Source organism: Apaloderma vittatum, unplaced genomic scaffold, assembly GCF_000703405.1.
Source record: "Apaloderma vittatum isolate BGI_N311 unplaced genomic scaffold, ASM70340v1 scaffold5816, whole genome shotgun sequence".
In the NCBI taxonomy this organism is placed as follows: domain Eukaryota; kingdom Metazoa; phylum Chordata; class Aves; order Trogoniformes; family Trogonidae; genus Apaloderma; species Apaloderma vittatum.
The window spans coordinates 1-53,107 of record NW_009719885.1 but is presented as its reverse complement, the minus strand read 5'-3'; the positions used below and the strand labels follow the sequence as shown (position 1 = coordinate 53,107).

Below are 53,107 nucleotides of genomic sequence, written 5' to 3'. Positions count from 1 at the left end.
TTCGCTGCACCTGATGCAGCTTCTGTAGCCGTGGGGGCAGGATTCGTCCTCTTTCCCGAGAGGAATGCTACTGTGGCCATTAAGAGAAGGTACGTGGTTTTTCTCCTCCTGGCTTCAGACCGAAATACACCTATCGTGAGGTGCTTCGGAAAATTATTTATGAAGAGTGGGAGAGGTGAAGATGGGACTTGCCCTCACAGAGATGAGAATATATATTTTTTAAAAAATATTAATAGCATGGCTGAAGAGCATGAGTGGAACTGAATGTCTCCTTCAGAAAATGTACCTTTAACGTGCTTATTTTTCCAAGAGTATTTGAAATTCTCTCATGGGTGCATTTTTTTTTTGCATGTTTTTGTTTTCTAGTAGTCAAAACAAGTAGGTGTGCTAAATGGTGTTCTGTCTGCAGTGAGCTGCCAGCAGTCTATGGGATAAGTTTTCACGTTGGATAGTCTGGAGCTTGCACCTCAGTTACTGTGTCTCTATTGAGGGCCAAGCTCTGGGCTTTGAAACTTGTCTTAGTGCTTGAGGTTTTAGGGGAGGTGTTTTCTCTGTTTTCAGCCTAGTGCTCTTGAGCCGAGGGAACATTTGAGCATGCTGCTTAGGGAGAAACACAGGCATATAAATTTATTGTATTTGGAGTCTTCCTGTTAACATACTTATTTTCTGATATGTGGCTGTTCTTTTGAAGTTAATTTAATCTGAAATATATTTTTCCCTTTTTCTCTTGTGCTCTTTTACAAATAAGATTTATGGCAGTGAGTCTGAGCAGGTGAAGTTGAATAGGTAATGGCTTTGTTTCCTATTAGCATTGTTTACATAATATTGTGTTTCAGAAAATGCCCATTGTTTTTATTTAAAGCCCTTTCTCAATAATTAGAAAGCTGTCTACATAAGCTACTTGCATGTGATGAGGTACATAGAACAGGAGGAAGGCTGTCAAAGGGACTGCTAGTGACTTGAGTTTCATCTTCAAGTGGAGTTGCGAAGATGCTGTTCAGTCTGCCACAGCTTAGTTGAAATGACAGGACCAGTATTATAGATGTGAAAACTATGCTTGGCTCTAGCCTGCTTCAGTTTATAGATATGCATCTTATTCCTGCCTGCTATAGGCTGCCAAATGCCAGAACACTTAACCAGAAATTACTGACTCCTTTCCATTATTACTGACAGGTTTTTTCCACTTGCAACAAATTTCTGTTTGGAGACTCGGTGGTGCATATCTCTTCCTGTGCAGTATAGACTTTCCAGGAACTTTACCTTGTATTTTAGCCTTGATGGAATAAATTTGTAAAAATACTTATATCGTATGTATTGCTTGCTCCTCTGGATATCATGTGGTATTTTTCGTAGTTTCCAAACATGTATTTGTCCTGAAGGACTGAATCACTATGTGTTTCCAGATTTTAAGTGGTATGCTGGGGCTTGGTCTTAAGGGCCAGATCTGTGTTTCAGACTGAGCAGGTGACTTTAATTTGTGTTTGGAGCTCAGTAAGTGAAGCCTACTGACTATATAAAATAGTTTTTCAGCTGGCTTTCAATTGTATCTTCAACTGTTTAACTTTTCATTTTGCTTCCAAAAAGCTTCTAATTCCAAAAAAACCTGTAACAGTTACCCCACCTCACTAATGAAACTTAACATAGAACAATATTCTGAAGAAATATGACAAGATGGTTAAACTATGACTTTTCTTCCCAACATTTAAAAAGTAAGCACTTGTGTTCTGACACTCACCTGTCTGGCTGGTGAACCAGATTGGTTCACTGATACAGCAGAATTCTAGCGTAGATGGAAAAGAAGACAAATGTGGAACATTCTGGTTATCCTCAGTACTGGTTCTCAGTGGGGGAATGGAAGCAGAAAGCTGGAGGATGGACACTAATGTTGTCACCGTCACACCTGCTGGTAGTACAGTTGAAATTCTCAGCCTTTTTGCATGTGGGACCACTGAGCAGTGGCAATGCTGCTGTCACTGGAGCAGGCTGCACTAATCCTTTTTTATGGATCTGTTGGGTCTCATTTCTTTCTCCTCTTACAAAAAGGACTGTGAGTTCCTGCACAACAGATGAAGAAATAGATTTCCACAGCTGATTAGGCTGTAGTACTTTAAGAGCAGAGGACGGAGGTCAAAAGAATCTGTCTGAAGGCAAAACTCTGCCAGATAGCATGCACAGCAGTAAAAGAGGCAGATTGAACCTAGACAGCTACAACATTTCAGTGCGGAAAAGCTCATCTAAATGATGCATGTAAGCTACAGATGAGTACATGACTGGAGATCAGTCTGCAGACGTTTAAGCTAACATGTAGGTATCTAGGACTACAGATTATTAAAACCTTTTTTTTCCCCTTCTTCTTTTCAGTGTTTTCTCGCATTTCTTTCCAACTGGTCCCGGGTTTTATCCTCTTGGTATGTCTTCTCTCTCTCAGAAAAGTCCCCCTTGACCTTGATGTGAGTATCTGTCCCTGTGTAGTATAGACTTTCTAGGAAGTTTACCTTATTTTAGTCTTGCTGGAATAAATCTTTACAAAGAAATCTTGGTTTATCAGCATTTCTCTTTCTCTTCCTCTCAACGAATCTTGCTTTCTAATCAGTGTTTCAATTCCTCCTCCCTCCAGCAGAATAGAATAATAATCCTGTGTGAGGCTCTCAAGTGCTACCTTAGCATAGATTAAACCTTCACATAAAGATATGGAAGCTTTCTAGTAGTAGAGGAATGATATGACCAGGAAAAAAATTCAGTCTAAATTCTGCATTAAATATTGAACCCACTGCGCTAAACTTCTGACTTTATTTAGACTGAGGGACACTTATGTGTAATTGCAGCTATGTTTATTGCTTTGCCTGCAAGGTCACAGCTTTTGTTTCGAACTCTACAAGTGTTGCTTTGAGGTTGACTTGTCTCTGTTTCCAGAAATAGATTCTTCTCCCAAGTGGTAATTTTGCCTGAAGAATGCAAAATCCTGGAAAAGTGGATGCAGGTTGAACACAGCTTGTGTAATATACCTATTCATGTAGCTTAAACTCTGAAACAGGGAGAGTCCTGGCAGCAGTTCAGGCTCTTTTATTTTAGGGGTTGCTGTTCCTGATACATGCAGCACACAAAAATGTGGTTTCAGCTCTTCCTCTGAAAGCTGTTTCACTGCTGCTTACAGTACTACAAGAACCAAAAAAGGAAAGCACTGCTGAACTCCTGTCTTGTGAAAAAGCTAATTAAAATATCTGGGTATTGAGGGAGTGCTTTAGTTAGCCTCCCAAAAAGAAGTTGCAGGTAATGGACAACATTTTGCTTGCAGGAACCTCAGCTTCTTTGATTATACTTTGCATTCAACGTGCTCTTTTTCTCAACCAGATGAAACGTGTTTAGAAACTGTGGTTTTCAAAGTACTTACTGCCTCTGCTCCCATAGAAATAGGACAATGAAACTAGGTGTTTCTGTAGCATTTAAACCTTTGAGAGCCGTGAGTATGTGATACCCAATGGCTATGCCACAATATTCAAAATAACCTTTGAGGTTGTGATTTTTCTATTATCACGTACCTCAGGACACTTAGGTGATTGTTGAAATTGGTGCCTACTGTCCTGGCTACTTTCATGAGTGAAATAATTTAACTCCTTTTTTTTCCCGTCAAGTCAATCAACTTTTTAAAGGCATCTGGAGTACTGGAGGAAGGTGACAATAATAAGAATGTTCTTTTATTTAGGGAAGTTAATATGACATGACTAAGCAAGCCAGTGTAGCTGAAATTGATTAATAACAAAACCTGATGTGCTCTGCAAAGTCAGTGGTTAGACTACCTGGGGTACTAAAATGACAGTGTAGATAGTATATTAAGAGTGATGCCACAGTGTTTCCACAAGAGTGGAATGAGTGAATGAAGGTAACTTGTTTGTTTGTTTGTTTCTTCTAGGTATCTTTTTCATGAACTATTTTTTTTTCATCTTGCTCCTTTACTATGGAACCAAAGACAACTGAAAATGATTGCCAGACTTCAACATAGCTCAGAACACTAGGCTATTGTTAGCCTTGTTCTCTGTTAAACTGCAGGAAAATGTGTACAAGAATTAATTGTTACTAGATTTTGGCATATATTGCTTCTGTGCTAGTCTTCTCAGTGGGAGAGAGGTTTACAATCATTGTGCAGAAGCATAATGAGTAAAGCATCAAAGCCTTAATGATTTCAATAGTTTTAATCTAAACAGAAAAGCAATTTAGTGAATTTGTCACTTCCACTGCGTGTGTGATACTTCATGTATAAGTATCCCGAAGCTTGTTAGGTGCTGATGTTAGAATTAATGTAAGCTGTTGATTGTTCATAAATGAGTGTTTCTCAGTTCTGTATTAAGATGCATGCAACTGTGAGAATACTTTGCCTTAAGCACTCTAGACCCGGTGGTGGTCAGGTTTCTGAGGCTTAGAGCTGGTCAGAGGAGTCTAGTGTTGGTGAATCTGGAGTTAGATAAATAGAGCTTATCCCATACTTACTGCAGGTAATCTTGTTATAAGCCTTTTATTTTTATTAATACATTAGTCAATGTCAAGAAAATGGCTTAAAAAGGGAAATATGAAGATTGAGTATCTGGCACTTTGTTCTGGAAGGTAACTTAGTATTATCAGATCTAAAGAGTGGTGCTATACAATAAGATTTGTGTAGTTTGGACAGTGTGCAGCTCTGATGCTTGCCCATGGCAATAATCGTAGGATCATAGAATGGCCTAGGCTGGAAGGGACCTTAGAGATCACCTAGTCCAACCTCCCTGGCAGGGACACCACTTCTCGACTAGACCAGGCAACACATGGGGACCGAGTGGGAATAATAATATAACATAGTTCTTAATCTGGGCAAAATGGATAACTTCAGGAATAATACTGTTAAATATTTTACCCCTTACAAAACTTTGCTTCCAAAGACCAGGTTTAAAGAATTTAACTTGCCAGAGGTCAATGGGGTATTAACTCTGAAGACTTGACTCAAAGATTCAGTCATTGAAACATGTAAATACTGCTTTTTGTCTTTTTCCAGAGGCAATACCACAAGTTCTCTTTAGTAGGTAGTGATGATTGTGTTGGCTCTTCACCTGAGGGAAGGAATTCTCAAGTTCATTTCAGTCAGGCTATCCATTCTTCATGTTCATGACTACATTAACTGTTACATCCTTTGCTCAGAAAGAAAATAGCCTGAAGTTGTAGAGGGTATAAATAGCGGTGAGCTAATGGTACAGGTGATCCATCTCAGAATGAGAAATCTTCCTTTGCCAAATCAAGCAGAGTTAGCTGAATATAAAAAGGTAACTGAGGTTGTAGTCTAACTTTCAGTCAGATGCTGCCTGGGATTGGATTACTTTAGGCAAGCTATGAATATGAATTCTTGCAGCCTAGCATCTTAAATTTTGGGGATGCCACCACGTGAATGACGTGAACCCAAGAGTAGTACCAGTCTATAATCAAGAGCAGAGAATCCTGTTTTGACACATTGGAAAATAAAACTAGTGCTGTAGAACTAAACTGAGAGTGACAACTTCACTCTTGGAACTTACTCTGGGTATGTCTGCTTAAGTGCCTTGTACATGTAATAACAGCAGAGTGAAGTAAAAGGGAGGTTAATTTCCAATGTACCTAATATGCATCGATTTCAATCATGGAAGGTAGTATTTCATGTTCAGAAGTGTTCCTTGGAACTTAGCAGCTCCTAAACAATGATCCACTCAAGCACTTGTGGGCAAGTTTCGCTAAGTGCCTGCACGTGTTCAAGGAGTAAGGTATTCATGTGTGAAATAAGCACGAGGGGATGTTAGCAGTGAGATTGCTTAAACTTTTACAGCAGAGAAAGGGTACTTAGCTCTTGAATCACAGTGCTTGGCTAATAAGTAAGTTTCTCAGCTTCAGATTCCATTTCAGACTGAAAAATATGTTGTCTATTCACATTTCTCCTTGCTGTGTGTTTTGTGTTTGGTTTTTGTGGAGAGTTTTTTAGTGGTTTCTTTTTTTTAGTGGCAATAGGAATCTTAGTTGGACTTAGAGATGCAGGGTACTTGAATAATTTTGACATTATAAAATGTTCAGGAGTTAAGCGTTCTGGCAATGATGTAAAATACACTTGAATCTGAATGTGCAAAGATGCAGCAAAAGTAGTGTGATTTGCAGTAATATGACAAATAATAGGGCATAAATTACTGTACCTTGGTACTGTTAAAGAGTAACTAGTGGAAGAAAATCAGTGCGAAAAATATTAATTCCTGTTCACCTTCATGTGCAACTTTGACTATATGTTGTATGATAAACATAAATATTCCTTTTTTGTGTGTGTGGAGCTGACAAAGCAATGGTTTAAGTGTTTTCAAACAAAGTCTTTTTGTCTTGCAGCATATTGATGATTAGTGAACTTTGGTTTTAAATTAAAATAATGAGTACTAACAGGATGTCTCTTTTGTTTTCAGGTCTTGGCACAGAATGAATGTAATTAGGGAAAACAGAGATCTTGCTTGTTTCTACACAACAAAACATTCATGGAGGGGAAAGTAAGTGATTTAAAGTTTGTTTGGGGTTATTTTATGTTTTCTGTCACTTTTCTCCTCTCTGTTATTTGATTTAACTACATAGTTCCTGCAGTGATAGATGAAAATGAATTTGAATCTCCTGCTGCACAGTCTCTGAACTGAACATATCTTCTCTAGAGGCATTTTGGATTTCAAATGTTGTGTCTTAGCCTTCCTCTGCACATGTTCCCATACTTCAGTGTAGCTCTGAAACAGGCCACCTATCTTACTCAGCTTTTGAGTCTCTTGAACTTATTATATAAAGCACTAATTCTGAAGGGGAAATATTTTTCTTAAAACATGTTCTTGAAGGACTGGTATCTTACATACTTAAGATAAGGCTCACCATTCCATACATACACTTATCAAGTTGTGTATTAGATTATCTGTTAAACTACTGAGATTATTTGAAAACTTCTGTGGCTAAAAATACTTTTCATTCCTAATAGAAGACTTGTATCTAAAAATGAATCTTCAATGATGCTTCTGTCTGCAAAAGCTAGGGAACTTCTAATAAAGCTATCCATTACTATCATAACTGGTATCCTATTATATTGGGTTTGAAGTCAGCTGTTGTGCATACTTTTTGAAGCTTCGTAGGATTTCTGTTGGTATTCCTTAACTGCTGTTCCTTCTCACAAGCTGCGGAACTGGGATTTTTCCTTCCTACCTAAACACCAACAAAAAAAAAGAGGGTATGTTGTCTGCACCTCAGGAGCATGAGCACTGCTTTATTCTCATGGTTATACTGAGAAGTGGTGTCAGAATCTATTGTTTGACCAATGAGTCAAAACTGGCTTTTTCTTTTTTTTGCTGTCTGCTGATAGATACTTCATTAATTCTTTCTGTCAAAAATGGGGAATCCTGAAAAAGAAAGGAGGATGGGATTGCAAGGAATGGCAGCCACAATCTTTCTCACTTGTGCTGTGAAGAATCCAGACGTTGCTTCAGCGTCTGATCAGAGAACTCACTTCTCTTTTGTCAGCAAAAATTAAAGCCTTGGGTAGTTCAGAGTCCAGAGTGGACTGAGCAGCTAACCAAGGGCAAAATCCTTCCTCTACCAAGGCAGATTCTTGATTGACTTGATATAAACAGTTTAGTGTTTAGTTTTACCTTGTTAGAGTTCTGACTGGTGTAAATGGAGTCTTACTTAAGATCCAGGCGTTGAGTTTTGTGCAGACATGGGTGAACAAACTGTTTCCTTTTTAGTAATAATAAGGTATTGTGTTGGGGTAGAACATTGGAACAGTATTTTCCTCTTAATCTTTCTCTCCGTCAACAGAAAATAGCTACTCTTTTTCCTCTGAAGTTCCTGTGGTGTATCTGCAAATTTGGTGTGCTTACAATTTGAACCGCATGGTGAAAATTAAATACACAGAGCTCAGATTGCTTCTCTTGCCCAATGCCTTCCACTAAAGAGTCTATTCCTGCATAATGCAACCTGCTGAAGTTAGAGTAGTGTGATCTTGGAACTTTGACAGTAGCGTTCTGATAAAACTATGAAGTCTTTTACAAGTTCAAACTAAGTCTAAAGTCTGAAACAGAGGTTTAGTTTAAAAACTAGCACGTCTCACATGATGAGGAAAGGAGTATTTAGTGAGTTGTTGCCCCTTATGTCGCAGCAGAAGCTTATGTGGCTTTTAGTAAGCTTATGTTTCAGTACTTAAGTCCATTCAATTCAGAGTTACACATTCTCAGCATAATCTATGGATAACATTAGAAAAAGTGACTTAATGTGCTATATGAGCCTGAATCACTTTATTTGTACGATTTTTCACTTTGCTGAATATGGGTTGTATGTGTGGCAGTTAAGTATTTTCTGATAGTACAAATGATGTTCCACTCTCGATCTATAGTTCTGTCAAATTAATGAATGCTGTCTTTCTCTTGAGTGTGGTGGTATAGAATTTGTCTACCAGGCTTGTCCTGATAAAAAATATAAGTATATAACTTCTTGCTTCTACAGTGATTCTAAGAAACTCGTGAATAGGCAACAGCCTTTTTAGTGGGAAGAGGCTCAAAACAGTCTGACATTAGACTGTACTGCAGAGTAGTTGGAGAGAGAATTAATGGTAAAGTCTTAAAGGCCTGGAGCTATAAATACCTTTACATATATTTAAAGGTGAGGTTTTGGGCAAGAGTATGTTTGGACCACATGTAAGACTTCTGAGTCACCTCTGTGCAACAAGACTTGGGTCTTCTGAATTGGCCTAGGGAGAGGCAATGGAGAGAATGGTAGCTCAGCAAATCTGCTGTCCTGTCTCGTGTTCCTGCTTCTTGATGCAGCATCTAGTATGGCAGAGATCCAGATCAGTTAGTCAGCCATCTGGCTGATCCTATGCTGCTCTTTTCTCAGCAAATGCACAGTTTACCCAGAATCGAAACTTCAGTTCCTGCACTAAAACAGGTTTTTTGTTTATTTGTTTTGGGTTTTGTTTCATTTTGTTTTTTAATACTAGCCAAAGTAGTTTTATTTGGTTCAAGTTCAAAAAAGGCATCCCTGTTCAAATCCTGTTCCTTTGGTCAGAGAACACTTAGTGGAACTGGCTCTGGGTTAAATTTATCTTGACTTTCTGGGCTGGGCTACTTCCAGATAAAAATACTTTAGAACAAGAAGTTTGTATGACTAGTAAGGAATTAGCAATAATCTCCTGTTTCAAACTCTAGTTAGTTATATTGCAAAACTTTCTGATTCAGTAACATGTAAATAGTCTCTATAGGAGGAGTTGGTTCAGAGTACGCGGTGGAGATGGTCTAGGAAATGAAACCATGGTGAGGCTTCCATTTTGCACTTGATGCTTCTAAATTTCTTAGCTTTAGCTGACTTCTGCTTGTTTCTGATATGCCTGAAATGCAAGCAGCTGCCTTGCTACAGCTGTTCTTTAAGCACTGTGGCAGTTAACATACCTGTGATATCGATGTGCAATGACTAGCTGCGTATTGAACTCAAGGACTTGGTGACCTGAGTCCTTCTGAATTTAGTAGCCTTAGTTTTTGTCAACGTGAAGAAAATTAGGCTTGACCATAGTAACACCTTGACTTTTTACACTATTGTGACCGAGTGCGTAAACTGGATTATTTCACGTTATAACTTGTCTGAGACAGCTTCAGACAGATGCTTTAGAGTATTGCAAGAATATATTTTTTTCCTATCTGTGTAGTCTTTTTAGAATATATTCTGGTCTGGTAGTACCTTCCAGTGCAAGTTCCAAGAGTCTTTGGTCCTTACTTAGCCAATAACTTAAGAAAAAATATGCATAAGAAAATATATTTAGTAGTATTTAACTTGTCTGTCCTCTTTATGGATATATAGAACACAGAACCGTAGCAAATTGTAAATATAAACTTCAAAATAAAACTAAAGAACATTCCATACCCATTTCCTAACAATGACTTGTCTGTTTAGCTTCTCAGCATAATTTTTGCAGTTCTGCAGGGGTTTTCTGTGATTTCTGGAAAGTCTACCACTCCTTTCTATTCTAGGTATAAGCGAGTTTTTTCAGTTGGAACCCATGCCATCACCACATACAATCCCAACACTCTAGAAGTTACAAATCAGGTAACTATAATTTATTGAAGTTGATTTCTGACTTATGTTCACCATCCAGAGTGAATAGCGGCATTCAGTCTTCGGAAGCTATCTAGTCTGAGATCTTGGCAAAATGAGCAAGTATGGTAGCTGCTGCAAAAGCACATGTAACAGGAAAGCAGTGTTGCCTTTGCTAACTCTATAGATAACCAGTGGTTTTTGTACTTTCAAGCAATTTGTCTTTTACTGGCCAGTAAGTAGTGGTTTGCTTTTGGGTGTGCTGTTCTGAATTAACTCACCTGAGTTTGATCACTGTAAGGCTGGCTCCCTAAAGGGAGTCGGGAGGCTTATTTATTTTGCAGGGTTTCAAATAGGAAGCTCAAGCTGAAGCTGTCATGTAGCGTGCTAGCTATGGTCTTATTAGAGCAACTCAGTTGTTGCAGGTACTAAGGGTCGTTGAGTGGAGAAGGTGTGGCTTTAAAATTACTAACAGTATAACCTAATTACTTTCAATTGTCTAGTGGCCTTATGGAGATATCTGTAGTATTTCTCCTGTTGGAAAAGGGCAAGGAACAGAATTTAGCCTCACTTTTCGCAAAGGGAGTGGAAAAAAGTCTGAAACCCTTAAGTTTTCCACAGAGCACAGAACGGAACTCCTTACAGAGGCACTGGTAAGATTTTTATTTTTATTCAAGCAAGCTGTAAGTACTTGGTTATCATGGCCATATGTGGTAGCTTACTGATGCTCTTTCCTTTCCTACTTTTTATGCAAGCAAGGTGTCTTTTGAGCAGTTACGTTAATGTGCTTGATCTAGTGTCAGCTGCAGCAACTAGTGCCTGATTCTTAAATAGTGAGTAAAGCTACAAATACTGAATCTGTTTTGAACTGCAGCGGCATGGGAAGCCTTCAAGGAGGCTTAGCTCTCAAGTCCCTTAAAACTGAGTCAACTTAAATGTAGACTTTCTGGATAGATTGGCTGTAATATTTGCATTCATTCATGGTTAACTTTTTTAAAACAGAGATTCAGAACAGACTTCTCGGAAGGAAAAATCACAGGACGGGTAAGTGTTTGGCTGGTCTGGATCGTGTGCAATTTAATGGAATAATCCAAAGACTTAAACTTCTACTTTGTTCGTGTATGTTATTCTTGTGCTATATGCACTACCTAGAATAGCTTTTGTAAATTTGGATCTGAGGCCTTCCTTTGGGAAGGGGAAATTAAGAGTTTGTTGAAAAGCAATGGGAACCTTTGCAGTAGTGGAATGTTTGAGTTCTCTGCTTGGCCTGAGCCTTCTGGTGCTACACGTCAAGACTCTGAATGTTACTGTTAAAATAAAGGACTTTGCTATGTAGAGCTCTTTGTTTGGATTGAAGGAAGAAGAAAAACATAAGCTTTGATTCATTGTTCAGTGTTTCCAGCACTTTCTAACTCTACATAGTTTTCCACATAACATCCTGAACACTTGATGTGGGAATATTGTTTCCTAGGAGGATTTCTGCAGGTCATATTAAAGACAAGATTTCCATTTAATTAATCCTGGTAATACAGTAATAAACAAGGCAGTATAGAGAGCTGGACTTAACATTTGGATTTATGTCATGTGGTCACAGCAGGTAGACCTTAAAGTAACTTAAAGTATGCCATAGAATAAATCTGAAGTGATGAACACAGTAACACTGTTGTGTCCCTGTTGTCTTACTGTAGTTTAGAACAGACCTCTGACTTTGCTGGTTTCAGTAAGTCTATATTTGTAAGGGAATGTGACTGCAGGAGATGAAAAACTTTCACTATAGTGATAAGTTAACCTTAGTTTAATCAGCTGCATAACAGCTTCTGGTCAAATAGCCTTTTCGTTGTGGAAGCACAGTGCACATGGTCTGTGAGTAGACCACCTTCTGCAGCAAAAGAAACTTCCTTCCTTTTGGAGTGGCTGTGTTGAGATTGCTGTTCTCTGTTCGAAATGCGTTGTTCAAGCTGCGACTTCCTTGTCAGTTGACAACTACTTGCCTTTGATTCACAGTGTTCCTAACATAGATAAGAGCATTAAGAGAAGTTGTATACTTTTGAACTTTGCACCCATGCTGCTTACTAGATTGAAAGAGAACTGTTGGTGTGTAGTAAAGAAGTGTGTGTGTAGATGTCTAAAAGTAGCACTCTCTGCAGAGGTATAACTGCTATAAACATCACTGGAGTGATACAAGGAAACCTGTGATTCTGGAAGTGACTCCTGGAGGTATTGACCAAATTGATCCTGCAACCAATAAAGTCCTGTGCTCCTATGACTACAGAAACGTTGAAGGCTTTGTTGATATTACTGGCTATCAGGGAGGCTTCTGCATCCTCTATGGAGGATTTAGTAGATTGGTGAGTACTATAAACATCTTGGTATGGTATAAACATCTTAGGATATTTATAGCTGCGTATTTAATAATGAAGCTTCAACGCAATTTGAGTGTACAAGTATGTGCATGTTTGGGACCCAGCTGTGGAGCCTCAAGGCTTGTGAACAGGTTTTAACTAATTTCCTGTGGAAAAGAGGTTTTAAAACATTTGAGAGCGATATGGGTTGTTTTTTGTTTTGTTGATGGTTTGTTTGGGTGGTTTTGGTTTGTTTTGTTTTTTGTTTATTGCATGTTTAAAAACTACAAGGCATAAAATATCTAGTAATGTATATTTGGATAGTGAATGTGAATGCAGTATGGATGTAGAGTTTCCTGACATTTCTCAGAGTTACAGAAGTGACAGACAATGTGACTAATCTGCATAAATGACAGAGGCATTCTTTTCAGAAATACATCGATCAGTGGTGATGCTTCCTTTTTAGGCCTGTGAACTGATACTCAGCAGCTTTGGGAAACACTGCACTGCAGTGTTGATTTCAAAAATCTTAAAAGGGTTTCTGTGTACTACACTGAAAGCAGCTGAAATGGACCTTTAATGGTGTGCTAATGTGTAGCAGGGTATCCTTTAGGAATAGCTGCTATAGATTTATGGTTTTTTTGAAAGGCAAATATGAACTTAATAGTGGACCTCTTATGTAGTAAATACCTCTTCTCTTTATACCACGCTCTTGGCAAAGGCAAGCCCAGCTGCTGGGGAGATTTGCAACTGTTAGGTATGTAGTGGAAGATTATTTCTGGAACTGATTTCTTGAGCCATGCCATATTTTTAACTCTCTTTTTTTTCTTGTCAAAATTTGCAGCACCTGTTTGCATCTGAGCAGAGGGAGGAAATTATCAAAAGTGCCATAGAGCATGCTGGAAACTTCATAGGTATCTCTCTGCGCATAAGGAAAGAATCCCTAGAATTTGAGCAATACTTGAATCTTCGCTTTGGAAAATATAGCAATGATGAATCTGTAACATCTTTAGCAGAGTTTGTTGTTCAAAAAATAACACCTAGACACTTGGTAAGGGTATCAAACTGAACTTACTTGGCTCCTCTTAAATGCTAAGAGTGTTCGGTCCTAACATGCCTGCTTTTTCTTTTTTTTTTTTCTTTTTTTTTTTTTTTTTTTTTTAAGGAACCCGTGAAAAGAGTATTAGCTCTTACAGAAGCTTGCTTAGTTGAGCGGGATCCAGCTACTTATAACATAGCAACTTTGAAACCTTTAGGCGAGGTAAGCAGCAACCTTTATCAGTACTACTTCAAATAGACACTAAAAGATTGTTATAATAGGAGTTTGGTAGTATAGATAAGATATCTTTAATTTGTAAAGTAGATAATACTGCTTCATGAATGTGATCCTTATCTCTTATTTATAGGTATTTGCAATAGTGTGTGACTGTGAAAACCCCCAGCTTTTTACCATTGAATTTATCAAAGGACAAATTCGGAAATATTCTTCAACAGAAAGGTAACTGGAGCTCCTGTGGTTTATAAATTCAGATGGAAGTTGCCATTGTAGTGCTTCCAGTTTTTCAGCTTCCATAAAATCTGACCCCTGGAAGTGTTAACTCAAAGCCTTGCTATTCTAGTGGTCTGCCACTTACAAATCAAGATCTGTTACATGATCTAAATCTCTCCCTTAAATCTCATCCCAACTTTAAGCAAATCCTTCCAGAATTTTTCTGATGAGTGTGTAAGGGTGCTGGACGGTTAGATACAGCCAGTTTCTCCCAAGCAGTGTTACTCTGTGTGTGTTGCGCTTGGTTGAGCAGTACAAGATAAAAAAAGCACAATTGGAGTGATATGGAAATGTGAAGGTTGTAAACTCCTCAAGATATCTGCTTGAGATGGTCTTAGTTGGTTCTATTTAAACCAACCAACAGAATGGCCCGAGTGCACCTGCGGTTGTAACGCAGTCTAATCCCTCTAAGTGCGGCTTTGCTGAAAGCACGGGGATGAATTGGCTCGCAGCATGTGTAGCTCATTAACAGATAATCTAGAGTTGATCCCTTTAGCAAAAGGCTGCAGCTGCCTTTACTGGGGACAAGACAGAATAAAGGAACCCTTGAAACGTGGTGACCTCTTCTAGAGGTGTAGCTGTAGCACCAGAGTAGTAAGAGATTCCAAATATTGCTGCCTTTCATTCTGTACTTAATTTTTTTGATTATTTTCTTGCCTATTTGTAATCTAACTTCGTTCTTTGGCATTGCTTCTCTGATACCTTCTCTGGGTTTGTATGTTTTTCTTCCAACCCAGAGATTCTCTCCTGGCTAGCTTGCTGGATGGAGTGAGAGCTTCTGGTAACAGAGATGTCTGTGTGAAAATGACCTCCACCCACAAAGGCCAGCGTTGGGGATTACTCAGTATGCCTGTAGATGAAGAAGTAGAGAGCCTTCATCTGAGGTTTTTGGCTGCTCCTCCAAGTAAGCTAATGGTTATTACATGTTTTGATAGTGCTTTTTAAAGCTCCTGGGTATTTAGTGAGGACTGTGCACTTTTGTTATGTCTTCTTCCAGATGGTAACTTCGCAGATGCTGTGTTCAGGTTCAATGCTAACATTTCCTACAGTGGGGTACTTCACGCTGTTACACAAGATGTAAGAATAAATCCTCTGCCCATCTTCTTAAGATGTTGTTAATGCATAAAGATTTTAACAGCTGTTACTTCTTAACCAGGGGCTGTTCTCAGAAAACAAGGAGAAACTTATTAATAATGCCATAACAGCGTTGCTCTCACAAGAGGGAGATATTGCAGCATCTAATGCAGAGCTTGAAAGCCAATTCCAAGCAGTTAGACGACTAGTGGCTTCGAAAGCAGGCTTCCTTGCCTTTACTCAGCTTCCAAAGTAAGTGAAAAGTCTCTTCAGGCTTGCAATTAGTAGGTGAAAGCAGCTCTTGAACTGCTGAGAACTGGAGTTAAGCCTCATGTCTGTACTCAATTGCTTCCAGTAGTGTGAGGCTGTCACCAGGCTTTAACGTATATTGAGCATCCCAAATGATCATTAGTATGTGAAGCTGATTCTTCTTTTAATGAATACTCTCTGCCTTGAGTCAAACTTGCGAAGTTTTTCCACTAGGAAAAACATCAAATAAACTACACCTTTATCTGTCCTTGAAGTAGGCGGTTCCTTATTCTTAAAGTATGTTGATGCCATTGCTATCTTCAACTCAACACAAGATAAAATTTGTTTTTATGAAGTTGAGTTTTACTCCTACAGTAGGTGCAGGCTGCATGGAGTTTGTCTTAATTGGATAACATAAGGAAGCAGAAAAAATGCCTTTTTTTTAATTGTTTTGAGTTTTTCTGACTCTGGACTATGGGACAATTGAATGATGTGAAGAGTAATATATACACTCAGGCTATAAAGTTTGCACTATTTCTCTGTGAGTAGTCTCCTCTACTATCACTCTTCTGTCCCTACAGAAATGTGTCTTTGCTTTGGTGAATGTGCTGTTGGCATGTTGTTAACGGTGAAGTCAGTGTTTTCCTGTTAAGGAATCTCAAATCGATGTAAGCGTCAAGATACTGGCTTGCCAAATGCAGTAGGAGCAGGCCACTTTTGGTCCCTGATTGGGCTTTTATCTTAAAACTAAGACTTCTGCTTCCTCTCTTATCTTGGTGCTTTTGCTTTCATTTCAAAAGATTTCGAGAACGATTAGGAGTGAAGGTTGTGAAAGCCCTCAAAAGGAACAATGATGGAGTAACCCATGCCTCTATTGACATGCTTTGTGCTCTTATGTGTGTAAGTACTAAATTACAGATTCTTCCACTTCCCAACGTGTGAACTTCAGTCTACTGAATGATGTAGAAGTAGAGACTGCCCTTCAACTTGCAGGGTGCTCAAACATGCAATAACTTCTTGTGGGTTACTGCTGAACTTGGAAGTGGGATGTGATTTTTTATGGGTTCAGAGTGTGGCTTTTAGACCATAGCTGTTAAGAACTGAGGGATGAAATGTGACTGCTTAACGAATACTTTTTTTTTCTTTTCATGTAGCCCATGCATGATGACTATGACTTGAGGCAGGAGCAGCTGAACAAAGCTTCCCTTCTTTCTTCAAAGAAGTTTCTAGAAAATCTACTAGAGAGATTCAATTCCCATGTGGTAAGTTACATTCTGAAAATAGAGAGCTTCTTTAAGTGCTTTTCCTAATTGCTATGAGAGCACTTTTTTGTACTTGAGTATGGCTTTGAATGTATTTGTACCTGCAGTTGAAGTGCAGAAAATACAGCAGTTGTGTCCGACACCGTTTAGTTTGGAGTATGACAGGTTAGAATGTAGCTGTACTGCAGAACAGGAGTGTCATGCAGCAAACTTCTGCATTGCAGTGTAGTGTAAACTGCTACTGAAGGGATTAAAACTAGGAAGCCATCTGGAGCATGCAGGTATGTGAGGTCATGAGTCTCCGATATGCTCTAGGAGCCAATACTTTGTACCAAAGTATTGCTGTACTTGGAGCGATGTCAAATTTTAAACTTGTGATTTTTGTTTGCAGCTTGTTTCATAGTATGACAGGGAAGAGCACCTTCAGCATCATGAGTACTGAATAAAACTTCGATGAATACTCTTGGACAGGAGAGAAACACTGTGTCTGTATTATATCTCTGTCTTTCTGATTTCAGGATCATGGGACAGGTGCCCTTGTAATTAGTTCGCTTCTGGACTTCCTGACGTTTGCCCTGTGTGCTCCGTATAGTGAGACTACTGAGGGGCAGCAGTTTGACATGTTGTTGGAAATGGTGGCATCTAATGGAAGAACGCTTTTTAAACTCTTTCAGGTAAGATTTCCTAACTTTTTACTGTTACTAGAGGACTTAGGTAGTCAGTCAACATGAACTTTTTTGTGTTTGCCTAAAAAAAAAATCTTCTCTACTGTTCAGCTGTTTAATGTGCCTAAACCTTTTCTATTTCAGTGAGGTCTTAGTGACCTATTGCTTTACCTTCAGATATCAGTGGTGCTTATTCTGTAGTGAATGGTATGCCACATCATTGTAGAATGGACTGCCTAAAACTTGTTTCTAGAAGCACTTTAAAATGTTAAATATTAAGCTAGTTTCAGCAGATGCCCAGATCTTTCTCTCTTTAGAGAATCTGCCACCTTTTTGTTTCTCAGTAGGTGAGAGTAGTAAAGCTGTAAAAATTCTAGGATTGTTAGCTAAAATGTTAGTGCTTTCTTTCTGTAAAAATCAGTATGCTGCTCTACTTCTTTGTTAGTGTCAACTTGTGTCAGAAAGTTTCCCCAGCGTTTTTGTGGTTTCTTTTGTATGTACTGTTGTTGAGTGCCACGAAGGCCATCTGATCATTGCATGAGATTCCTGTTTAAAGGTATAGGGATGGAAATTTTTTTTTTCTGGCACTAGGTTTCACAAAACTGAAATACTAACTTTTGCCCTGAGGTAGAGCAGACATGTAGATGAGTTAAGGAAACTCAATCACAGATGATCTCATCTTCAGATTTTGCACTCAGATAATTATTTTATCAATGTTCTCTTTTAGCACCCTTCCATGGCAATTGTGAAAGGAGCAGGTTTGGTAATGAAGGCAATAATAGAGGTGAGATTTTATCCATGTTACCTGGGATAGCATACTAGATGTGTATTGTTTATTTTGGAAGTGTGGTTTCTTACCAGCAGAAGCTTGTTAAATAGCTTATTTTGGGTAGGGGGTGGGGCGAGGAAGGTGAGGAACAGGAGACCTACATAATTGTGAATGGTTTAATACAGCAACTTGCTTTATCTTAGACGGGAGTTTGGAAGGCATATGAGATGGGACATTAGGTAGCACCTTGCATGTTTCCATGCTGCAGTTGAGATCTGGCTGTTCATGTTGTGTGTAGCTCAGTCATGTACCTCGGAGCCACCAGACTTCTGCATGTTAGAGAGGGTCTACCAAAGAGGAAAGGCCATATTTCCTGAGGTGCATTGCCAGATGGAATGGGACTGACATTAGCAAGCAGTAATGTCCCAGAGCAGACTAGTGATGTCAGCCTCTACCCTTGCTCTTTCTGCTTCAACAAAGGATGGTTTGGCTTTGTTAGTTTCCCTACATGATGCATGGGCTAAGCCCGTACTTCTCCAGGGCTGCTCGTGATTGTTGCAGGGTGACCTTGCTAACTGACTCTTGACACTTCCTGTGTTGAAACTCAGGCCTTAAGTTAGTGCCTCACTGTGTCACAATGGCTTATGTGTCTGAACTGCATCTGGTACATTCTTGGAATGGAAGTGAATGAACGCTTGAAATAGAGATGCTATAAATCTGCAAGTTTCCATTGATACATCTGATGACGTTAGTTATAACAGTTGCTATGCTGTTTATTACAGCTCCTGTCATTTGAACTACAGTGAGACATGGGGAAGTGAAAATGCAGTGGAAGCTTTTTCATAATTATCCATTGCAACTAATGTATGTCACTGAATGACAGTCTTATCCACATGACTGTCTAAATCAAACAGCACCAGTTACTCTTAAATGACTACTGTTGACCAAAGTCAAGCAACAGTCAATTATTTGTGGCTGTCGTTCTTTGTTTAACTATAATTTGCAATTGCAGTGTTGAAATGGTACTTGTACATGTACTACCAAACTCCTGGTCTATGCTGGGAGGCATATATCTTACCTGTTCCAGATAACTGTCCCCATAGATATAACTACCATCTGGTCCATGTCTTTACCACAACTTTGGTCAGTTGCTGTTGAGAACTTGGATTTAAAGCCCTTCATACTCTAGCTTCTGGCTTTTGGACTTTAGTTGTCATAGTTGATGGTCAAGAAGGCGTTGGAACTGTAGACTAAGGTAAAAGCAGCTTAACCAAGATTCTTTCTTTAGTAATCATCTTGCCCTGTTTCCAAAGGAAGGAGACAAAGAGATTGCTACCAAAATGCAAGATCTTGCCCTCAGTGAAGGTGCCTTACCTCGTCACTTGCACACTGCTATGTTTACAATAAGCACAGATCAGAGGATGCTTACAAATAGGTATGTCAGTCTCACTTGATATATTATGTTTAAAAAGTCTAAGTGATGGCCTAGCTACTGATAGAAATATTGGGATGTCAGGAGAGAAAACTTGCAGTTCTTTAGAAGAATATTTTCTTCAGCAGCTGGTAGGTTTAAGTAGAGCAAGCTTCAGCTGAGACTGTAGCCACTTAATAAACCTTCAGTTATTATTTTTTTCTTTTGCCAAAATGGGACTTGAGTTGATTACTCATTAAAGGCTCAAGTTTGGGGTTTTTGTTGGTTTTTTTTGTTTGTTTTTTTTCTGAAATGATTCAGGGAAAGAAAAGGCACGTAGAATGTCTGGAACTTGTAAAAAGGTTCAGCTTCTGTTATACAGATCTATAATTCCTAGTGTGCACACCTCAGACAACTTGTGTGCAGTCAGGGTCACCCCTCTTGCCTAGAGAAGTCTCATTATAAAGAAATCATTCCCTGAATTCAGCAGCCAGTAGAACTTTTGAACTCTGAGACTGGACCTGAGGATATGCTGGGGAGAATGAGTGATAATTCAATTATTTCTGCCCAAATACAAGATTATAGAAATTTTAGCTGCAGGTTTCTGAAGTGCTTGGAAGATTTGCTAAGCAATGAAGTAACAAAAGTGGAGCTTGTTGCCACTGTATGTCATCCAGGAGAGAGCTAGAATGGAACCTTCTGTCCACATTAGTTCTGTTTAGAGCTCCTGCTCATGACTGGCTTTGTAAGAAATAGCTCAGGTCAGTGCAGTAGAATCCTAGTGACAAATATTGGCAGAAAGTGTCAGTTGGCATAGAAGGCAGGCACACAAAAATGCTTTCCTTATCTGGTATTAAGAGCTTCAAGTAGAGCAGTTAACAGTTCTTGATGGCTTCTAGAGTCTTAACTTACAGTGAAAGTTAAGTTTGACTGGATAAACTTACACTTGGTTATTAGATGATGAGTTTCTGCTCTATTGCTCAAGTGTTCTTTTGAGGTCTAGATCAAAAAGCATGTGCTGCTGCTGTTCTACTAACTTCACTGGAACTTCTTAAAGGCAACACTTGAAAGCATGCTAAGCGTGTACTTGAACTGGAACAACATAATGCTTTATGCTCTTACTCACTCAAGAGCATGAAACTTTTGCACCTGTTCATTTCACCAGCATGGTGAGGGTGTTTGGAGTGGTTTGAAAAATCTGTTTAAGATACTAACTTTCAGTCTGTTAATGTCAATGGCTTTTTCAGGCAGTTAAGCAGACATTTGGTTGGCCTCTGGACAGCTGAGAACAGAACTGCGATCAACTTGTTGAAACGTATTTTGGTGAGTAGAAGTGGAATGTGGAGTAAGGAAAGAATAAAATCTGAGAGCCCGCTGTATTAGAAAATTTGGGATAGTCTACACAGTAAATGTGCCCCTTTCTTCTCCAAGAGGAAGGCTGTCTGGGACATCCGCGATCTCTTGCTGTTTAAAGGATATTGATGGCTGGTACAAAACACTTTGGATTCAAGTATTCTGTTACTTTCCTGCCACACACTTTTTAAAACAGTGTATGACACAGCACTTAGAAATAAGATGTCTGACTTTTTTTCCTTTATTAAGAGGACAAAAATCTGAGAGAGATAATAAGCATAGTCTCTAATGCTTAGTGCAGTAAGAAATTAAGGCAGCAGTTCTGTCTGTGCTTTCATGCTTGCCCAACTTTGTTTGCTTATAACCTATTTAAATTTATATGTTGGCTGCTAGTTCCCGTGTTCTTTCACTCTTACTGCCTCCCGAAATATTCTTGCTTAAGTTACTTCAGTGAAACTAGTTCAAAGAATAGTTTCGTAAGGAATTACTAAATTTGGAAAAATACTGATATTTTTCAAATTTAAACTAGCAGTTCATTCCTTTTTGGCAGAGCAAACTGTCCTAATCTTGGTCACTATCTTCCAGAAGGCTTAGTCAAATGAGACTACCTCATCTCTAACGTCACGTGCAATGTTCAGTCTGTGTCAGAGGCTGTGGATGGATTCTAGTGTTACAGTATTCATGTCCTTCAGTATTGCTGCAGCCCTTAGCTTCTTGAAGGGCTCCTTTAAGCAGCAGGATCTAAGTGAGAGTTCTGCTCTGCTGAAGCTAATTATGTGCCTCTTGAATAGTTCTGTTGCATGATGGCATTTCACTAATGAAAAAGCTGCTGTAACTTCATGTATTTGCTTTAGAGTATAAATTCTGGTTTGAAAGCTCTTACTTAATTATTTTGTTGCCTGACATGATGGCTTCTGTTGCCTTAGCCACGTGTGTGTTTATGCTGGTTTTAACTGTTTTCAGCCACCAGGTTTGCTGGCATACCTTGACAGTGCTGATCCTGTTCCTGAAAAAGATGCTGATAGGATGCATGTTAGAGATAACTTAAAAATTGCAACTGTAAGTAACTGTGGCTGTCTTGCCTCTTCCATTATTTAGACATGCAGTCTTAGTGACATATCTAATACAGACACTTGCTGTTGCATTGTCCTGTATCAAATATGTTGATAGACCTGTGACTGCAAGTAACTAAAAGGATTTATTCTGCAGGATCAGTATGGCAAGTTTAATAAAGTGCCGGAGTGGCAGAGACTGGCTGGAAAAGCTGCGAAGGAAGTTGAAAAATTTGCCAAAGAGAAAGTGGATCTAGTCTTGATGCACTGGAGAGATAGAATGGGCATAGCTCAAAAAGAGGTAAAAGTATTTGAAGCTCTCGGTTACAGCAGCGTGACCAAGTGTAGGGAGGAACAGCTACGACTCCCTGAAATTGGAGGGAAGCTTGACAAGAATAAAGTGTAGGAATATGAGAAACCTCATAGTTCTGCTTCCTTTTAGCAAGCTCTCTTCCTCCTACTGCTCTTCATCTTGGGTTAGAAAGGGATTTCAGGGAGAATGTAAAAGCAGGCAGATGGATTCCTTCAGCACCTGAATTAAACTTTAGCTTGTTCTTGCTTTAGCCAGCATCATCAAACTAGACTGCAGCTTACGTGCATTTCTTCCAGGACAGTTATACAGGAGAACAAGAAATTCCTTTAAATGTGTTGAAACTAGTTCTTAAACTATATCTGGAAGAACCAATGAATATTCTTTGCATTCAAAATTGTAGACTTTATGCTGGTGGTATTTCAGTTACGGAACCTGCTTTATTATCTTAAATATAGGTATCTCAGTGCTTAAGTTGCAGCGTAAGACTATATGTAAAACTATGGTTAATATTGAAATAAGTGACTGTTTTGATCTGATATTATAAGAGGATACCTTAGGTGCCACTTAAGTTCTTGCAGTTGGTCTCCTTTTTCCTTTAATTTTTATTGTCATGTTCTGTATGAAAAACTCTTTGAATTACAAGGTGTTTCCCTTAAGTTCTGTTAGTCTCCTGACTAAGCTTGTTTTTATGCATTCTGGAAATGAATCAAACTATTATACATGCAAGAAAAGGTGGAAAAGCAATGCAGCGTAGAGTATTGAAAATACCTGGCTCGCTACTTGATCTGCTATAAGACTAAGCTTTAATTTAAGAAAACTTTAACTCTGAAATCTAGCTCAGGTTTCAATTTCTGGAATAAAGGTGAATTAGATTGAAAAGGAAGTATTAATGGAGAAATATGGAAAGTGGTGGTGGAAGGGCAAGCTGCACTTTAACCATCTTGTCTAGGTACAGAGTTTAAACAAGCTTTTTTTTCTGTCTGGAGTTCTAAGCTGTTTAGTTTCACAGTGAATGTGTGCAAGTATGGCTTGGAAAAGGTAGTAGTGAGTTTGGTGTTACCACTTGGAATTACTTCAGTGGCTGTAACTTGTTAAATTCACCTTTTCTTTTTCTTCCAACTTCCCATCACAATCAGGACAGAAACAATCTGGTGAGTCTGTGTCCCTCTGCCACTTGTGTGGGTTGTGTTGCTCAGGCTCCTGCTTGCATGTGGTACCTCCTGTAGAGTGTGACGTTGACTTCATGATCAGACCAGGGAACCTTTCAGTGGCCAAGTCAGATTTGTGGCTGACTTCTGTGACTTGCTTTGTGTATTTCCTTTCAAGAGCAAAGCATTCTTCTTGTGGGTTTCTCCCTCTATTGACTTTGGAGCTGATGAGTACTTATGGTGATGGGAACTAAACTTTTCTCAGGGATAACTTGCTTCAAAATTACTGGCTTGTTTAACAGCTGAAAGTTTCTCTAGTGTGATTTTAACTTGGTGTAAATAACACTTGTGAAAGTCTGTTGCTACTGCTTGCTAGAAGAGGAGACCTTATTAATGAGGCTTAACTTAGTGTGACTTCAGAAGGTGTTAAAAAAAATTCAGCTTCTTATTTTAAAAGGGGAAAATGAGGAGTATTTCTTTCTACTAACTTCTTAAATTTGTCTCTTTTGTAGAACATTATTCAAAAGCCAGTGATACTAAGGAAGCGACGCCAAAGAATAAAAGTAGAAGCAAACTGGGATCTCTTTTATTACAGGTAAAATACTAAGATTAGTATGGTGGTCTCGGATACAAAATATCTGGCCAGGTGATAACTTGTAAATATCTTCTGAGTTGCTGTGGTTTGATTTGAGTTTCTTCCTGCTTTGAAACAGTGCCAGTGCTAATTCAGTTCTGCTAATGCTAATCTTCTCTAGCTTGCCAGCCGAGTCTCGTCTACCTTTCAGATCACGTTTTGAGAAGTTTATAAACTATATAACTTCTTTCTTAGATTTCTTCAGGATCATGCTAGATCAAACTTGATTTGGAACTTCAAAACACGGGAAGAACTGAGAGATACTCTTGAATCTGAGATGAGAGCATTTAATATTGACAGAGAACTCGGTAGTGCTAATGTTATCTCATGGAACCATCAGGAGTTTGAGGTAAATGACCCACTTGAGCAGAAATTGCAGGTGTAAAAATATGTCTCCTTAAAATGTCACTTTTTCTGTCTCTGAGTGAATCTTGTGTTGATAATCCTTGACGACAAGCTAGAATTCTTTTGGCATTATGGAATAAACTGCTAAGGTTCGAGGTTGTGGACAGGTACTGTTGTTCAGTGTCACTCTGAAAAACTGAAACCTCTTTAGCCTGACAAAAGACACTGTAGAGATGAAGCCTTGATCAGAATCATTGATGTCCTCCTGCCTTAAAAGGAAAATAGAAGAGTTAGTGCTACATTGCTGTTAAGTCATGCTTATTCTTGAAAGTTCTCAATCAGACTTGTTTTGGGTAGTTCCACAAGTCACCTCTTCCTGATAGCAAGTTCCTTGTCTTAATTTCCATAATTTCTATGTGATCCTAAGGCTATTAAATACTGGGTTGCCAAATCATGCGTAAGTTTTATGTGGCTAAAATCATGCTGCCTTGTAAATTATAAGTTGAGGATGCTGTTTTCACGTTCTAGAAAGAGCAGTACCTTATGTCAAAAGTGTCTTTCAGGCTTCTGCAAAGCAATTGGTGTGGCCTTAATTGGCTTTCTCAAAACAACTTGCAAGATGTTTCCAAGTAATGTGCTATTAAATGCTTCCTGTAATTTGCTCTCATCTCCAGTACTGTTAGAGTTCCCCACAGTTTTGATGAACCTGTAAGGTTAAAGCAAAGTAAGGCCACACTTGAATTCAGCTGTAAGGTAGTCTTAGCTATTGCGAGTGCCACCCTGGCCACATTACAGCTTTCTAGTTTAAACCTGAGCAGAGGACTGCTAGTGAAGCAGGAGTCTGCTGCTGCTCTTGAGGAGTTCTCAGTTGACTCCTCTGGCAAATCAAAAAGAGTTGCAAGATGTAAGGGTAATAGTTTAGGAGAAAGAGCCGTGTTATGTATGCCACTTACCTGTGTCACACAGCTACAGATTACTTCTTGCATCAATGCACTGAATAGCTGTGTTTGGATTTGAGTAGTATTTTTGCAGTGGCATTTAGCTGTCAAAGTTTTCTTCAGGTATGGGTCAGGCACAGGACTGCTGGGCACCCAAGTGTCTCCTGTCCCAACTCAATCTCTGCTTTAGAGGTGCTAACTGGGGCAGAATCACAAGTACAGATTTGAAACCTGCCTGTGTTTTGCACTCCTGTGGGGCTTGTGCTACCAGGCTGGATTACTAGCATTCTTGCAGTTACAGCCCAGGGTACTTCAGGACTGGCTTGAGGGGACTTCTGCAACATGATCTTTTGACTGCTGCTATCTCAGGGATTTGCTTTTAAATGTTTTAAGTGAACATTTTGTCAGGCTCTGCTGTAAGTGTTTGAACTAACTACACAGTAGGGACAGAAGCTTCTCTGTGAACTGTGTAACTTGTCATTTTGCCAAGGAGGATGTTTGCTTGAGGTTGCTCTGGAAGTGTACTAGGTAGTGGGTCATCTCTGTATCGTGTGCTGCGGTCAAATCTGTAGATAAGTTTATGGCTTCGTGGCAGTGGCCTGAAAACTATAGATAAGAAAAACCGCTGCAGGGAGTGGCTTTTGTGGTATGTTAGAGGCACCTCTCAGTGAGGTGCTTGCCAAATGTTTAAAACCACTGAGTACTGAGGCATGTGGTTAAATTTAATATAGTTGCTCTGAAGTTAATGATGGCTCATTGTGCAATTTTGCTTCAGCTTCTTGGTGTGTGTGCGGATGCCTCCAGGCTTCTACTACCCAGTGTAATAGCAACTATAGCTAGTAATTAAGTCACACTTGTATTTCATACTTGTAGCAACATTGAGGGAAATAACTTGCAATGGAATAACTAGTTATTAAAGCTTGAGTCACTGAGTACATCATGTATTATCCAAGCTAATAAAACCAGCTGATATTAAAAACAAGTTACTTCAAGGCTGGAAGCTGGGATTTCACTGAGATGAAGAAACTTCATTTGCTCTGGGATGCAGCAACAGCTTATGGCACATATTTTCTAGATGTTTGCCTCTTCAGTGGCAAACTTGCAGACTTCAGTCTTCCTCAGACTGTAGGAAGCATTGCTAACCTTGAGTTTATAAATAAATACAGGCAAGTATAGAATTGTTATGCAAGCAAAAACTTAGTGAAGGAGAAACAGTATTTGCTGTTAAATAACTTGTTCTGTGTTGCAGGTAAAATATGAGTGCCTTTCTGAGGAAATAAAAATAGGGGATTATTATCTAAGATTACTACTGGAAGAAGATGAAACTGAAGAGAGTGGAGCAATCAAAAAATCGTGAGAGATTAATAAAATCCTGTCTTGTTCCCAAGGTCTCTGTTTGTTTTCTTAACCAAAATCTCATCTCTTTTTTAGATATGAATTTTTCAATGAACTCTACCATCGGTTCTTGCTTACCCCCAAAGTGAATATGAAATGCTTATGTCTGCAAGCATTGGCCATTGTTTATGGAAGATGTCATGAAGAAATAGGACCATTTTCTGATACAAAGTACATTGTTGGGATGCTAGAAAGGGTAAGAATGATTTAAAACTCCTTGATGTACTAGTTAACATACAGCTAGTCCAGCACATGTTCAGATCCTTCAAGTTACTGTATAACCCGAGTTCTAGTTTTATGGGATGTGAAGCTGCACTGTGAATACCTTTTTTTTTCTTTTCCTGTGCTGTCACCATGTTTCTAGTATTTCCCCTTGATTCAGTTAAGTTTCGCTGAAAGAACTGCTTGTCATAAAGGTATTTCAAGTTAGTTTCTTTGTGCCTATGTTTTGTTAGCCATAACAGGTTTTCAGGCTATACAGAAATAGTGTCAAGGAACTTTGTATGATACCAATTTCATGCTTGCTTTTGAAAAGAACAGAAGCATCAGACTTTTGAAGAGGAGAACCTTGTCCTATGTCATAGAATCATAGAATGGCCTAGGCTGGAAAGGACCTTAGAGATCATTTAATCCAACCTCTCTGTCATGGGCAGGGAGGCCTCGCAGCTAGAGCAGGCAACACGTGGGGACCAAACGGGAATCGAACCCATGACCTTGGTGTTATCAGCACCACACTCCGTCACATTATTATTACAAAATACTGACTTAAAGAGTAGTAGCAACAGCCCCAGAGCTAATGAAATGATAGCCTTAGATGGGCACACGTGATAGATTAGATTTTTAGTGGTAATTGCTTTGCCTTTAAAGCGTCTGTTAAGCTGTATCTGCTGACCTTTATGGCTTGCAAAAATACATTTCTGTACAGTCTGAAGGAGGCACACTTTGCTAATATCAGTATGGGTCTTAAACATGTCTATTGTAAGTGAAAACTGAACCAATGCAGTGTGTTATTTTTCCTGAGCCTTGATTAGTCTCACCAGAGATGTAACATCAAAGACCGATTCTGGCAGAAAGGATTCTCTTTCTGCTTTGTATTTCTGTTAGCTGGCTCACTGGGCAATCCAAGCACTGTCTGTTTTGAACAGCAGATTTAGTAGAAAAGTAGATTTGAGTGTCAGACTCAGGGCAACAAAGGGGATGAAGGGCAACAAGGCCCTTCCTCCTTGGTGGCAGAAACCTTTTTTTATTAGCTGTGCATGAGACTGTATTCTTAATAGTCAGCACTTTTATCCTGGACATGAAAAAAGTAAATGAGTCTTTGCATTTGCAGCTGTATTGACTTTTGAAGGTAGCCTCTAATATATTCTCTCAAATACTGATTCATTCTCTTCTGCGGCATTAGTGCACTGACAGGCTTGAGCGGGACAGATTGATACTGTTTCTCAACAAGCTGATCCTTAATAAGGTAAGGTGAACGTGATTGCTTAACAGTAGTTTATTGGTCTTTCGGCTCTGTAAAATGGCCTGAATTAGTCTCTTTGGGTTAACTTGAGCAAAAATTCAAGTCTTGAGGAAGTCTTAAAACAATCTTTGATACAGCTTCCTGGGATGTGGTAGTTGTTGATGAGAAATGTGTAGATACTGTGGTGATGTGTCAATCTAGTCACTTTGGAGAATGATTTTAGTTTTCCCACGGACATTTCTTACTTGAATAATAAAGCAACTCATATCTAGAAAATGCTTATGTTAACTCAGTTCATCCATTAACAGAAAAATGTGAAGGACCTTATGGATTCAAATGGTATTAGGATCCTTGTAGATCTGCTTACTCTGGCACATCTTCACACGAGCAGAGCTACAGTCCCTCTGCAGGTATGTGGCCTTTGTTTCTTAGTACTCACACACTCCTTTGCTGAAAGGACAATTCTTTAAAAAGCTGTAAATAAATCAATGTCCTTTTCACATTTCCTGTAGAAATGTGATATTTTCACTGAAGCTAAAGCTATTCTTATAAACATCAACTTCTAGAGCAATGTGATTGAGGCAGCACCTGACATGAAGAGAGAAAGCGAGAAAGAATGGTACTTTGGCAATGCTGACAAAGAAAGGAGTGGTCCTTACAGCTTTCAAGAGGTACTAGCTTCAAACTCTGACTTGACCTATTATTTTCATCCTGGTAATGGGGCATGTTTCAAACAGTGAGAGGGGAAAAATGTAAACAGCGCTAAACTGTATTTTCAGAGTAACTCCTTAAATAAGATTAAAGCTAGATAAGAGACTTGATGTTGTGCCAAGAACTACAGCCTTTTTTGGTAAGGCTGCCTACCCCTTCAGGCCCCAATTATGCTGCTCTTAAACTGTCGACTTTTACTTCATGTTTCCTGACTGAGTTAGTCTGCCGTGCAGCAATTAAAAGCTTGTCTTCTGTGTGAATGTTTAAGTGCAAAGGTAGCTCTGAATGCTGAATCCACTAAATTAGTCTTTGATCTTGCAATAGATGCAGGAGCTCTGGAACAGTGGAAAGCTGACTTCGAAAACACGCTGTTGGGCTCAAGGCATGGACGGCTGGCGACCGTTACAGGTCATCCCTCAGCTGAAGTGGTGCTTGCTTGCTTGCGGCCAGCCTGTGCTGAATGAGACTGACCTTGCCACACTGGTACTTAACATGCTCATCACAATGTGTGGATATTTTCCTAGCAGGTAAACCCTAATTTTCAGAAGAAGTGGTTTAACTTTTTCCAGCAGATGTGTAAATTTCATCTTAAAGCTTATTTCTTAGAAACTGAGTAATACATTAATGAACTGTATTAAAGAGCCTTTTACGTAGCAGCAATTAATTCTGCAGGCAAATACAGAGTTTGTAAATGAGACAATACGAATATTGTGAAAGGGACTGCAAGAATGAATACACAAGCCGTGCATGTTTCTAATGCACAGTGGCATAGATTTATTCTTGCAGAGAGGCTCTTGTTTAACTTATAAGGCTGCTTTAATGCATGACGTTAAACTACACTTAGCGTCTCTCACAACAGACTTTCAAGTTAACAAAAAGTAGTGACACTGAATATGATCTCAGTAGTCTGATACTTACAGCTTAATGAAGATGTTTGTTCTTGAAGGAGAAAGAGCACATATGTGCTTATTGCTTTTTAGGGATCAAGACAATGCTATTATAAGACCTCTGCCCAGAGTGAAAAGGCTTTTGTCAGATAGTACTTGCCTTCCTCATATCACTCAGGTAAGCAGCTCTTCAAAAATATATCTAAATAAGTAAAAGCTTGACTTACTCTGCCGTCTTCCCTGTATGAGTGCTTCAAGTGGGACAAGCACATCAAATAACACCTGTAATGTCCTGCAGATCTCTGGACAAGCAGTTATTTATTTCACTAGGTGCTACAATTGTCATATTTTAAAACCAATATCTCGTTAATAAGTATTTCCATCCTTGGATATACTGAAAAGCCATCTGGACATGGTCCTTGCAACCAGCTCTAGGTGACCCTGCTTTTGAGCAGCAGAGTTCGATAAGGTGACCTCCAGAGGTCCCTTCCAACTTTAAGCTTGCTGTGATTCAAACTTGTTATTTTGGGGCTGAAATACTGTTAACTGAAGTACTTGTAAGTTTACTGTCTTGTCCCAATAACAAATTAGTTAAAACTTCAATTCTCTCTAGGTGACTTGCACTGCTTGAGCGCAGCTAATGTAAATGCTTGTGTTTGATTTCAGCTATTACTGACTTTTGATCCTATCCTTGTGGAAAAAGTCGCTATATTGCTGTTTCATGTCATGCAAGATAACCCTCAGTTACCTCGATTTTATCTGAGTGGAGTATTCTTCTTTATCATGATGTACACGGGTTCCAATGTACTTCCTGTTGCAAGGTGAGGAAAAAGCATAGCTAAAAATACCTCTTGACCAGTGATACTCAGAAAGACTGCCACTCTAAATGCTCCGGGGAGTGTGGCTTGCCTAGAACAAACAGGAAATTGCAAGCAAACACCCTACACAAGAATTACCTTCACATGGTCTAGTCAACCACTAAAAATATTTAATTACTTATGGCCCTGATGGGAAGGGAATGAGAGCATGTCTCTGATCACATAGTTCTAACTGTATAACAAGGCATGGCATCTTGTAGAAGAACAATTGTGACAGGCACTAAAGAGTAGTAATATAGGCTACTGATACGCTGATATAGTTTTTGATAGTAAGCAGCCGTCAGAAGTGGTGGGAAAATCTAGTAGCCTGTTTTAATGCTGAAGCCTGAAACAGTTAAATCAGTTTGTGCTGACACAGATGCACTGCACACGCAGGTGGCTATTGCAGTTCATTCCAGTACTCTTCCTTGAAATTCATTACTTTATAAAAAGCTGTTGTGCAATTTCAGTTAAGTCTTTTCCGTAGCAAAATGCGTTGGGAAATACGTGTGTGTTTATGCGATGACTCTAGTGTAACAGTTCTGACAGCAGTTAGTGTAAAATCATCTTATTTCACCCCTGCAACGATGGTATGACAGCACAGGGAGAAATTTGTAGAGACCTGCGGAACCTTTCCCTATCAGCTTCATTTTTTCTGTGTGGAGAAAACAAGCTTTCAGGAACTAGTCTCTAAAACTGAATGATGAATGTAAGGCAACATCTGTAGTGTGGGTGTGCTTAAATTGGTGGAGTTCCTGAGGATTTGCTGGACTTTTTTAGAGATTCATTCAATTGTTGCTGTTACACTTTTATCTCAAAGTTAAATATATGAGATTTGCCAGCTGGCCTATGTTGGTCTACCTATCTTTCAAGGGTGCCTTAAGTATCAGTTAGAAAATAACAGCTGTTTCTCTTCTAGGTTTTTGAAGTACACACACACAAAACAAGCTTTCAAGTCTGAAGAAGTGAGTAGTTTGCAGAAGTAATTACATCTGTTTCTGAATAGTTTTGCAGGCTGCCTGTTTTTGTTTTAGCAATACTTGATGCTTTGTTCCTTTTTCTAAGTTCTCAAGAGTTAGAATTTAAGAACTATAAGGGAAAAGGGAGAGAGGATTTCTTTTTTTTTTTTTTTTTATATCTCAGGTTGGTTAGCAAGACTGAATTCAGTTACCTTTGAGATGACAATGTGATCTCTTCTGTAGACAAAAGGTCAAGATATTGTTCAAAGAAGTATACTTGGACATATCCTTCCTGAGGCAATGGTGTGTTATTTAGAAAACTATGAACCAGAAAAATTTTCGGAGATATTCCTTGGAGAATTTGACACGCCAGAAGCTATTTGGAGCAGTGAAATGAGGTAACTGTTTTCTGTCAGAGAAGTAAATCTGAACTACTTTTCATGTTGGATAGGTCTTGTCTTTAACATTTCTGATGAAAGCCAAAAATAACTGGATTCCATGGTTTAATTATTTCCCTCTGTTTGCCTTCTGTGAGGGCAATGTCTTGCTTCTATCAAAAATAATGGACAGGGGGAGTGGGATTGGCAATGGGAAGGGGAATAATTCCCTGAACATTTGACAACACACTTTGCATTTCCCGCTATCATATTTAAGTTCACTGAGGATTGGGCATCGCTTGGCAAATGTTAAACCAATCTGTGTAACTTCTAGGCGCCTGATGATAGAAAAGATTGCTGCTCATCTTGCTGACTTCACCCCTCGTCTTCAAAGCAATACAAGAGCACTCTACCAGTACTGTCCTATCCCAGTTATCAACTATCCACAGCTGGAAAATGAGTTGTTCTGTAATATTTATTACCTCAAGCATCTTTGTGATACGCTCAGATTTCCAGACTGGCCAATTAAAGATCCAGTAAGTAAGGAGTATTTTAGGATTCATTTAGTTCTTGATCTTTGAGTCCTAAAAGTGGAATCTGTAACTAAAAATAAGGCAATGATATCCTGTGTTTGTTGCAAGTAACTGATTGATCCTGATTTTTGGTTCCTGGGCAAATGTGTTAAACACTCCTTTATCTTGAAGCAGAATAATCTTCATGCCATATGGCAACCACATATTAAGTATAACCTCCTTGTGGTGACTACTTAAAAAAGCAAAATAAAGCATCCAAGAAACTTCAAATAGTGTTTCAATGAACCTCAAGTGATTGAGGTAAAGAGCCCATCACTCTTGAGTTCTTATTTGTCCACACCAGAGAAGAAACCGAGCTTTGTGTCTGTACATTAACTGAATTGATGAGATCTTCTGTGTTCGGGTCTATGGTCCAGATCTATCTAAGCAGCTTCACTTACTCATGCAGCTTTACACTTTTTCTAGCAGTGAGATGTGAACTGCACATCATTTAAATGATTATCCCTCTTACACAGACATTTTAATCTTAAGATGCTCTTACCTTGCATAAAACAAAGCACTGCAGTGAAGCAAAGTCTTAATCGCTTTCTGACTGGAGGGGGAACCATAATTACTGAAGGTGAAAGGAGTAGGTCTTTGAACTTGGGGTAATGGGTGATAAGGATTCATTAATAAAGTAGTAGTTTATTTAAAAAGATTGTTCACTGATGTCAGTGTAAATGAAGCACTAATGTATCACAATTATTTAGGTTAAACTGTTGAAAGATACACTGGAAGCTTGGAAGAAGGAGGTAGAAAAGAAGCCACCTACAATGTCAATAGATGATGCTTATGAAGTCCTTAACCTTCCCAGAGGACAAGGCCAGTAAGTAGTTTTCGGTATTTAAAGCTCTAGAACTACATTTGCATAAACCGTATGCTGAACAAACTGAAGTTTCTTCCCTCAGTACCTGCAACCATTAGTGGTCCCAGATCAGTTATGTCTAGCACCTCCTTCATTCACAGTGGAAGATGCATTATCTACAAAGAAGCAGAGCTTGAAAATCCAGCTCTAGCATCGGAGAGAATGATTGTGAAGTGTTCAGATGAATTGAAACTGGGGAAAAATGCTTTGAGTTCACTTCAGAATATTCACTGGGCTGTTTTACAGGATGAGCATTAGACTCAATCATAGTGAGCAAAGAATATGGCAGAATTTGAATATGTTTACAGTGTGATTTAGTTTCTCTCATCATCCTTTTCCCCTGTGCTAAATACTGTCCTTTTTCTTGGTGAAATCATCAGGACTTTTTAACCTCATATCTTGCCATTAGTTTCTTCCGACTTCAGGCCTGTAGAAGAGAACTGACAGCACTTTGTATTGGACAGAACACTAACTACAAATCATGAGCTACCAGCTTTTCCCACTTACAGCTTATTTAGACTCTTCATTTAGAAGATTCAGGGACTTTGAGCACCCTCTGGTTAGTGTATTCAGTACAAGAGATGAAAACAATTGATATTTCTAAAATTTCTTTCTATTCCATGGCCACATGATTAGCCCTATTCAGTGTCAACTGATGAAGCAGAATTTTCCAACTGAAATATGAGAACTTTGTAGTTTTCACTGACCTGCAGTTACTGTTAGTACTGTTGCCAGGTTTGTTTTTCTGTTTCATGTATGTGTGTGTATACACACACACACACACACATATATATATATGTATGTATGTTACTCAGTATAATGGGGCTTGGTTTTTTGTAGGCATGATGAAAGCAAGATAAGGAAAGCTTATTTCAGGCTGGCACAAAAATATCACCCAGACAAGAATCCGGAAGGGAGGGTATGTACGACACAAACTTACAGTGTTAATAAAATAGGGGAAAAAATTTCTGTTATGTGCATTACTAATTCTGAAATGCCCGCTTATATTTTGTTTCTCCATTTTAAAACCTATGCCCTAGATGAGTACTAGAATACAAAATTAATCCTATGGATGAGTAATTTAACTGATGTCAATCCAAGAACATTAGGATTTCTAGTGGATGTAATCAGGTTAGACCCGTGTATTAGAAAGTGTCTGGTTTTGAGAGTTACACAGGAACTACTTGCTCCATTTCAGAGACAGATCACATCCTCTGACCCATTTGTACAAGCAATCAGATTGTACTTCCCACTTTTGTTGTAGTGGGATTGACTTAGTTTTAAGTCTCTTGCCTATGGTGGAGTTTAGGAGGCAAAAGAAAACTGATCTGTGAACCAGTGTTATCTGGAGTATTTTCTGAAGTGTAATAAGGCAATAAAAAAGCGTTGTAGCTAATAACTTGGAATGCTTTATTTCCCTTGCATCTGAACTGATGCTGCAGACTTGTAACTTAGGGGGTTCTTAGCAACTCTTAAGACTGTTCATTTTTATTTGCAGGATATGTTTGAAAAAGTGAATAAGGCATATGAGTTTCTGTGCACAAAGTCTGCCAAGGTGATAGATGGGCCAGATCCAGAAAACATAATTTTGATCTTGAAGACTCAAAGCATCCTCTTCAACAGGCATAGGGAAGGTAAGCATGCTATCTCGTAAGAACGTTTTATTTTCACTTCTTTAGAGGCCACAATGTTACGTAGCCACAGTAAAGGGCTTCACAATAGGACTCTCTTCCACGAAATAAATTCATCTGCAGTAAAAGTTAATGTGCAGTCGTAGCTCTGTCGGGTGTGTGGAGAGGCAGTGACAATGTTAGTGTAGACTGATACAGATTGGCTCACAGTCGGCTCCATACTGCAAGGGGAAATTGTTCTTGGTCGTTGCTGAACTCTAAAAGAATGAAAAATGAAATTATTTAAAACATATGATCGCCACGTTGAACTGGAAAAGGTCCTTACAGGCGCGTTGTTAGACAGTCTGGGCCTGAGACAGACCAAGCTGTATTTGTGTTTCTCTGGAGTCAGACAAGCATCATTTGAAGGCTCTGAGTGGGGGGCTTGCTGAGCTGGAGATAAGTCATCTTAATCTTGAAAGAGTTTCTTTCCATGAAGCTCTGTCAGCTTCTAGCATGGACAGTCTTATGTGACAAGAAGTCAGATTGTGCGGACTGCTCAGTCTGTTGCAGTTTTGCCAGATATTGTTTTTTTGACTCCTAGTCCTTATAATACCTGATAGATCTTTAACTGGTAATTATGTGGTGGTTTAAATTGCTTAGTCTCTGCATATGTCAGCTTTGACTTTTTTTTTTTCTTTTTCAGAGTTGAAACCTTACAAGTATGCGGGCTATCCTATGCTGATAAAGACTATTACCATTGAAACATCAGATGACCTTTTGTTTTCCAAAGAATCTCCTCTGTTGCCTGCTGCTACAGAACTTGCTTTTCATACTGTCAACTGTTCAGCATTAAATGCAGAAGAACTGAGAAGAGAAAATGGAATTGAGGTAAATGGAAAGAAACTTACTGGAAGGATTTTTTAATTTAAGTCTAACTTTTCCACAGCTGAACATCCTAGATCCAAAATGCATAGGACACCAGGTGCAATCTGAGAATCACATGTGGTCTTGAGATACTGGTCCATCCTTTCTGGCTGCAGTAGGAGAAGCCTCTTGTAGCGTGTGCCCCTTTCTGGACTTAGGCATGTCTGTTGAACTGTGGATAAGCAAACTAGATATGATGATTATCTTACTTCTTAATGGAGTTTTGTAAAGAGCTTCCACATTCTGTATGTGGAGGAATAAACACAAACAAGTCACTTGAGCAGAAGCGCTTTTCACTGCACATATTGGAATCGTAGAATCCTTGGAAAAGACCAATGGATTCCAACTGTAAGTTAACACTGCCAAGTCCCACTAACCCATGTCCCTGAGCATTACTTCTACATGGCTTTTAAATCGCTCCAGGGATGAAGACTCCCCTGCTTTTCCTGGGCAGCCTGTCCGGGTACGCGGTGAACCTTTACATGAAGAAATTCTTCCTAACGTCCAGCCGAAGCCTCCCCTGGCACAGCTAATGTTTTATTTCTGCCAGCCTTTATCAGATTTTGTTGTGACTGAATTTATGCATCATCCATTCCTCACAGGTCCTGCAAGAAGCATTTAATCGTTGTGTAGCAGTCTTGACTCATTCTAGTAAACCAGATGATATGTGTGTACAGGTAGGTCGCAGCAACTTTAACTGATTATATCAGCTTTTCAGAAGGCAACGTATTTTATAACATATATAAAATATGATAATAAATATACATGTATGTATAGTGTAAAATATTGATGTAGTGTTATATATGTTATGAAATAGGATTGTAAACATGCATTTTCTTTCCAGTTGGAAGCAATAAAATATTTTTTGTAGGTGTGTGGCTATATTAGTAAGTGTTACAGTGTCGCAGCTCAGTTTGAGGAATGCAGAGAGAAGATTACAGAAATGCCTAACATCATTAAGGACCTCTGCAGACTGCTGTACTATGGCAAGGTAGGAGCTCCTTTCCTTTGCCTAAATGAGTGTTTAACTGTTCAGTGTTTAGGGGAATACCTTGCTCTTCAGGAAGGTAGGATGATTGCAGAGACTGATCGAACCCTTATGTAAGATCCCAGCTAAACATTTTGGGACACAAAACTGCTGCCTTGTTTTCAACACTAGTATTTGAATCCCTTTAGTGGACTTAGAGTGCAATCACAATAAAGATCCAGATGCTTTTGCCTTTTAACCAATCATAGAATGACCTAGGCCGGAAGGGACCTGAGAGATCATTTAATCCAACCTCCCTGTCATGGGCAGGGACGCCTCTCAACTAGATCAGGCGACACATGGGAACTGAACAGGGGATGTGTCTAGTTGATTAGTTTACTGTACTAAATGGGCAGATAAAAGTGGTAGAGCTGGATCTTATGGAAACAGGTAAACTCCTAAATCAACATAAACTCTGGGAACAGTATTCAAGAAGTTTTGTTGCCATTTAGCTCCTTAGAACTTGCCTTATGTTAGATAAATGCTGAATTTTGACTGAATTAAGAAAGGGAAGCTGGTCTTGAGCTTTTCATATTGAGTATGTAAAGGCAGAAGACTATAAAAGACCGTAGAAACCAGACTGGAGTAATTGACTGTTGATGCCTGTGTGTTCTTCAGTCGCTGCAGAACGTATGCATTGCCATACAAAGCTCAGCTGGGAATCGCTGCCACCTTCTTGAATTGTTTTTTCACCAGTTCATCAATGCTCCTTTCTAATCATATGAAACAACTATTCAATTACTCTTCCTTTGAAAGATGCTAATTAGCCATGGTTTTTGGCTACCAGACACTTCAACTGCAGATGATGTTCTGTCTACTTCAATATTCCTCTCTGCACTGCTTACACAGTACTCTAGAATTAGTCTTTAGCTCTAGAATTAGCAAGTTTTAGCTTTAAACCTTTGTTTGGTGAGGAAGCCAGCTGGGTTTCTTTGGTCACGAGTACTAAAGCAAACTTTTTTCCCTCCCTCAGAACATACCACGAGTAGCTGCTTTGGGAGTAGAGTGTGTTAGTTCCTTTGCCCTAGATTACTGGCTGCAAACACACTTGTTCCAAGCTGGATGTCTGTGGTACTTACTGGGTTACCTCTTCAACTATGACTACACTTTAGAAGAGAGCGGTATTCAGAAGAGTGAGGATTCAAATCACCAGGTAATGTTAACATGCTTTCAGGCACCAATGATTGTTGCTTGTCACCTCTTAAAAACTAAATGCATTCAAATACTAGTTGGAATCATCGAATTACATAAATAGTAATGTTAACAGAGCAGTTTTGGGAGGGGATTTTTGTGTAGGGCTGTAAAAACCGTTGTTTGGGGTTTGTTTGTTTGTTTTTTTTCTTAGAGTGGTTCATGTTTTGAGTTCAAATGTTCAAACTGCCAAATGTAATTTATAATAAACTTGATGCAAGAGGATTTTATCTACAGTGAACAGTAAAAAAAAGTAAATCTGTGCTATGAGAAGAAAAAGTCTTCTTAAATCTCGAGGCTTGACTGAAGAGATTGTCTAGCGCTACCACAAACTTAGTGGAAATGTCTACTTTAGGACCGTGTTGTCCCTTTGCCCCACAGCTGTGTAAGTGGCTTCACCCTTCCATTTGCTTAAATGGTGACCCCTTGAACATGACATTTCTTCATCAGCTGCTGGGTGAGATGAGCTTTGAACAGTCTATTGTAGTTACTAACTCTTGTGTCACTGTCATAAATGGCTTACGATGCCCATTCTTGACTGTGCTGGCAGGAACTGTTGTCTGGTCAGCAGCTATTACACTGAACAGCTTCTATAGCTTCAGCTCATCTTGGTGCCCCAGGTTTTCCTACTTGACCGTGATCAGGCTCTTTATTAAGCTCACGACGCAGCGATCATGTCGTGCTGTTCTGAAGTGCCTGGTGTTTTGTTAGACATCGGTGCACAGTTGGCAAGGCAGATAAATAAAGAAAACCTATTCTGTTCATTCTGGTGCAGAAGTGTTGGACACCTCTTTCTGGCTGATCTGCTATTTCTTCAGTAAGCTACAGTTCTTTAATAACTGTGTTTCTGTTCTTCAGGAGGTAGCAAATAGCCTTGCTAAGCTCAGTCTTCTGGCCTTGAGCCGCCTTGGAGGGTATCTCTCTGAGGAGCAAGCTACGCCTGAAAACCCGACGATTAGGAAAAGCTTGGCTGGAATGTTGACGCCCTATATTGCAAGAAAACTCACTGTGGTCAGTCCCACAGAGGTAAACATCTGTTGGCCAAAACTTTCTGTGGTCATTTATAGAAGCTCACTTCTGGAACACTGAACTCGTCCTGTATCAGGTCTTAAGAAGAGCAGTGTGGGGTATTTTTGCAGTTGGAGTAACTGCAAGGAAAAGAAGCTGGCTTAGCTTCAAATGTTGTGGACAATAACCTGTAGAATAGATTAGAATATAGGAAGAGTGCCCTGTAGAATAATATGGGAACAAAGATGGGAGCAAATAAGGCAATTGTTGAAGGCTTAAGTATATAATGATATTGGAGAGCAAAGGCCAAACTTTCCCTCTTTGAAAGTTGTGCTGAGGAAGTTGTGCATAAAGAGATACTGCAGATAGTTGTTGCTCACTGTCAAAATTAGGAGAACCTGCAATAAGTGTGGCGCAAAGCAGAATGAAGAAAAATTAAAATACAAATTGCATTGTACCAAATAACTCACAATTTTTATGGCATGTGGGAAACTTGACTCTTTAAACTTGCTCATGAAACCAGACTAATTGTTAAAGAGATCAGACTAACTGATATCATGCCATGTGCTGATTGCCATGCCTAATGATCCAAAACTGTTGTACATGTGTTGCATGATGTAAATTCCTTGTTTCTTAGACACTGAAGATGCTTAACAGTAACACAGAGAACCCCTACTTGATCTGGAACAATGGGACAAGAGCTGAATTACTTGAGTTTTTAGAATCTCAACAAGAAAGCATGATTAAGAGAGTAAGATACCCTTTACTTTGAAGTCCACTGCTATTTTTTGCTGTTATTTTTTAAACTGTTTTGTGTTTTGGTACATCCACCTGTGGTGCAGTGGGTATAGTTAATACAAGTATCCATTGTTGTCTATGCCTAAGTCACTTTCTTCATTAAGTAGCCTTAAAAAACCTGAGTTGTTTTTTTTTATCTCCTGCAGTGTTTCATCAGTCTTGAGCTTCTGACTTTTGCTAAAGCTTGAAGTTTTCTGTTTAACTTTCAACTGTTGTCTTTTTCATTACTGGGTTAGAGCTTTACGCTTTCCACAAGATTTTCTGTGTAAGCTTTTGCTGCTTATCTCTGCTTAAAGGGTGATTGTGACAAGAGCTACGGATCTGACTTTGTGTTCAGTGACCATGCAAAGGAACTTATTGTGGGAGAGGTTTTTGTTAGAGTCTACAATGAGGTCCCTACCTTCCAACTAGAGGTGAGATGTAGCTATTGCTGAAACTGGTATTTGGAATGTTACCACAGCTAAAAATGCTCTCATCTCTAATTTAAAGCTTCCTAAAGCATTTGCTGCAAGCCTCTTGGATTATATAGGCTCACAAGCACAGTACCTTCACACGCTAATGGCAATTACGCAGACTGGGAAAGTGGAGTCCAATCAACACGGAGATCGGTTACGGAGAGTTGAAATGGCCCTGGAGGCTCTGAGAAATGTGATAAAGCACAACCCAGGTAGGCTTAAAACTGAATTTGTCTGATAAGTGTTCTTGTGGATCAAGCATAAAAAAAATGCAGTCTTTATCCTCTCACAAGAAGGAAGCTTGTTTTGCTGACTAACAGACTTTTAGCATTGTTAAACCATATAGGCTTTTTTTCTTTTTTTTTTTTTCTTTTGGTTTTTCTTTTGGTTTTTCTTTTGGTTTTTCTTTTGGTTTTTCTTTTGGTTTTTCTTTTGGTTTTTCTTTTGGTTTTTCTTTTGGTTTTTCTTTTGGTTTTTCTTTTGGTTTTTCTTTTGGTTTTTCTTTTGGTTTTTCTTTTGGTTTTTCTTTTGGTTTTTCTTTTGGTTTTTCTTTTGGTTTTTCTTTTGGTTTTTCTTTTGGTTTTTCTTTTGGTTTTTCTTTTGGTTTTTTTTTTTCTCCTGGAGAACATTATCAGTAAATGAATTGAAGTTTTGTGTGAGATTGAAGCATTATCTGTTTTCTTCTCTGAAATGTTGGGATTTAACTCTAATTCTAGCCAGCTGTTGCTGGGAAGACTTAAACCTATTGGGTAGAACTTTCTGTAATCCTCCACAGAATCTTTTGCTGATTTTTAAACTTCCTTGCGTCAAGAACCTCCTTGAACTGAGTACTGCATGCTAGTAAACACCTAAAAGCGTGTTGAGATTACTAAAGCAGGAGGAGAAGATGCTCTTGGGAGCGGGTAGCTAATACCTGCAAAGATTTATGAGCAGATTCCCATGTACAAACTGGAAAAGCCAGCAATTAGGCTGTTTTCCTACTCTGTTATATGTTAGTTTTAAAAGTAGCTTGTGTTACTATTGTGACTTCTAGTAATAGCTGCTTGGGTGGACTTTGTGACTTCCTAATTCTGTAGCGAGTCTGTCCTGTGGGAGCTGATTTAACTACTGTGGCAGATTATATACAGAAATGTAGACTTTAACTCCTCTCTTTATAGTGACATGTGGGCTTGGGATGGCTTCAGTGAATGCTTTCGCTAACATGAAGAGAGAATAAATGATGTGGTCTCTTGCAGGTTCTGAGTGTGAATGTATAGGTCACTTCAAGTTGATATTCTCCCTCCTGCGTGTTCATGGGGCTGGCCAGGTGCAGCAGTTGGCTCTGGAGGTAAAAAGAAATAGAATGAAAAAAAAACCCACAAAAACTCACATAAAAAACCCAAAACAAACAAAAAAACCACATAAAACAAACCAACAAAATATAAAAACAAACCAAACAACCTAAGGGGCATAAACCTGACTGGGTAAATGTTAGAGTAGCACCTAAAAAATATCAGGATTGGAGTTCCAAGGTGTCAGTTCCTCCTCAGAGGAACAAGTGATATGCTTCTTTTTTCCCAAGGTGACAATTTGGTGGCAGGAATAAACCCTGTATATATTAGCTCTATTGGCCAGTGGGGTGACAGAGTTTATCATACACTGCATTTTCTGGTCAGTATCTTAACAACTGGAATATAATCAAGTGTTGTTTCTGATCTTTTACAGGTAGTGAACATCGTAACAAGTAACCAAGAATGTGTTAACAACATTGCTGAAGCAATGGTTCTTGCAAACTTACTGGCACTCCTGCATTCCTTACCTTCAAGTACGTACCTTATAATTTTTAGTCTTGCAAGGCAAAGGATTTCCAACTTGGAAATTGATTGGAATTTAGCTGGCAAGCTTACTACTGAGTCAGATTAAAACAGCATTTCTGTGGGAATGATTAAAAAAAAAAATGTTCTGTGTAACCTGTTTGTCTTAAATGTGTGAGATGAAATATAGAGATAGCAGGTATTTGAATTGTGCTTGAATTGTGTAGTATTTATTAACTAATTCTCTTAGGGAATTTAGATAATAAACATGTAATTCAAGAAATTGTGCTGTACTATAACCACATTTAGCCAGAAATCCCTAAGCTTGCAGTTGCCATAAGCTTTATTGTGGTTTTGATGCAGATTTTTCACATCAGTTTAGTTTGATTAGCTAATTGCCTGTATGGTACCAAGTTCTTAATACTTTTTATTTTGACAGGTCGGCAACTTGTGCTTGAGACGTTGTATGCTTTGACATCTAGTACAAAAGTGATTAAAGAGGCCATGGCAAAAGGTACAGTACCACATGGAAAGCAAATGTTTCTGCGACACTGGACTTGAAGTAAATACAGTGGCCAAATCTACTCTTCCTTTTAGAACAATCAATGTGGAATTGGTGAATTCATGCTACTTGTGACCAGAAAAAAGCCTGAAAGTTTTCCTGTCTCTTTGTACAGGTGCTTTAATCTACTTACTAGATATGTTTTGCAACTCAACTCATCCACAGGTCCGAGCGCAAACAGCGGAGCTCTTTGCTAAAATGACTGCGGATAAGCTGGTGGGTCCAAAGGTGAGAATCTGAACAGCTCTTGTTGGAACTCTTATTTTAATGGCAGCTGCCTCTCTCTAAACATACAACAAAATTTTTAAAAAACCCATATTTGGGAACAACAGAAAAAAATACAACTTTGTGTGTGTGTTAGTTAGTTAGTCTTATGGTATACTAAATGTCACTTCTGTTCATCCTTTCTAGGTTAGAATTACACTAATGAAATTTTTACCTGGAGTCTTCATGGATGCCATGAGAGACAACCCAGAAGCTGCTGTTCATATCTTCGAGGGAACTCATGAAAATCCAGAGTTAATTTGGAACGACAGCTCCAGAGAGAAAGTATCAACAACAGTTCGAGAAATGATGCTTGAGTACGTGGAGACCTACTGAGCAAGTATTTCCTCAGCTGAGACTCTCGCAGCAGCAGTAAACCCGAGCTGCTGTGAAAAACCTGTCACACAGAGCTCTGCCTGTTAAAAGTAGAACCCTTGCAAGCCAGGCTTGAGTGAAAAGAAGCTTCCTCACTGTTTGTATCTTGCACCTGTAACTCTGACTCAGGTGGTGTTTGTGCACAATCCAGGTGTTTGCTCACTGCTCTAAGGTGTGGGTGAGGGGTTACAGTGAGGAGAAAACAGGGTTCAGAAACTTGAACTACTTCACAATAATGGAGGGAGACTGAGGTTTCAACTAGACTGCTTCTTATACTGTTCATTAAAACTTTCTTTTTATAGGCACTTTAAACTTCAGAGGGATAACCCAGACACTAACTGGAAGGTAAAAGTAAACTGTTTCTACTCTGAGTGTGTCCAGGGAGGCTCTAAGTCAGCTGAAAATACATGCATGTATGTAACTGACAGGCTTTCCTCTTAAAGTACCACCAGGAACACACCGCTGTGTTAACACAACTGCTTCAACGTGCTTTCATTACTTCTTGTCCCTTGAAATCAAACACTTTATTGGCAGTGGTTTTGCCAGTAATACTCTGAATTCTAGTAGTTCAGGCCATTCTAAAACTTTATCAAAAGTCAGCAACAAAAGAGAATATTGGTTTGCTGGGAAAAAAAATCCTTTCCCTTATACATAGCTGTATTAAACTTGTGTATAAATGTTCAGGAGTTTTAGTAAGGCACTGAGTCTCAGAAGTGATTTTCCTGAGCTGTTCCATCACATCAGGTCAATCAGCAAGACGTGTCAGTCTGTAGTGCTTCCCTGTATCTGTGAAAGGCCAGGCATGATCTCCTCCCAGTTCAACCTTCCAACAACTTCTGAACACGTGCAGGATGGCTCTTTTGGTGCAGGTGGGAGCTTCACTGGGTGGGTGGTGAGAAACCTTTCCATGAAGTATGCAAGAGAGGAAGGAAAGGGCTGGCTTATCAGCCTCATTGCTTGTGCTTGCCTTGAACTAGTGCTTACCTCCAGTCTAGCTGTAGATTCTGTTACTTGTGTTTTTAGGAAGAAAAGCCCCCTGTAGTAGTGCTGCCTGCACTGTTCTTCCTACTCTCACTCCTTACATCATGTTTCTGCAAGACAGAGCATGGGCTGAGCTCGTGCAGCTCCATTCAGCGAGTTCAGTCACCCTTACTGCTTCGAGTCATGATGTTAGAGAAACAATTGCAGGTCTCAAATGCCCTTGCCAGTAACTCCTTCTGCTTTGCAATTCAACAGCTGCCAGAAGACTTTGCTGTGGTGTATGGTGAGGCAGAAGGTGAACTTTCAGTGGGGGGAGTCTTCCTGAGGATTTTTATTGCCCAGCCGGCCTGGGTTTTGCGGAAACCAAGAGAATTTCTCATTGCACTGTTGGAAAAACTTACAGAACTACTGGAGAAAAATAACCCCCATGTAAGATGATTTTTCTGATTCTGCTCTTGAACCTGTGTAGCAATCTTAAGCTGCTAATCTGTTAGCATTTGATTAAGTTAAATTCTTAGACTTTCTTCCAAACAAATTATTTTTTATCTACTTTCTGACTCTCTGTAAAAACATGCAGATATGTTTAGGTAACTTCAGAATACGAGTCAGTGATTTTTAAAGTCCCTGAAGCTGCGGAACTAGCTTCAGTAAGTCTTAGAGGCTTATTTTATGGTAGAGATGAGGCTTAACAAATGAATTATCTTTAATTATTCTGTGACTGATTCACCTAAGAAAAGGACACTTGTTCTATGCTGCCTACTGGCTTCTCAAGATGCTGGAAATAGTGCTTAGAAACTTGTTATCTGTGTTTCTGAAATGAATGAATATCTCTTGCTGTTAGAGCTGATCACATTGTTCTAACCTTCTGCTTTAACACTTAGGAAGCAAAGTGATGTTTAAAAGTATTTTGGGGAGGAATCTGTAATGCAGAGCAAGTAATGAAATGTTACTATTGCGATGATACACAAGGTTTACTGAGTTATCCTTTCTGTTGGTTTGTGGGTTTTTTTGTTTTCTGCAGGGGGAAACTTTGGAAACCATTACCACAGCGACCGTGTGCCTGTTCAGTGCCCAGCCTCAGCTGGCAGATCAAGTTCCTCCGCTTGGTCACCTTCACAAGATAATCCAAGCGATGAATCACAAGAACAACGCCATTCCTAAAAGCGCCATTCGTGTCATGCACATCCTGTCTGACAACGAGGTACCCGATTGTTTGTGTTGAAGGGGAGAAAAAAGCATAACTGGAGTTATTTGTATCATTTAGCAGCGCTCCTAGAAGCGCGATTTTAACTGTAAATATTGTGTACTGGGTGAACAAAGACTTAGAGTTAATTAATGGGGATCTGATACATTAAAAGCACCGAGAATTTTATGGTCTTGGCTTACCGTATCACCATAACCATCAAACGTAACATGAAATGACCTACTCTGGATGTTTCTGTCTGTCTCTAGCTTTGTGTTCGAGCAATGGCATCCCTAGAGACCATCAGCCCTCTCATGAATGGAATGAAAAAGAGGTCAGATGTAGTTGGTGTAGCCTGTGAAGCACTCAATCGAATGTTTCAGAAGGAACAAAATGACTTAGTTGCCCAAGTAAGTAGTATGTTCTCAGACTGTAAAAATGACATTTTTATATTTGGGTTTCTAAAAGGCTTGCAAGAAAAAAGATGCTGTTAACTTCAGCATCTAGGAGGCTTCCCAGAAGCCATCGAAGTAATAGAGGAGTCAGGAGTCAGTCCTTTATCCAAAATGCAGACCTGTTCAGTGATCTTACCTGAGCAGCAAAGCTTTAATGCATAGGATAGTGTCTGCTGGCGTCCGCTCTGAAAGCGTATCGTAGAAATGCCGACTGCTTCAGCTTAGCTTAGCCCTGGACAGAGCAGAACTGCTGGATGGTACCTTTGTCATCTCTTGTATGTGTTTACACAGCCTAAGCTTGCTTTGGTGCTTTTGGTTCACACTTACTCTAGTAACATAACGCATCTCCTAGTCTGTGTTGAGGCAACTCATGTGGGTTTGTTTGCAGGCTTTGAAAGCAGAGTTGGTCCCTTACCTTCTAAAGCTCCTTGAAGGTGTTGGTCTTGAGAACCTGGAAAGCCCATCTGCAACAAAAGCTCAGATTGTTAAAACTTTGAAATCCATGTCTCGCAGCCTGCAGTACGGAGAACAGGTCAGTACTGAGAAGCCTTTAACTGGGCTTCGTACACTTCTAAGTTCAAGCTCTCAGCATCCCTCATTTAATGTTGTGTGTGTCACTCCACCTATAATGTTAACATTGCAGAACTATAGAATGATAGTGGGTTGGAACATCTCTGTCTTTCTTACGGAGAAGTCATTGGTTCAATGCCTGTGTGGAGCAGAAATGAAAAAGACAAATCCCAAGTGTACAAACATGCTGTAAGCTTAACAGGCTGCTGCTGACAGGCCTTCAAACTTGGGTTAGAGATGTGAATTGCTCTGTTGTTCCTGGATAAACGCTGTTGCAGACAACTGCTGCAGCCGAGGGATGTGTGTTTGAGTTGATAAAATCTGTCCCGGTAACTGCTTGTTCTTGGTGGCTTTCCCTTGCCTTTGTACTCAAAATTTTCTCAAGGGGAAGGGAAACTGTGAACCAGTCTTTGCCCCAAGCTGACCCTGTGCTGCTGTGGTATGGGAAGAGACCAAAGCTGTAGGTACAAGTGGTGGCTTGCAGGGCTGCTTTTCCTTGTTGCCTGACGGGGAAACGAGGGTTTGGTAACCCCTTCAGAACAATTTGGTTCTGGAAAATTAGTTTGGTCCCCTGGAATATCACAGATGTCACTTGCTCACTGTGTTCATCTCTTCCAATGCTACAGGTAAATGAAATTCTGTCTCGTTCTTCTGTGTGGAGTGCCTTCAAGGATCAGAAACACGACTTGTTCATTTCTGAGACGCAAACAGCAGGATACCTCACAGGTTAGCAACCTTTTCCTATCTCTTTTCCGACTCACACCAAGCTGTTACTTGTCTGACTTGACTCTCAAGACAGTTTAGCCTCAGGACAGAGTGCCATCATGTGGCCTGAACATTCAACGCTGTAAAAATACAGGAAGCTGGTAAAACACTTCTCAAAAGCGAAACTTTTTTTTGTGATTGAGAATGTATTTTTCTGGATAGGCTTTGCTGTAGTCTTGTGTTAGTCCTGGGGAGCCATCAGCTGAACAGTCATTTGGTCTTACAAGTGCAGCCTCCCCAGCCAGGTTGGCAAGTCTTTCTTGACAAGTCTCAGCTGAAAGGGATTTGGGTTACGCAGGGAGTGTAACTGAATTAATGAGGTATGGATCAGGTGGCTGTACAGACAGGGAAATGTTTCTTGACAATACTAGCATGGTGCTGAGAAAATGAAGCAAGCACCTTTGGAGCCAGGAGCTAAGCATTCTAAAGCAGATGCTTAACAGTTGGAGAATAGGTGCGTTGCAACGCTTGATGGGGTTTTCCACACAGGAAAGGCTCGGTGCTTTAGCTCTGAGCGGGAGTTTTCTGTTTATTGCACCACTTAGTGCCACTTGGACAAAGAACACTGGAACACCTGCTTCAGTTGATATTTCATACATACTGTGAATTAAAAATATGGAGTAAATGCTGGCTGATAACTAGCTCAGAACTGAAACTATAGGAGATGTCAGGCAAGAAGCCAGGGCAGTATAGCTATCCAATTGCCTTAAGTGCTGCATTTTAATTCCCTAAATGTTTAAGTGCTTGCAAATGCAGGCGCTGTACAAATGCAGAGCGTAGATGGAAACTGAACTACAAGCTTTACTTTTTAACCTGCCTTATCTTGTATATTCTGCCTATATCTTGCTTCAACTTGCTTTGCTGTTTGCACTTCCCTTGAAACTTCCCTTGCTTATTTCTCTTCCCTCAGGTGTCTCTTCTCCTTCCCTTCTAACTGGCAGCAGTCCCCTTCACCTGAGAAGCGGGCTTTAGATCTGCTCTGCCAGGCAGCTTGCTAACCTCTGTGTAGCTCTAAAGCAGGTAGATACCACCTCGCAAAGCGCTCGCTGCACTTGCTGCACCCCACGGCACAGCTGCATGCCCTAGAGCTGTCACACGCGGGCGGCCCCAAACCCCACGCCACCGATACATTTGCCTTCTCCGAGCACGCGGGAGCAGAAAACTAACAACGGCAGTGGCTGGTACTCGCTAATACTAAACTTCTGGAGTGCGTTAGATTTCGTCTGCAATGGAGGGCTTTGAGGGACGAGAGAGCTAGTGGCGGTTTTGCACTAGAACGTGTAAAATTGGGTCTGACTCTTGGCAGGTGTCACTAATGGCCTGGCAAAGCGGAGTCCCCTTCTGAGGCCACAGAGTGGTGTTTCGTTTTTTACTTTTTTTCTTTATTTTTTTAAGCTGCGGGCCCTGCTTGCTTTGCTCTTTGGCCTGCAGTGGCAGCGTAGAACAGGCTGTGAGGAGACACACTGTGCTCTGGTGTTCTGGCTCCAGGCTGTGGTGTGAGAAGGGAGGGTGGGGCAATGATGGGATGGGAAATGTGGGAGAATGTGGTGTGGATGACTTTGGGGTGAGAGTAAAGGACCTGGAACGTGCCATGGGGAAGATAAGCCACATAGGCTGAAGGCTGTACCAGTGCAGGAACGTGCTGCAGTTGGCAGTTTCCTACAGCCATTAATCTGACCAGAGATGCTGTTTAAACACCTTGTGCTGTAACATAGGTTCTTATTGCACTTGCTGAAAGTTTAATTATGACTATAAATTTTAAACTCCAAGCTGTGGGGGAGAGGGGCTCTGCAGCACACAGCAAGCTGCCCCCAATAGTCACAGGCAGAGGGCTGTAGTTGTGGGCGGGAGTTCTGTGTCCCCAGCACGGGCTGCACATCCTGCAAACGCTGTTGCTTTTGCTCACTGAGGGCACAGAGAACTGCCAGGACCAGCCCATGGCAGCTCTGACACCTCTTCGGATGTCACGTGTGACTGGGAGCTCCTCAGCATTGCCAGCAGCAGTGGGACACGGGCCTGGCCATGCTGCACTTCAGCAGTAGTGCCAAGTGAGCTGGGCTCCCTAAACCCTGAGAGTTCCTGGGTTCTCCTAAAGCACCTGCTCTTAAGCGCTCTTGTTTAAGGTGGCTGGTTGACTCAGATAAGTCTTTGAGGGCTGCTGGAGGGAATAAAGCTGTTATGTCTCTCCTTGGAGTCAAAACTCATCACGGCTGCTCTGCTTTCTTCCCGGCAGGCCCTGGCGTTGCTGGTTACCTCACTGCAGGGACGGCGTCATCCGTGCTGCCCCACATCCCGCCTCCGGTTGACAACGACGCAGGAGACGTCAGCTAAGGACTGGAAATCCTTGGGGAAGAGTTGAAGGCAGGCTGGCCAGTGATGAGGAACAGCGCTTTCCTCCGACGAGTTGAACTTACTGCCTTTCCAAGTGTTTAATGACAGTGTTATTCCTTTTTCTATGACTGTTGGGTTTCTGGGATTTTTGTTTGTTTGTTTTGGGTTTGTTTTTTTTTTTTTAGGGTAAAGTCAGTGATTCTAACTATCACACTGTAACACAAGAAAAGCACTCTGTGGATCAGCTGAAATGGGTACACAAGAACTGTTTCTTGTTGTACATAAGCACATTTTGTTCCTTTGTATTTGTTTACAAGACTGTGAATCAAACTTTACTAGTTTTTATATTGTATGAATTAGCAGGGCTGGAGTTGAGCTACAGTCTTGAGGAATTGGGCTAAAATCACTTTGACCTCACCATCCCCCATGACAGGGGTGTCCCCTCTTTTCCCAGGCTGGTGTGATCGCTCCATAAAGGTGAGTTGCACAGGGCCTGTCCCTGCACCAGCTCACTCATCTCCTTCATCATCAGTCTCATCTTCTTCCTCCTCCCGAGGGCTGCCGGGGGCTGATGTCCGCGCATCCGGCAGGCTTGGCCAGACTGACAAAGCTTCAGCAAAAAAACCCTTACAGTTGACATGTTATGTAAGAAATTACGTGTAATTGTGAAATGTTCTATACATTATCCAGTATATAAAAACTTTCTATATTGAGTGTACATTATACAGATCATTCATATGTACATAAAATTTTAAAATAAAGGGAATTAAGAGACTTGTTAATATGCTAAAGGAGGTGTTTGTGTGTAGCTGTTGGTGGAGACTGGGCCTGGGGCTAAAGCACAGCTGGGCTGAACTGGGGGAACCATGCCTTGGGGTTTAGGGGTGTGTGTGACAGGGTCAAACCTTTATCAGATTCCAGTAGCTTCTACTGCCTTCTCAAAGATTTTAGTGAATTCCCTTAGATTCTAGGAGGTTCCTATCAGAGGCTAAGAGATTCTACTAGATTATAAGAGATTCTATTAGATTCCACTGTATTATTTTAGATTCTGAGAGCTTCTGTTAGATTGTATGCAGATACATTCAAATCAACACAGATATATACGGATATGAGCGGATACGAGCGGATAGTTGGAGCAATGTGGATACGCTTGGATGCATTTGGATACAACTGGAGCCATTTGGATATGCTCAGATACATACCTTTGGATATGTTCAAATACATTCGGAGGCACTTGGATACAAAAAGATATATCTGGATACCCTGGGATCTATTTGGAACACTCGGATTCTGTGGGATCAACTCAGATATGTTTGGATACAGGCATACGTTCAGATGCACACAGCTACATGTGGGTATATGCAGATATGCTCAGACACAGTCGGATCAACTCAGATACACTTAGGTCTGTTGGGATATATATGGATATGCTTGGTTGCACTCTATGATGTGTTCAGATCCACTCAGATATGGTCGGCTGCAATTGGACAGACTCAGATCAACACGGGTCTGTTTGGATCAACTCAGATGATACACTTGGATATGTTTTGATACAGACAGACGCAAATGGATATGTTCGAATACAAAAGGATGCTCACAGATATGTTCAGACACACTTGGATACATTCATATACACTGAGATTCTTTCTAAAAGAAGTTTCTTCCTAAATGAAAGCTTCTTCCTAACTAATGTTTTCTTTCTAAATGAAGTTTATTACTAACAATAAAACTTTCAAATACTAATAAGACAAACTTTCTGACACTAAAGCTTTCAAACACAGAAGTTTTCTTTCACACAAACACTTTTTATCTAACATTAAAAGATGGTTGGTTCTAAAAGAAAGATGATTCTAAAAGATTCTAAAGGCTTCTACTAGATTTTTACTAGATTCCACAAGATTCTAACAAAATATGATTCCATATTCCACAGGAGCTTCTGTTAGATTTTCCTAGATTCTAAGACGACTGCATTCTATGAGGGTCTGAAAAATTCTGTTAGCTTCTACTGGATTGTAAGAGTCTGATGTGTTTTGTTTTTTTTTTTAATTAAACTATGACAACTTACTTCTGAAAGCTGGAATCACTGCTGCACAGTCACACTGGGGGTGAGCAGCACCATGAGTCCCACTCCCACAGCCACAAGCCTGGGGGATGAGGGGGAAGAACTTGAGTTGTGGGCAGGGTGCAGCTCCAGGGGCACCCGCACAGCAAATGCCAGTCACCTTTAGCTTGTTTGTGTCATGTAAAAATCAACTGTCCTACTGTCACCAAAATCAGGACGAAAACCTCTCAACACCAATGTAATAGTAGAAGGCAGGCACTCTTTATTGCAGCACTGGATGCATGGGGACATCATTCCACCTACTGTGCATAGCACCTGAGGCAATGCTTATATTATACATATTTACCACATTTCCCAGAATAATCATACATATTCCAATTATTTCCAGAAATCATCATCATAACCTCTGCCGCCTTTGTGCAAGCTCATTTGTTTTATCAAGAGTCTCCGACGGTCCTCTGAGACCCCTGATGATCTTCCCATGGTTGTCCTTTTGGCAAAGTCATCGGTTCCGTTGCCATATCTGGGTGGCCTGTGGGACAGCCTGTGGGTCCTGGTCAAGTGGTTTGCAACGTTTTGCTTGGTTAATACATAAAATTGCAGTTCACTGTTTTTAGTTCCCACGCCTTAATGTTCTCTGTTCTTGTGATTATCTTGTTCTTATAACCCCCCAAGAATCCTATTGATTCTACCAACCTGAGCAGCAGGGCCCCCAGCACCCTTCAGGCCTGTTAGAAAATAGGTTTTATTTAGTGTTACAAAATTCAGCTTTGTACATGGCAGCTTGGAATCATGTAAAAGCAAGCCCCCCCCCCAGTTTTTAGGTGTAATAATTACAAGAGTGGGAGAACATGTATTGCTTCACGCTAGAGTCAAGGGTTTTTTTGTGTTCATCCAAATTAACTTCAAACATTACTGCACTGAACAAAATCCTTCTTCAGTGTCTCATCCCTCCGAGGCAGCTGCACAGTGAAGTTACATTTTTGCCGTCAGCTTCTTGGACTGGTCGAGCAGTTCCCACCTCGCAATCGTTGAGAGATGAACCTCGTCGGGCCCGTCGGCCAGGCGCAGGGTCCGCACTTGGGCAAACCTGCATGGGAAGAGGCAGCACAGGGGGTGGGTCTCAAGCCCAGTCGAGGTCCTGGCACAGACCTCGGAGAAGAGCGACTGCACAGGAGACACAGCAGAAGCTCCCTGGCACAAGTAAGACGCTTTGGAGCTACAGCCAAGTCTTTCTTTACTCACATAAAAGCCAAAGGAAAATCCTGGGAAACTCCCGGGATCGCGCAGGCAACCACTGTAAGCGCGGCCCGAGGGGCAGCCACGTTGACCAGGGCCACCTGGGGGTGCAAGAGAACTTGGTTTCAGTAACAGTTTCAAACGCAAGTGACGGCTTTTATCTGACAGCTCTACTGAAGGTCAATATCTCACAGCATGTTCCTATGACTCCTCTTTGGACTGGATGAGAGCTCAGCTCT

At 40.0% G+C, this 53,107-nt stretch overlaps 1 protein-coding gene across 1 annotated transcript; it reads left to right on the top strand.

The window, feature by feature from the left end:
* Positions 1-6,450: 6,450 nt before the first annotated feature.
* DNAJC13 (DnaJ (Hsp40) homolog, subfamily C, member 13) lies at positions 6,451-49,698 on the top strand. Its single transcript, XM_009870813.1, has 55 exons — positions 6,451-6,518; positions 10,020-10,095; positions 10,587-10,736; positions 11,086-11,127; positions 12,231-12,431; positions 13,270-13,476; positions 13,591-13,686; positions 13,832-13,923; positions 14,712-14,878; positions 14,972-15,051; positions 15,131-15,300; positions 16,098-16,197; positions 16,452-16,559; positions 17,078-17,233; positions 17,952-18,008; positions 19,307-19,428; positions 20,652-20,727; positions 21,721-21,816; positions 21,967-22,110; positions 23,783-23,865; positions 24,100-24,253; positions 26,437-26,540; positions 26,619-26,778; positions 27,985-28,047; positions 28,353-28,454; positions 28,611-28,715; positions 29,080-29,282; positions 29,736-29,820; positions 30,309-30,463; positions 31,419-31,464; positions 31,702-31,856; positions 32,170-32,371; positions 33,118-33,233; positions 34,113-34,191; positions 34,771-34,906; positions 35,589-35,773; positions 36,412-36,486; positions 36,681-36,800; positions 37,810-37,989; positions 38,886-39,053; positions 39,673-39,786; positions 40,130-40,246; positions 40,323-40,500; positions 41,524-41,615; positions 41,993-42,092; positions 42,521-42,595; positions 42,759-42,871; positions 43,055-43,224; positions 43,585-43,627; positions 44,519-44,692; positions 45,285-45,464; positions 45,716-45,856; positions 46,290-46,433; positions 47,098-47,197; positions 49,470-49,698. The coding sequence occupies exons 1-55, from the start codon at positions 6,451-6,453 to the stop codon at positions 49,565-49,567; spliced, it is 6,723 nt and encodes a 2,240-aa protein (XP_009869115.1). The 3' UTR covers positions 49,568-49,698.
* Positions 49,699-53,107: the final 3,409 nt, after the last annotated feature.

Excerpts from the sequence above, each read along its gene's own strand:
- DNAJC13 (XM_009870813.1), top strand. The coding sequence starts at position 6,451 with ATGAATGTAATTAGGGAAAACAGAGATCTTGCTTGTTTCTACACAACA. Across the intron at positions 26,541-26,618 it reads AGTGGAGCAATCAAAAAATC|ATATGAATTTTTCAATGAAC; the intron begins GTGAGAGATTAA and ends TCTCTTTTTTAG. Across the intron at positions 40,247-40,322 it reads TCCCTACCTTCCAACTAGAG|CTTCCTAAAGCATTTGCTGC; the intron begins GTGAGATGTAGC and ends TCTAATTTAAAG.